The sequence below is a fragment of the Phascolarctos cinereus genome, unplaced genomic scaffold (assembly GCF_003287225.1).
Source record: "Phascolarctos cinereus isolate Bilbo 61053 unplaced genomic scaffold, phaCin_HiC Scaffold_2;HRSCAF=192, whole genome shotgun sequence".
NCBI lineage: Eukaryota > Metazoa > Chordata > Mammalia > Diprotodontia > Phascolarctidae > Phascolarctos > Phascolarctos cinereus.
In genome coordinates, this window is record NW_027555625.1 from 355,885,333 (window position 1) to 355,955,580 (window position 70,248).

Genomic DNA, 70,248 nt, shown 5'->3' on the forward strand with positions numbered 1-70,248 from the left:
TTCAGTGTGTTAAGTGTGTGTGGGGTTTTTTTTTTGTGCAGAAGAAATAAAAAGCTGTCGTATGATTGATCTGCATTGTGAATTGAGTACCTGTCTACCACCCTTTTTGGATATACCCTAGACATGAGCCAAAACCTAATCTTTAAGTAATTTCCCCCCGGATTCTAGGATAAGAGTGTAAAGGCCCAAAAATGACAAGAAGGGTCTGGACTTCTTTTAGGTGATGGGGGTTCCCCCATAACTGAACCTGATTTGTATATGTGGGTTCAGAGCTGAGAAGGGCCCCCTTAGTAGAAGAGAGGGCCTTGTGCTCCAGCCCCCTGGGTCCAGCAGTTATATGAGAAGATATTATTACATAAGGAAATATATAGAGTTGTCCAAAAGTAAAGTGTATTCCCTGAAAGGTTTTCAAGCAGAGCCTGGGGAAGTGGTAGAAAGAATTTCTCTCTGGGATGGGCTGAGAAATTGTGGTATAATGGTTAGGGCACTGGATTTAGAATCAGTAAGACCTGGATTCAAATCCTATCTCAGCTAGTTACTAGCTCCATGACCCTGAACCTCTCTGTGCCTCAGTTTCCCCATCTGTAAAAATGAGGGGATTTGACTCTGGCTTCTAAAATTTTTTAAGCTATAAATATATGATTCTATGAACTGGAGGGACTTCTAGGTACTTTCCAGTATTGAGATTTTATGGTTTGGTAAAGTATCTTGAAGATGTCTTTCCTAGGGCTTGTAAAAGTGCTGTACACATACTCTAGGGATGAATTCCTGTTTATGACAATTTACATTTCTCTGTCTTTTTTTCTCATTCTAATGATCACCATCATTGCTCTTGTCCCTCTTCTCTGGGTCCTGAACAGGAGAGCTGTTTCCTACTAGGAGCCCCTCCAGGAAGTGCTTTGGGTTACGTCAAACTCCTTGTAGGGGGATAATTTTTAACCTTTTCCATTGAAGCCTAGAGAATGCTCTTGCCTGAATCTCCATAGATTCCAAATGTAACAGTCCTGGTAGGGCTTGAATTGGCTGTCTTGAAAGTCACTAAAGATCCTGGGTGTTGTAGTTCTTTCCCTCAGGGGCAAGTTCATGAACTGGGTTTTGGTCTGAGCAAGAGCAGACTGCTGCTGGACTCAGTTTCTATAGCTAGCTGGGAAGTTCTGTTGATTCAGTGACAGAACTGTAGGCTCCCCGTTGATCTGGGATTCCTGCCCTGCTTATTCCTTTGCAGGCTGAACTAGAAGCTGGAATTGAGATCCCACTCTGCTGCTGGGGTCTGAGCCATACCTGATGCTTCTGAACTTTTTCCTTTCTCAGTATATAGCCCAGGATCTCCCTACAAGGGACACCACCCCTGTGCACAGTCTTCCTTCTCGGTCCACCTTGGACCTGTGATCTGGAACTGGATAGTGGGCAAGAAAACTTCCAATTGGCACTTGTCCCTGTCAAGGTGCCCTATATAGGTCTGGTGGTACCCAGGGCTAGGTCCTGGATCTCCTCTTGGCGTGGTGCATGACCTCTCCCTGGGCACTAGAGTACACTGTGTGCTCTTGGCCAGACCTCATCCCCAGTGTCCACAGACTACTCTGTGTCCCTGTGTTGAGCTGATCTGGACGAATGACTTACTCTGACTTTTTCTGGATTTCCCCATCAGGATTTAATTCAGTGCATTTTCTAAATCTGTTTGGAGGAGTTTTGTGGAGGGGAGCTCAGCTCTAGTGCTTCTCACCACTCTGACATCTTGGCTTTATCTCCTCTGCTCTCCATAGCTTTTTTCAAGCAGGGCAAGCACTATTATCCCTATTTTATAGATGAGAAAACTGAAGTCCTGACAGCTTAAATAACTTTCTCAATCACATGACTGGTAAGTATCAGAGATGGGATTGCCTGCCTCGAAATGGGTCCTAAGTCACTAAAGACCCTGGGGTATTTCTCCTCATCTCGGGCCTTTTCTTCATTCCTGATTTTATATTAGTTTCCTTTCTTTCAAAGTTAGGAAGAAATAGAACTCTCAAATTTTTAGTGCCTTTGTCCCCCTTTCAAGGTTTGTTAGACCAGTTCTCTTGGTTTTTCAACATCCGGTCCCAGACTTGCCTTCACTGATCTCTTCCCAGAAGTGACAATTCCTCCTCTCCTTAGCACTCTCCAGATACCTGGGTTTATCCATCTTTAGAGCCTTTAACAAATTAGTTATATGTAGGTATGTATGTATGTATGTATGTATGTATGTATGTATGTATGTATGTATGTCTTGCATATATGTATTGCCTCCCTATGTTAGAATCTATGGGAAGGCCAAGCCTGAGTCTGTTCTTCACCTGTCTCCCACAGACTGTGAATTAACTTCCTGAGGTCAAGGCCTGGCCAGGCCTGTTCTTTCTATATTGGTCTGAAAGGAGGTGAAAATGGAGGAAGGGAGTCCATGGAAGACCAGTGGTGGGCTTGAGGGGAAACAGCTGTACAATTTGTCACTGCTCTCATGTATCTTTGGGCAAAAGAGTAGCCTCCTCCCTGGGGAGGTGGTTCCAACCCAGAATACAAAAAGACTAGAGGTGGAGCTGAATGCTGAAAACCAGAGCTTTATCAGAGTCAATCTATGAAACAGATCCCAAGGCTTACTTCCAGCACTGAAGCTGTCTCCAGGGATGGGCTTGTCTAAACCCTCCAAATAAGGGAATGGCTTCCAGCAGCTGGGATGAAGACATGGCTAGGGCATCTTATTTTCACAGTAACCAGTTTGCCAACTAATCTGACTGTAGTCACCCAAAACAGGAATGATCACACCCTGCCCCAGAGCCTGGGGAGGGCTCAGGCTTTGTGGTAAGGCAGCCACATAGAGGCTTGGTGATGGCAACAGCCCCAGAATTTATATTCTGGTCTCTCCTAGACCATCAGCGCTTGAACTACCCTTTGTCCCCAAGAATAATGATAGAAACTCAGAGTTGGAAGAGACTTCAAAGGGCTTTCAGTTTAATCCATATCTGAACAAAAATGGAAGCTTTTCTTTACAATACGCCAAAAGCTAGCTCCCTGTAATTTACTCTCATTCCTTTGAACTATCTGGAGACAAAGCAGAATCCCTCTTCATAGTATTTGAAGGGCTATCTTTTCTCTTTAAAGCTACATATCCTTTAAGGGATATTCATATGGCATGGTTTCTAGGCCCTTCACCAGAGCGTACTCCCTTGGGTGAAGTCCAGTTTTTCATGTCCTTAAAATGTGGTGCCTAAAACTGAACACAGAATTCTGGTTGTTTTTTGACTAGGTCTTTATAACCCAAGGCTGTGTCCTGGGTCCTCTTCTTTTGTCTCAATAAATTCTCTCTGGTTAACCACATCAACTCCCATCAGCTTGTCCTTTCTGTGCAGATGACTTAAAGGGAAAATATTGTCCTAAAACAGAGAAGAAAATAGACTTTGTAAACTGCAGGCCAGAAGCTTGACTTTGATGAATGATGAATGAGGATGAAAGAAATGGTTGGCAAACATCTGGATAGTGAAGCAGGGTATACAAAGAGCCAGAATGATTTCATCAAGAACAAGTCATACCAGATTGACTTCATTTCCTTTTTTGACAGGATAATTAAACTAGTAGGCAAGGAGGATGCAATGGATATAATTCAACTAGATTTTAGCAAAGCATTTGATAAATTATCTTATACTGTTTTTCTGGAGAAGTTGGAGAGATGAGGAATAGGTATGTTATAATTAGATCCAGTGATGCTGGCCTCCTGGCTGTTCCACAAACAAGAGATACCATCTCTTGATTCTGGGCATTTTCTCTGGCTGTCCTCCATGCCTGAAATGTTCCTCCCTCCTCATCTCAGCCTACTGACTTCTTTCAAACCCCAAATGAAATCCTACCTTCTACAGGAAGCTTTCTCAACCCCTCTTAATTCTAGTGCCTTCTCCTCATTTATTTCTTATTAATCTTGTATATAGCTTGCTTGTTGTCTTGCCTATTAGATTATGAGCACATTGAGAGTAGGAACTGTCTTCTCTCTCTCTCTCTGTCTCTCTCTTTCTTTTTCTTTCTCTCTCTTCCCCTCCCCCCCGCCCCCCCATGGCTTAGCACACTACCTGGGTCATAATAGACACTTAATAAATATTTATTGACTGAAGTCAATTCAGAACTGGTTAAGTGTCAGTGGGACTCAGGGGTCTCTAGTGGAGTGCCCCAGGGATTTGTGCTTGATTCTGTGTTTAACCCTTTTATCAGTGATTTGGATGAAGACTTAGATAATGCGCTCATCCAATCTGTAGACCACACAAAGATGGGCAGGATAACCAACACACTGATTGACAGTAAGGATTCCAAAGGATATTGAGAGGCTAGATAATTGGGTTGAATCTAATGAGGAAATAAAATTAAATGGGGATAAGTATAAATAGTCTTGCACTTGGATACAAGAAATGAACTTCATAAGTATAAGATGGGGGAAGCACGGTTGGACATCAGTTGCTCTGAAGAAGATCTGGAGGTTTTAGTGGACTGCAGTGAGCACTATGGTATAGCAGCCAAAAGAACCATTATGATCTTGGACTGCATTAAGAGAGCATAGCTTCCAGGAATAGGGAGGTGATAATACTCCTGTACTCTGCCCTCATCAGACTCGTGTGGAGTATTGTGTTCAGTTCTGGCCACCATAGATTAAGAAGGGATGGATAAGATAGAGACTGCTGAGAGGAGATTGATAAAAGGCCTCAAGTCCATGTTATATGAGGAGTGGTTGAAGTAACTAGTCATGTTTAGTCCAGAGGAGAGAAGATGCAGGGGAAACATAATGGATATTTTCAAGCATTTGATAGGCTATCAGGTGGAAGTATTCTCTTTGGACTCAGAGGACAGAACCAGGAGTGATAGTGGGAGTTGTGAAGATTTAGCCTTAACATCAGGGAAAACTTCTCAACAGCTTGGGCTATCTACCCCCTCGGGGTAGTAGGGTTCCTCCTTGGAAGTCTTCAGAGTCTGGATGGCCACTTGTACTTAGGAATCCCTTTTACATATGGCTTGGACTAGAAGTCCCTTCCAGTGCTCATATTCTGTGATTTAATTATTCCTTGATCTATATATGCCAACTATGTCTCTCTCCTGAGTTCCAGTCCAATATCAGCAACTTCTTATTGGATATTTCCCACCAAAGGTCTTGTAGCTATCTCAGATGTCCAAAACTAGAACCTCAAATCTTCTCCCTCCTTACTTCTGAAATTTCCTGTTTCTGTGGATGGCATCTCTGTCCTTCCAGTCATTCAGGCTGAGAAAACTGAGGCCCAGAGAGGTTAAATGACTTACTCATGGTCACAGAGGCAATGAGATTAGAACCCAGGTCCTGTGATTTCAAATCGAGAAATCTTATCATTGTGGAGATTGATTCAGCTTTGCCTCTCCCTTATGCTTGGATGGCCAAAGTGCAGAGCAGTACATTCCTCCCAAAGCCTTTTTATAGAGGGCTCAGAAATTTCCAGCTAACTTCTTTTCCCATCTGCAGCAGTCCTTGGTTTTGCTCGACATCATCGTACCCCTATACCCCCCTTTTCAGTCTCCTTTTGTGTATTGTCTCAGACTGTAAGCTCCTTGAGGGCAGGGATGTTTTTTTTTTCTTATTTGTATCCCCAGCACCTAGCACAGTGCCTGGCATGTAATAGGTGGTTAATAAATGTTTATTGACCTTTGTTTTTTCCGCTGTACTTCACTGTCTTTCAGTGTCTGTTCCTCATGTGTATTTTCCTAGGAACATGTATTTATATTACAAAATAGCTTGGTATTACAAAGTCTGACAGGGGGAGGGGGTTGGAAACTGGGAATGTGACTCAAGATGATGAAGCAGCGGCAGCTATTGTATTTTCCTCCTGGTTGCATTGTTATTATTTGCCGTTCGGTCATGTCCGACTCTTCTTTACCTCATGGACCATACTGTCCGTGGGGTTTTCTTGGCAAAGATATTGGAGTGGTTTGTCATTTCCTTCTCCAGTGGATTAAGGCAAACAGAGGTTAAGTGACTTGCCCAGGGTCATACAGCTAGTGTCTGAGGCTGGATTTGAACTCAGGTCTTCCTGACCCCAGGCCCAGTGCTCTATCCATTGAGCCACCTAGCTGCCTCCATTGGCCAGCCCAATTGTGACAGCAAAGGAAACTCAGTAGCCAGCCCAAGCTGGGGATCCCTGGAATCACACTCGACTCTCTCTTTTCCTTCTCCTGTGGCAGGGACAGATGGTCCCCTTCTTCCCCCTGCCCCCTCACCCCACTCTGCAACCCAACAATGGCTTGTTGGTTGAAACTTTTCATTACTTCATTCCAGTGGATTTTCCTCTTGTCTGTAACTCAGCTGCAGAAGCCCTAGTGTATGTGGCCCTGGATTCCCAACTCCAGTAGTGGGAGAGAATCCTTACACGTTATCTCTACAGGCTGGGGCACTGAACCAGGAACTGAACTAGGCTGTTGGGGAAGTAGGTGAAGTTTGTCTTGACCCCCTTCCCAGATCCTCTTAATGATCTGTGTTATGAGAGAGGATCAGGGTTTAATGCTAATAGTAGCATGTTACATATAGGTGGTAGTATGCTGGTAAAGGTCTAATGACTAAAAAGGTGTAACTCCAAAAAAAATAATGTATATAGGACACACTTGTAAATTTAATCTGCATCATTAACATTTTCTTCGTCACTTTCTGCAGCCTTGAGGCCACATGTGGCCCTCTGGGTCCTCAGGTATGGCCCTTTGACTAAATCCAAACTTCACAGAATAAATCTTAATAAAAGGATTTGTTCTGTAAAACTTGAACTCAATCAATAGGCTGTACACAAGGACCTAGAAGGCCACACGTGGCCTTGAGGCTGCAGGTTCCCCACCCTTTATCTAGACCATCAACAAAACAATAAACCAAGCCCTAATTTGTAGCCTTTGCTGCTTTCTGAAGTGTAAATGTTTACGTTGAAAAATTTAACAACTGGCTTTCAAGGAAATTACAGCCAGCACTTACCTGGAAGAAAGTGACAGTCAAGTAGGGGAGTCCATTGAATGCCAGAGCTGAAAAGGGACTTTTAAAACCATCTATTCCAACCCTCTTGTTTTACAGATGGAGAAACTGTGAGAAGGTGACTTACCCCAGATCACACAGCAGATTGGTGGTAGAGTCCAGACAACAGGGCAAATGGGGGCAGAGTAGACTGAGGTAGAACAGCATGAGAGTCAGCATAGTGCAATGGAAAGGGTCCAGGCCTGGGGATCAGGAGATTTGGGTCACTATGTGATTTTGGGCAAGTGTTTCCTTTCTCAGATCCTCAATTTTGTCCTCTACAAAAATCATCAGGATGGCTTGGTGATCTCACAGCTACTGTCCAAGTCTGACAATCACTCCAAGTTGACTGGGGAGGGATGGGATAGGAGTCATTCATATAAGACAGTTATAGTTCTACAGGCTGGAGTGGTTAAGCCTGGGAAATGCCTCCTGTGTCCGGGATGGACTACAAGTTCTAACACTTTGCCTTAGAAAAAGCTTCTTCATTCCTTCTCTCTTTCTTTCCTTGAGGGCTCCATCTGCTTTGGTATTCAGGGCTCCCCTAAGCAAGGCTGTCTACAACCCTTCTGGGAAAATGCTCTGTTCCCTCTTCTTCAAGGCCTTTCTCTGGCTGAGGGGATCTGTTTCCTTGACTGTTACCATATTCCACACCTCACAGAAGAGCCATGATCTAAACCTCACACTGAGACCAGACCTCAGCTCCAGAGAAAACCCCCCTGTCCTGATTCTAGATGGAGCCTCCAAAATAGTGCCCAAGTGATCTCTGACCTAAGACTGACCCAAGACTGATCACAGTCATAAAGGAGCTGTGATCCTGACCACTGGCCACAACTCCAATATGTAATCTGAGCTAAATATCAACCTGGGCCCTAGACTGAGCCTTGACCCTGGCCCCAATGTCAGTTCTAGACTGAACCTTGAGCCCAGCTAAGACTGACGTGACTTAGACTAGGCCTAGGATAGAAGTTAAAACTGAATTTGCACATTGAGCCCAAACTGAACTCTGACTCTAATCTGAGATGTCGAGGTAATTGGTTGGGGCAGTGAATAGAGTTCTGGGCCTAGAGTCAGGAAGACCTGAGTTTAAATCTGGCCACAGACAAATATTATGTATGCGACCTTAGGCAAGTCACTTAACCTCTGTCTGCCTTAGTTTCCTCACCTGTAAAATAAGGATAATAACAGTACTATCTCTTAGGGTTGTGAAGATCAAATAAAATAATATTTGTAAAACAGCACAGTGCCTGGCACATAATAGTTGCTTAATAAATGCTTGTTCTTTCCAGTCTTTTGAGTCCCTGGCCAAGCCCTGGCTCTGGCTTAAACTGATCTGTAACCTGTAACTGATCTGTTACGGAGGAGCCCGTAGTCACAGCCTGAAGAAGAACACCAAATACTAACCTTAAACTGACCGTGGACAGAGAAAGAGCCTTGAATGCAGCTCTAGACTGGGACCTCATCCTGACAACTGACCAAGTCTTGATCCCTGGCCCTGATTAAGACCCCAGACTGATCCCTTTCCCCACCTTTAAAAGACTCCTTTTTAAAAAATGTAATATTTTATTTTATTTTATTTGTCAAATAGCAAAACTTATCTCCCTTCCACTCTTCCACATTAAAAAAAAAGGAAGAAAAAAAATTCTTATATCAAATATAGGGAGTCAAGCAAAATAAATTCCCACACTGGCCATGACTAACAAGGTATGTCTCATTCTGTATCTTAAGTCTATCACTTCTCAGTCAGAAGGAGGGTAGCATGCTTCCTCCTCTGTCCTCTAGAATCATGGCTGGTCCTTGCATTGAGCAGAGTTCTTTGGCATTTCAAAGTTGTTTGTGTTTACACTGTTGTTGTTATAGAAATTATTCCCCTGGATCTGCTCATTTCACTCGGCATCAGTTTGTACAGTTTTCCCAGGTTTCTCTGAAACAGACTCTCATCATTTCTTATGTGTGAGATAGAACCTCAAAGCTGCATTTCTATAATTATTTGTGATTTGGAGCATATGTAATATTCTATTACATTAATATACAATAATTTGTTAAGCTAATACCCAATATATGGGTACCCCCTTAGCTTCCAGTTCTTTACAACTACAAAAAGAACTGCTATAAATATTTTTGTATATATGGGTTCTTTTCCTCTTTCTCTGATCTCTTTAGGGTAGAGGTGCATTAGTGTTATCTCTAGGTCAGTAGGTTCTTAAACTTTTTGGTCTCAGGAACCCATGATACTCTTTTTTAAAAAAATTTTTATTAATTTATTTTGATTTATCAACAATCACTTCCATATGCTTTTAAGTTGAAAATTTTTCTCCCCTTCCCCCCCCCCAAAACGGCGCACAATCTGATATAGGCTTTACATTTACATTCCTATTAAACGTATTTTCACATTAGTAAAGTTGTAAGTAAAAATTAAAACCAATAGGAGGAACCCTCAGAAAGATGAAACAAAACTCAACGGAAGGTAAAAATAAGTGATAGCAATTCAACTTCCATAGTTCTTTCTTTGGATATGGACAGCTTTTTCCATCCTGAGGCCTCTGGAGATGTCTTAGATCCTTGTAATGCTGAGAAGGGTTCAGTTTAACAATATTAGTCATCGCATAACGTGGCTGTTATTTTGTACAAAGTCCTCTTGGTTCTGCTCACTTCAGTCAGCATCAGACCATATAAGTCTTTCCATGTTTTTCTGAAGTCAGCCTGTTTGTCATTTCTTATAGCACAATAGTATTCCATTACATTCATATACCACAGCTTGCTCAGCCATTCCCCAATTGATGGGCATCCTCTCAATTTCCAATTCTTTGCCACCACAAAAAGAGCTGCTATGAATATTTTTGTACATGTGGGTCCTTTCCCCATTTGTTTGATCTCTTTGGGATATAGCCCTAGAAGTGCTATTGCTGGATCAAAGGGTATGCACATTTTTGTAGCCCTTTGGGCATAGAGGAACCCGTGATATTCTTAAAATTATTGAAGACCCCAAAGAACTTTTTTATGTAGGTTAGCAATTGATATTTATTATGTTTGTTTACATGGGTTATCAATTGATACTAAATGTGTTTGAAATTAAAACTGATACATTTTAAAAATATTAACTCATTTAAAATAACAATAAATGAATGTATTACATGTTAATATAAATAAAATAGTTTAATGAAAATAAGTATATTTTCCCTCAAAGGTAAGTCAGTGACATTGTTTTACATATTTTTGAAAATCTCTTTAATGTTTAGAATAATAAAAGACAGCTGGATCCTCATAGCTACTCCTGCATTCCATCTGTTGCAATGTTGTTTTGTTTGAAGAATGTGAAAAAAATCTGGCCTCACATAGCTATTTAGTTGGAAAAGGGAGGAATGTTTTACTAGAGGAATAATGTCTTAGTATTACTCTGAAAATAGTTTTGACCTTGAGTCCAGTGACCGCACTTGGAGAACTGTTGCTATAGGTCAAAAAGGGTATGCACAATTTGGTGGCTTTTGGAGCATACTTCCAAAGTGCTTGCCAAAATAACTAGATCAATTCACAGCTCCATCAACAATGGATTAATAGGCTTATTTTCTCATAGCCCCTCCAATATTTTTCATTTTCCCTATTATCTTTGCCAATCTGATGGGTGTGAGATAGAACCTCAAAGCTGAGTTTCTCTAATTATTTGTGATTTGGAGCATTTTTTATAAAGATGTTGATATATCCTTTGGCAACTTATCAGTTGAGGAATTGGGGAATGGATCTTATTCTTATAAATTTGAATCACTTCTTTATGTATCTTGGAAATGAGGCCTTTATCAGAGAAACGGAGTACAAATACTTTCTTCTGTTTTTCATCTAATTTTAGCTGCATTCATTGTACAAAAATTTAATTTTATGTATATACTCATAATTATTTTATCTTCTGTGAGCCTTTCTTATCATTTGCTTGGTCGTGAACTCCCCCCCCCATCCATAGACCTGATAGGAAATTTCTTACTTGCTTACTTGCTAATTTATTTATGATGTAACCTTTTATATCTAAAGATTTGTCTATATGGAGCTTATTTTGGTAAAAAGTAGATGTTTGTCTAAACCTAATTTCTGCCAGACTGCTTTCCAGTTTTCTAAGTAGTTTTTTGTCACATAGTCTTTATTTTACCCCAATAGCTGGCGTCGGTACATTCCTGATTCCAGGTGTAGGCAGAACCCCAGAATGAAGCCTAGGCCCAGATTATGACCCAGTCTTGATTACAGCCAGAACTCTGAATCCTAATCTCCTTTATTGTTTGAATCCTGACCTCAGTCCTGGACTGGGCCCCAATTGGACCCTGATCATGGATTGAGACCAGTTCCTGAGCCCTGTCATCAACAGAACCCTGACCTAGACCCCAGATTGAGATCAGGTCCAACTTCCAGACCAAGCTCCTGTCCTGACTCCAGACTGATTCACGACTCTATTCACAGCTTGAATTCTGATTCAACTTCAGACTCAGCCCTGAGCCCACTTTCTTACTTCCCTTGTCACCGTTTTCACGTATACATATATACCTTTTCACAAGGGAACCTTAGGGAGAGCGTGAGTATTCATGACTCAGTCCCAAGATCGGGCTCTGCTTTATGATTCCAGTTCCCAACACAGGAAGAGAGAACAAGAAAATTTGAGGGAACTCGGAGAGACAGGGAGTGAATTGTCCAAATCTCTGAGGACTAAACAGGACTTTGCAGCTGCAAGCTTAGAGACGGACAGCTTAATGATTCCACTTCTGTTTTTGTACAACCGTCTGGAGGCAAGCTTGCCTATACTTCAGACCTGGGAAGTTTTCTGTCCCTGGGGAGGCATATGAAGGGTTGAGCACACTGTGTGTGTAAACAGGCAAGGCAGTGTGGGAGTCATAGTTAGAGCCCCATGCAGGGGGTCAGGAGATTGAGCCTCTCTGTAACCACCTCTCCTTGTGGTCTTGGAAAGTTCCTTCCCCTCTCTGGGACTCTGCAGAGTAAGACATCTGGCTGCATGATTTCTAAGGTCTCTTTTACTTCTAAATCCTGTGACCCTAAGTCACTTCCCCTCTCTGACCATATTTCCTCATTTGTACTTTATTTTGTAAATTTTATAATTTGTTTTTAGCATTCTTCTTCTTTTTAAATTCTGAAAGCCAAATTCTCCGTCCCTCCCCCCTCCCCCCCCATTCAGGTCATCCCCCAACCACTGAGAAGGCAACAATATGATGTCAATTTGTAAAATGAATGGGCTGGATCGCTAAGCACCTTCCCTGTTCTCCGTCTCTGTGGTATAGTTGAAAAGTGTTCTGGCCTTGGAGTCTGATGATCTGGGTTTGAAACTGAGCTCTCCCACTTAGCTGTGGGACCCTGGGCAAGATCACTTATATGAGGCATGGTTCCCTCCTCATCTGTAAACAGAGATGAGCCTTGTGTCTCAGAAGGTTGAATGCTTTATAAATCATAAACTTCTAAAAGATTATTTATTCAAATAATAATTTGTTATCCTAGGTATAGGAATAATTGTTATTACACTGGTACAGAAATGAAGCTGAGATATAGAATGAAGACAGTCCACTTGAGATTGTTCAACACAACTTTTAATATCAAACTATAAAAACTCAGGTACAAATCTCAGATATGAAGACATACAGATAAAAAGTTCTCTACAATATACACAATTTACATTAACCTGGGACCCCAGAGACAGAACAACATTGGGCCCATGCCCCACATGTGGCAATACTGGTCACTAAGAGATTTCAATGGAAAAGAAGAGAGAGTATTGAGAGCCCTAGTCTAGAGACATTTCTCAGAGCCAGCCCTTCTGGCTTCCTGGAGCAATAAAGAAGGGATAATTACAGTCCAAGTGTGTGTACATTTGTGTCTGTGAGGGTACCAGAAGGCACAGCTCTAGAAGACTTCCTCTAAGAGGGAGTGAGAAGAAATATGTGGTCTCCAGGAGGTTCAGGTAGATGTCCGGAGGAAGAGGCCTGACCATTCCACTAAGAGCTCCTCAGACATGGCCCCCAGCATAGGACCTCAAGGGTTTCCATTTCCAATCCTGCTGACCCCACTCAGCAGGCTGCTCCCAGGCGGGGGGGAGTCAGAGTCAGGCTCAGGAGGGTCTTGGTCCAGTCCTGGTCCATGCCAAGCCTGCTGTGGACCATTCCATGGGAATGAGGAGGGTCCTGGAGAGGGCAGCAGGGGAGCAGAGAGAACCCTTAGAGAAGAGGGGCTGGCAGGAAGGGCAGTGGCCAGGGTAGAAGAGGGGCAGCTTTCCCGCCTCACTTTGGGCTTCAGTGATCTGACTGTGGAGAGCAGGGGAGAAAGCCCAAGGCTGGAAGGCAAGAGACCTGGAGTCTAGGCTTAGCTCAGACATCTTCTGGCTGTGAAATCTGAGGAAGCCATCTCTCCTCTCTTGGTCTTAGCCTCATAGGCTCATAAAACTGCATGAATGCCAGAGGTGGAACAGAACATAGACTGTCAGAGCTGGAATGAGTCTGAGAGTTATAGAACACAGAATATCAGAGCTGGGGCAGATCTTAATCGAGGACCAGACATGTGAAGTGACTTAGAGCCAGAGAATATCAGGGCTGAAAGGTACCTTGGAGATCATCTAGTCTGACCTCCTCATTTAACAGAAGGGGAGACTAAGATCTTGAGAGGTGAAATGAATCCCAGTCTCTCCTGGGCTCCTGCCCTGTCACAACTGACTTGATTCAAAGGGCATGGTCTGAAACGCTCTCCTTCAGGTTTTGGATATCAGGCTTGCATTTTTCCCTGGGAGGCCTGGGGGGCAGCGACCCCGGGGAGCCTCCGTGTCTATAACCTTCAGGCACATGACCATCTTCTGGGCCACCAGCCAACTCCTGCTTGAGAGTCTGTTGTACCATGAGACAGGGGTGGGAGAAGGGGACCATGAGCATGCAAGAGACTGGTCGGAGTTGTCAGGGCCACGGGTGCAGCAAGAGGGCCGGGCCAGCTCAGGCCGCGTCAAAAAGCTAACCAACCTTTATGAGTGAAAATAAGGACCTGGAGGAATCTGTCAGCAAAGTGCTAACGTCCAAGATGCTTTTTATGCTTTTGATTTCACTGTTGCTCAGGTTTCCCTTGATGGTCAGGATGGCTCCCAAATGTCCTTTGCTGTAAGAAAAGACAACACCAAGATAAGGGGAATGCTACATGGCATTCAAGGTCCTCCTTGGGTCCTTCTCCTTTCTGGCCCTCAAGCTCACCTTGCCAACCTACAATCACAGAATGTCAGAACTGGAAGGGATTTTAGAGGTTGTTGTATTATACAGATGAGAAAACTGAGGCCCAGAGAGAAAGGGACTAGCTCTGGGGGACATTAAGTAAAACAGCTGGGATTCAAAGACAAGCATAATTTTTTTTCTACACCAGTGCTAACCCTTAATGTCCCCCACGAGGCAAGTCTATATCAGAGCTCCAATACAGTAGGAACTATGTCTCACCCCTACAATCAGACCTATCTTCTCACCTCTCCCCTTTGGAAGCCCTAACTTCCTTCAAAACCTAAGCATGACCTCCTAGATCAGGTCTTCCCTAATGCCCCAGATGTTACTTCCTTGCTGCTGAAATTACCATATGTTTACTTTGAATCTACATTTTGTATATACTAGTGTATATATACATGCTGTCTTGCCTAAAAGATAGGGAAGGAATTGTTTCATTCATTGTATTCGAATCCCTAGTGCCTAGCACAGTGCTTGGTACACAGTAGACACTTAATAAATGCTTGTTGATTGATAAATCTAAGCTTTTGTATTTCCTTAGTTTACTCTGCATACAGTAGATGCTCAATAAATGTTTACTGAATTAGAATTTAAAGAGAACCATAAATTGTTAGCCCTGTACCCAAGGTCACAGAAAGTCAGGCTTCGCTGAGTCTAGGATTCACATTGTCTGGCTCCTGGCCTGGGGTTCATTCTCCTATCCTACATACTTTGTCCTTACCTCATGAGCTCGTTACATTATTTTACTGTAACTATAGCATTATTGCTATGCTGTAGTTAATTGCTATTGACTATATAGCATTACATTGCTGTAGTTTTTGGATAAATAAGAAAGTATGCATCATATGCTCTCTCACTTTAAAGGCATTGTGATATAGTCATGAAGACCCGAGTTCAAATCCTGATTCAGATACTTACTAGTTGTATGACTCTGGGCGAGCCATTCAACATCTTCTCATGGGTAACATGAGAAAGGATGAACGCCATGACCTCTAGTTCTAAAGCTATAATTCTATGAACTTCCCTTCTCCTCACCACCCCCTTCCCCTTCCGGCTAGGTCCTGGAGGGTAGGAACTAACTGTGTTGGTTCTCTCTTCTTTTCCCCAGTGTTGAATTTCTCCCTTTCCCATAGAGAGCTTACTCCTGCCTCAGAGGCTGTGTGTGTGTGTGTGCGCGTGTGCGCGCGTGCGTGTGTCCCCAGGAGAGGCATCTTGGAGTGCAGTTTCTCACACATTTTAAAGAAGGATAAAATAAGAGAGCCACAGAAAGTTGAGACTGGAAGAAGCCTTAGAAAACTCAGACTACAAACTGTCAGAGCTGGAAGAGTCTTTGGAGACTATCAGCTCAACCCCTTCCCTTTACAGAGTCGATTCAATTCCACAAGTATTTGCTTGAAGAACCTGCTACCTGAGAAGCCCTGTGTCTGGCAGTGAAGATACTAAGAGAGAAACGACACACTCTCTGCCTTGAGGAGCCCCCACTCCCAGTGAGGAAGAGCTCATACACAAATAACTCTGATACAAAAGATGGTGATGTGAGCACACAGAGCAGTCTGGGTGAAACTCAGTGAGAAACTGGAGAGTTTGGCTGGGGAGGTCGGGATGGAAGAAGGGGTGGACTTCACGGAGAAGAAAAGGACTGAAAGAGGCAGTCATGGAAGACCTGCCTTCCAGGCTGGGGAGCTGCTTGCTCCTCACGGGGAGGGACAACATAGCAGGAAGAGATGTGGAGCAGTGGGAAAGAAGCCTGGGAAGCTTAAGCCAAAGCCAGGGGATCAAGGGCCTGCAAGGCCAGGGAGAAGTAATAGATCCCTGCCCTACACTTTTTCAGAGCTGTTGGGAGGACATGAGATTATGGGAGCAAAAGCCCCTTTGAAAAGTATAAAATGACACATGAATGACAGTAAGGCTAGGATTATTATCCAAGTGCTACTTTTTTGTCTTTTTCTTCAAGACTGAGCTTCCCAAGGACGGAGAGGCTCCTTATTCCCTGACCTCCACCTCAGTACCTGAATACTGGCCGTCAGGAGCAAAAGGCAGTAGTACTACCCCCAAGAAAGAGCACTGGACATCAGAGCCTATTCCTTCTTTTCTTTTGGAGGTAATCAAGGTTAAGCGATTTGCCGAGGGTCACCCTGCTAGGAAGTGTCAGAGGCCAGATTTGAACTCAGTTCCTCCTGACTTCAGCTCTGGTGCTCTATCCATTTTGTCACCCAGCTGCCCCCCAGGGACCATTCCTCAAATAATTTCATCTCCAGATTTGGTGCTTTTCTGTTGGCTATCCCTATGTCTAGAATACTTTTTTTCTCATCTCCACTTCATGGATTCCCTGGCTTCAAGTCCCAGCTAAAATCCTAATTCTTCTGCAAGGAGCCTTTTCCTGATCCCACTTAATGCCACTGATTGCCTCTGTGACCTTGGAAATCACATTTCTAGTGGGAAGGATTGGTGGATGGAACAGAGCTAAGATCCTAGGCACTGGTGAGAAGCATTTTCAACACTGGAAAAAAGGGAAGTCAAAATGCCACTTTTCACCTCTTTACTCCTAAACCTTTTTTCATTTGGCATTTATTTTATTCATTCATTCATTCATTTACTTACTTACTCATTTATTTATTTATGTATTTATTCATTCATTCATTCATTCATTTATCTATTTATTCATTCATTCATTTATTTATCTATTCATCTATTTATTTATTTAATTCATCCATCCATCCATCCATTTATTTATTTATTTATTTACTCATTTATTCATTCATTCATTCATTCATTTACTTACTTACTCATTTATTTATTTATGTATTTATTTATTCATTCATTCATTTATTTATCTATTCATTCATTCATTCATTCATTCATTCATTTATTTATCTATTTATTTATTTAATTCATCCATCCATCCATCCATCCATTTATTTATTTATTTATTTACTCATTTATTCATTTATTTATTCATTCATTCATTTATTTATTTGTTTATAGGCAATTGGGGTTAAGTGACTTGCCCAGGGTCACACAGCTAGTAAGTGTGTCAAGTGTTTGGTCTGAGGCTGGATTTGAACTCAGGTACTCCTGACTTCAGGGCCGGTGCTCTATCCACTACGTCACCTAGCTGCCCCTGGCATTTATTTTAATAGGCAGTTTAAAAGATAAGGTAGATTTTTGGAAGTAGCTGGAATTTTTGAGATAAGAGGTGTGACCTGAGTTCAGATTCCCCTTCCGACATTATCTGTGTGACCTTTTTTGAGTCACCGAGCCTAGGTTTTTTTATCTGTACCATGAAAGGGTTGAGTCAGATGACCTCTAAGAGTTTCTGCAGCTTCAAACCTATGACCCTCAGTTTTCTCATCTGCCTAATGGGTAAAAGACCTGGCATGAGTTTTAACTTCCCTCTTCCCTTACACTCACCTGAAGTCAGGGAACCTACTAGCAAACGTCGCCACCTCAATCTTGATGGCGCTAGTGTCCTGGAGACGAATGATTTCTGCCAGCGTAGGGAGGGCTGGTTCTAGCCAGGCTGCAGGAGATCCCTGAAGGAGAAAAAAACCTGGTCACTTATGCCCCAAGTCTTCCACTCCACATTGGGGCAAATCACCCTGGCCCTAGACTGAACCCCTCAGGTAGGTCGTTGAGGGCCCAACAGAAAATGACTTAATCTTGCTCTTTTCCCCTTAGAAACTCCTCAGAGAATGCCTTCATTTTACAAAAAGCTTTCCCCTTACATTCTGGGCACAGAAGCACTGGATGTTGTTGGCATCTATTAAGATCTGCTGGGCCAGGTTTAGCTGAAGGTCAGCGGTCCTCAGCACTAGCCGCTTTTTGCTGAGCCGGATGATGTATTCCTTCACCAGGTACAGGTGGATAGCTTCCATGATGTCCTGAAATCAGGGGGACAGAACAGCCAGGTCAGCACGAGGGCAGCAGGTCTGGGGACAGGGAGCAGGTGCAAATATGGGGCACTGAGTTGGAGGAAGTGCTGAGGCTCCTGGAAAGGAAGGAAGGAAGGGGGAAGTCTGGATCATGACTTATCTGGGATGATGCTCAGATACTGGTTGGACTAAATGCCCTGAGATTCTGTGATTCTATATCATCTAATCTGACCATTAGGGCATGTTCAAGGGTAGAAAATTATTCATTCTACTTTAGGGCAGGTTTTCCCTTAGATTAGAGTTCAGATTAGAGGCATTAAGGTAGTGCAGTGAACAGAATACTGGCCCTGGAGTGAGGAAGATCTGAATTCAAATATGGCCTTAGATTCTTATTAGCTGTGGGACCCTGGGCAAGTCACATAACCTCTGCTACCTCAGTTTCTTCATCTGTAAAAGGGTGGTAAGGATAAAATATGATAAAAATTTTAAAGTGCTTTAAAAACCTTAAAGCTATATACATTCTAGTTATTATTAGATTTAACTAAAAAAAATCTCCCTCTCTATAACATGCCCTATGAGATGAGACAGGTTTGTGTTGGGGTTACCACAGAGATTCCTAGGGTGAGAGGTCATGAAGAAGTCCTTGAGTCCATCCCTTCCTCCTCTCAAGGGACATGGACTGTTCCCACAGGCCATATGGGCAGAGTGAAGGTGGGGAAGGGGTGGAGTAGGATTGTCAGGCAGGCTTCCTGTTAGTAAGGGCTGAAGTGACACTTCCTGGCCCAGCTACATCCTCCTTACCTCTTGGTACCGTTTTCTTAGGGCCTTGAATTCTGGCAGACAGTCACTGGTGATCTTAATGATTTCTGCCACAGTTTCCTCGTGGGTGGCCCAGCGGGTCTGCGTCAGCCTCTTGAACAGAGACTGGAGAAGGAATGGTTTTGTTTAGCTTAAAGATGCACAGCCCCTGGCTTCCCCCCAAAATGAACACACACGCACACAGCCCACAGATATGGCTGTTGAGGAGTGGGTGGGGGCTGTCAATCAGTTAGGACATGACCTCCATTTCCAGGTTCACATTCCGATCACAATCTGGAGGAACTAGATTTTCAGTCCTTCCCTCTTTACCTTCCCCCACCCCCGTGCCTCTCTCCTTCCTCCCTGATTCCAACACAGAAGCTTCAAGCACAGGGCAAAGAAACTCTTATGTTTTGTGTGGTAGAGACTGGGGAGACATCTTCTCCAGGGAGATTGAAGCTCCCTCTTTGAGAAAATGGAAGTGCTAAGACTCAGGGTTCAGGGCCCTCTAGCCATCCCTGGAACACCTCTCATGTTTTTAAACTAATATTTCTCAGAGTGTGATCCAAGGGACCCTTGGTGGTCCCTGAGACCCTTTCAGGCATCATCAAGATTTTCAGAATAATACTAAGACATTGTAATTTCTAAGATGGCAAATATGGATAGAAGGGGCAGCTAGTTAGCACAGTGAATAGAACGCCAGGCCTTAAGTCAGGAAGACCTAAGTTCAAATCTGACGCTCAGACACTTACTAGCTATATGACACTGGGCAAATCAGTTAACCCTGTTTGCCTCAGTTTCCTCATCTGTAAAGTGAGCTGGAGAAGGAAATGGCAAACCACTTCAGTATCTTTGTCAAGAAAACCTCCCAAAAAGGAGTTACAAAAGTCAGAAAGGATTGAAGAAACAACTGAACCACAAAATATTGATGATTACGGCCCATGTAAGCAAAAACTCTTTTGTGAGGGGGAGGAGTCCCGAACTAAGCTTTCATTACCCAGTATAGGCTTTGGCCTGTCCCAGGGTAAATTTTAAAGCAAACATTACTGGAGGGTAGGGGAAAGGTAGGATTTTCAGCATTTCTCAGAAACAAAGCTATATAAGATGTATCTGGGAGTGGGTGAGGGGCGGGGCACCATAGGGGAGTACAGGAAATACAACTCTCAGAATATGGCCACACAGGGAAGCCTAGGGGCTGGGAGGGAGAAGGGTGAGGTGAAGACAGCTTCAAGTTGGCCAGGATTTTCCCAACCTTGTGGCTCTGTGTGGTCTTTGTGACTTCTCAGAGAAGGGCAAGCACATTTTAGGGCACTTGACTGTGCCCCTCCCTGGTCACCCCCTCTTCCTCCAAGCTATGCGTTCTATTACCTTTAGTGCCAGGAATAGGTTTTGGAGAAGAATGTTGAAACCACTTTGCTCAATTTCACGCAGAGGGTGGAAGATGTAGCTGGGGAGCTCTTTCTCCACAGCCTTTGAATCCTTGTCAATGTAGGTCCTAAAAGGAGGAGAGGGAGGCTGCTAACTACTGACCCAAGCCCAGAACAGATCACACTGAAACCTTTGATTAAGCTAACCCTCTTATTTTATTTTTATTTCTGATGCTAATCTTTTAAAAAATTTATTTTATTTTTAATTTATGGAATAAAACAAGTATAACAGTATAATAAAAAAAGATGACTGCACATGAAACTGCTAGTTATGTATAACTAGCTATTCCTTGTAAATATATAATAAAGTTACTCTAAAAAACCACAGGTCTTGGAACATTATTATTTTATAAAGGAGGAAAAGGAGACCCAGAGAAGGAAAGAGATTTATCCAAGATCACACAGGGAGTCAGTCAGCAGTAAGTACTCAAACCCTGGTCTTCTGTCAAGTTCAGTGTTTTGGTTTTTTTTTACGGCACTGCAATTCTTGCAAACCCAGAGAAAGAGAGGCTTTTCTGAGAAGCAGAGAACAAGCTTCCCAGGGGAACTATCCCCTTGAGAACTGAAGTCCAAGACCCTTATCCTGGTATCTGCCCCAGCCTGTGTCTCCAGACTCATTTTCCTTTGCTCCCTTTATGGAAACTCTCTGGTCAGGCCAAGGAGAGCTTACTAGCAAATGTCCTATGCCTTTGTTTACACCGGCCTTCCTCTAATTTCCCCTTCACAAAATGTCCATTCTCATTCTCCAAGGACCAACTCAAATCCCTTCTTTCAGGGAGCCTTCCCTGACTACCTCAGTCCATACTGACCCTCCTCTTTCCCCATCAGGAAAAGACAGAGTGATGACTAGTGAGATGAGTTTTCTGGTTGAACTCTTTGCCTTACCAGTCCCCTCTTGGTGGATTTTATGATGCATACCAAAACTTGCTTGCCATTTGGATTCTTTATTACACTGATCCCATTTATAGGACTTCTTCCATTTCTGGATTTTAGGATGCTCAGATAGATACTTTACTGATCTCTGCATTCTCTTCCACACTATACTTAGTAACTTTAGGGCTTTCTATATCCCATTAGATTGTAAGTTCCTTGAGGACAGGGATTTGGCTTTTGCCTCTCCTTGTATCCCAAGCACTTAGCATGGTGCCTGGCATGTAGTAGGCACTTAATAAATGTGTTTTGATCGATTGATCACCTCAGCTCTACACAGGGTTCTGGTACTCACTCTGCCACTATGTGACTTCAGATATCACATCTTCCTGAGTCTCAGTTTTCTCTCCTGTAAAATGAGGGAGTTGAACTCGATGGTATCTGAGATCCTGTCTACTGTGGCAATTCTGTGCTCTAGATTTTTTGCACTTCTCCAGTGAAACAGGAACTCCCTGAGGCACTAGTCTGCTCCTCCTCTTATCTTCTCAACATCTGAACCATGCACGGGGCAGAGCACACGGGGTGGAGAAGCAGGAGAAAGCTCAGGAAAGACTGCTTCAGTGACAGAACGCTAGCGCCCCTGAAGTTCCCCTCCTATTCCTTGGGCTTACCTGAAAGTCAGACAGTTGTTGATGTTGGCCATGATGGTGGCTCTGTAATGCTTCTGTTTGCTTTTCTCCGTGAAGTCTGCAAAGGCTTGCTGGTAGCTGTGGGTTCAATACCCTAATCTTAGAGATGGGGAAGCTGGGGCCCAGAGGGGGAAAGAAACTGGTCCCCAAATTAGAAAGCAAACGACTGGCAAAGGCTAGAATTTCAGAATTGTAGGGATCCAGGCCTTGGGTCCTTTTCCTTTCTCCTGTGCCCCCAAGGATGGGGCAGAGAGGGGGTGAACCCAGCCCCATGACCCCCAGTGCCCCACCCCTGAAGAGACATACCTTTTCAGGAAGGAGGAGAGTTTAGCCATCAGCAGTGGTTTCATTTGTTTACCCAGGGCCCTTGTGTCAGCCTTGACTTGTGCCCCTGAGATAATCTATGGGAAGAAGGTGGTTAGGAGGAGAGAAGGCTGGGAGTACAGGCCTAGAGCTGAGCAGATCTAGAAAGAGGAGTTTGCTTCTAGGACTCTGGCTAACAGGGAGAGAGGGTTATAGGAATGCATACAGGCCTTCTTACTTAAAGAGAAGGAAGGCTGTTGGGACTATGAGATAAGAGCAAAGGCTGCCTGGGCTGGATGGGGAAAGGAGGTCTGAAGGCTGTAGGATAGCTCACCCCCTAAGACCTATCTCATCCTGCTCAAAGGAACATGAATATATGAATATATGTGTGTGTAAGTGTATGTATACACCAAGGATGCATGCAATTACCAGTGTTTATTAGTTGATGAGTGTGAACGGTGAACAGTTATTTGTGTGGAGGAGAGGAGAATATGTGAGCATATATTTTTAAAAATCAAAGGATTTAGAGTTAGGAGGGACCTTAGAGATCCTCCAGGTTTGGCCCCCTTATTTTACAGAGGAAGAACGAGTCCCAGAGAAGAGAAGGATATAATTGCTCAAAATCACACAGTTACTGAATAGCAGAGACAGATTTAAAACTTGTGTCTTCTGACTTCAAAGCTAGCTCTCTGGCCATTACAAGTTTGGCTGCATGTTTGGGGTGTTTTTTGAAGGGGGATGAGGTGACAGAGGGGGTAAGGGGTGAAATGAGAACCAGGAATACAGGCACTGTGTTACCTAGGTATGTGTACATGGATAAAGATGGTATGTGAGAGTGAGTGTACGTTAGGAGTGAGCTGCCCAGGCCATTGGGCCCAGTGTGCCATGTGACATACATACATATACGTAGGCACATCCAGGTATGTATAGATATGTTGGAGAAGGGCCACAATAGATCTAGACCTGCTTACGTGCATGTCCTCACACATAACCTTGCCTTTGACAGTCAGGGCTGTGTATCTAGGTACTAAGCATGCATATGGATGGATACTTGAATGGGAAATATGTCCGTGTATTGCTTACCATCTCAGGGAAGGGGGAGGGGAGGAAAGGAGAGAAGGATAGAATTTGTAATTCAAAACTTTAAAAAATGTTTTTAAAATTGTTTTTAACAGATAATTTGGGGAAAATAAAATATTATATAAAATATTTAAAAAGAAATATGTTTGTATTTTGGGGGGCCAAAGCCACAGTACTTAGACATGCATGAATTTATGTTCCATCTACATGTATGTTATGCCTCTGTGTTGTGAGGAAAGTGGGGAGAGGAAGAGGACAGAAAGGTTGTTCCAGTACCTGGATGATGTCAATTGGCAGCTCACTGTGGAAGCACCCTTCTAGATTCATGGGCTCCTTGTCCTCTGACCATCTCTTCACTTCTAGATCCAGCCCTCGCATCATCAGTTCCTCGACTTTTGCCTAGGTAATAGGAGGAGGCACCCAGGTGATCTTGGGAATTTGTTGGTGGTAGGTCCTGTCTGAGGACAAGGGGATGTTGGCTATCCCCATTCTCACCCCCTATTGGCCCTGAGATCCCAGTGGGATGGGGGATATTGGAGGAAATGATAAAAAAAAACGTATTGGATGACTTGGGAATCAGAAGACCTGACCTTGAGAAAATCCCTTGCCCCTTCTGGGCATTAGTTTCCTTATCTACACAATGAGGGGGTTGGACTAAATGATTCCTGAAGTCTTTTCTGACTCTAACATTCTGTAACCCTATGGTTTTTTTTTTTCTGAGCCTTAATAGCATCCTTTTTCAAATATTGGCAGCTAAATTACCTCCCTACCAGAGCTTTTCCTAGGACAGTGTTTGGAGACACAGCTGTATAGTTAAGTGAGTTATTATTATTGTTACTATTCGCCGCTTATGGCCAGCTTTGAGTCATCATGGTGAAAGAAGAAAAATGTTGGATTTGGAGTCCGAGCTCTGGGACTCAATTCCCAGCTCTGCTGCTTACAAATTACTAACTACTGTTTACTACCTCCCCAACTTACTAACTGTGTGTGATCTTAGGCAAGTTACTTTTCTTTTCTGAGCCTCAGTTTCCTCATCTGTAAAATGAGGGGATTAAACTAGATGGTCTCTAAGTTCCCAGCTATATATATATATGTATATAGTTATAGGCCCACTTTTTTTGGGGGGAGGGCCCAGAGGGTAGGGTAGGAGAGTGTCCCTCTCTTGGCACTGACTCCTTTGGCTTATGTTCTGCTGGGAGGTTTCTGTCTCCCTTGGGAATTGGCTGGTGCCTTCTTGAGGAGGAAGCCTGTCTGCAGACAGGAAAGCTTTTGGTTTGCATGACTGACATCATAACCATCATGATGGAAAATAGAAATATCTCCATACATTTGTGAGTCACTGAAACTTTGTAAGTACTTTTTAGTACTTTGACTATTATCTACATCCTCACTTCCAACTTCTACCCCCACCCAATGCAGGGATCATTACTCTTGTTTTACAGATGGGGAAACCACAGCTTAGGGAGGGGAAGGGATGTGCCCAAGATCACACAGTAAATTAGTGGCGTAGGCAGGACCCTAAGCCAGGGCTCCTGACTCTCAGTCTGGGGGAGGTGGGTGATCTTAATAATTCTTCCTCTCCCCTCCCATTGACCTTCTCTCAGCCAGCCTATGAACCCCAAGAACCTCCACTCCCCTCCTTTACTGTCCCTACCCAGACTCCCAGATCAGGCTCTCCTCCTCAGCCTCATTTCAGACCTCTAGCCTCCTTTCTGGTTTCTAGGCCAAAATCACACCAGATCTACCTTTCAGAGAGCCAGGACTGGAATTCACACTAACACTCGATGACTTACATTCAAAGGCTTCTCCGTCTGTACACACACACACACACACACACACACACACACACACACACACACACACACACACTCTGTCTGTCTGTCTGTCTGTATGTCTGTATGTCTGTCTCTTGTGATTTACCCAGGGTTACACAGCTAGTGTCAAGTGTTTGGTCTGAGGCTGGATTTGAACTCTGGTCCTCCTGACTCTAGGGACGGCGCTCTAATCACTGGGAAACCTACCTACCCCTGCCCCTATCTTTCCTCACTATGTATCTGTTTCCTCTACCTCTCTCCAGTTTTCTCTCTCCCATCTCTCTGCTTCTCTCTCTCTCTCTTCATCTTTTTCTTTCCTTTGTTTCTGTCTCCCTATCTCCCCCCTCCCTTGTTTTTCTGTCTTCTCCCTCCTTTCCATTGCTGTCTCAGTCTCCATATTTTACCCCTTTCTTCTCTCCACTCCCCTTCCCCTTATCTTTCCATTTCTATTTCTCTCATTTATTTAATTTTTGCATCCCAAAGACAGAGAATTCTCTATGTCTCTATCCTTTTCCCAGTTCTTCCCCTTTATTTCTCTGTTGAGAAAGGAGATTGGAAATTCAAATTTTAACATCATATTAAAGTCCCAAAATATAAAATATCCTGTGCTCCATGTTAGGACACAAAGATAAAAAAATGACACGGTCCCTGTCCTCAGGGAAAGTACAATCTAACAAGGGGCAAGGAGTTATGACTAGACCTGTGATTTCACAGGTATAGGGAACTTCCTGGAGACCAAACTTGGTTGCCTTTTTTTTTTTTAGTATGAGAGATTAGCCTCAGATACTGAGAGGTTAGTTGACTTGCCAAGTATCACACAGCTAGTATGTATCAGAGGCTTACATGCCAATAAATATGGTACAAGACAGAATGTGAAAGGGGCAAAAGAGAGTCAAAGTGCTCTGAGAAATGTAACTTGAGTGTCTTTGTCTTAATTTCTCCAGATTTCCATCTTTCCTCTCCCCATCAATTCTCTTTTGTCTCCTCTACCATCTGTCTGCTTTCTTTTTCCTTCTGTCTCATCTCTCACTCTTTCCCTTCTTCTAATTTTTTCCCTGCCTCCACTCTCTCCCCTCCTAGTTCTTTTCCATTTGGGACTGGAGGAAATAGTTTGGGAGCATCTCTTTGTGAATTAAAGCCAGTTACTTGTTCCCCTTTCCCAGTGGGCTAAGATTAGGAAGTCAGTCACTAGCCTCTTCAATTCCTGTCCCAAACTAGTCTGGTATGGGGAAACAGAGAGAAGAGAGATAGGTGTGAAGAAGGGCTAGGGAGAGAGGGACCAGAGCACATCAGACAGCACTGCCCTTACCGTCTCATTAGATATGTAGTTGACTTCCAGTTTTCGGGTCTCTTTGGTGGGAAGGAGGCTCCCCAAGCCAGCTGCTTGAAGCTCCTCTGCTAGCTTAGGATGATTGATGATTTCACTGATAGCAAAAACAAGGAGAAACCCAGAAATGAAGGGCCTGTGAGCAAAGAAGCCTTCCAAGGCTGGGACACCTCCTTCCCATCCCTTGCATACAGAACTGATGATGGGGCTAGCCATGTGGATGGTTGGTCTCAAAAGAAGAGGAAGAGGTCCAGACCCTGAACTCGGGGAGCTCATAGAATCATGCAATCTCAGAACTGAAAGGGATCTCAGTAGCCATCTTGTCCAACCCATACCCCTGAAAAGAGTCCCATTCCAACACATGAGACAAGTGAGGATGGCGTCCACTGCCTCCTCAAGTGTCCCACTCCACTTTGAGATAGCTTTAAGTGTAAGGAAGAGTTTCCTGATAGCAAAGCCTAAATTTGCATCTTTTAAATTTCCATCCATTGCTACTGCTTCTGTCCTCAGGGGCCTTGCAGAAAGCAGCCTTTGAAGTACTTCAGGGCACTGATCGTATTCCCCAAAGTCCTTTTCCAGGGTAAATATCTGTTTCTTTATACACATTCCTGTTATGACATGGACTTGAAGCCCACTTGAAGCCCTTCATTGTTGTGGGGACCTCTCCTTGGATAGCTCCCAGCTTACAAATGTCCTTCTTGAAATGTGGGGGTGGGAGAAGAGCAGACCTAAGACCCTTAAGGAAGCTCATAGTCTAGGGGTGACAGAAGAGAAAGGTGAGGGCAAGAAGGGAAAAAAAGGGGATACTATGTACCAGCATCTGTGCTAAATACTTTACAAATATTTCATTTGATTGTCACAATAACACTGGGAAGTAGTTTTAGCCCCATTTTACATATGAGTAAACTGAAGCGGCTTACACTCCAGATTCAGGGACCTCAGAGGAGGGAGAAATCAATATCAACAGTGGCTCCTATTTATGTGGCACTTAAGGTTTACAAAATGCTTTTCTCATGATTTGGAAGAGACAGAGAAAAAATAGCCTTAGGCCCCACCCTCAAGTAGCTCACAAGGTATTCACAGACTACAATTTCTTTCTATACCCCTCCTCTAAGATTTGCAAAGTACTCTCCTCACAGCTACCTTGTGGGTATTATGCCCATTTTACAGATGAGGTTAACTGACTTACATCCATAGTCACACAGCTAGTAAGTGCTGGAACTGACATTTGAACTCAAGCTTTCTGACCAATTCCCACACTGTCTCCACTATTTTATGCTGCTTCTTCAGTTCTCCAGAGAGATTTCTCCTCCATTATCATCTTTTAATCCTCATGAGGCATGTCAGGCCAGGATTAAGAACCCTATTTTACAGACTGGAAAGCTGAGGAAACTCAGCTGCCCAAGGTCACGAAGCAGGTGAGCAGGGCAGCGGAGCTGAAGATAGAATCTGGGCTCCTGACACACGGACTCTGCTCTGTCCTCTAGAGCCCTGGGTGGCCTGTTGCTCAGTCCCCCAACTCAGCTCAGGGGGTAAAGGGGCTGGGAGCATAAGGCTGGTCAGCCCTTAAGGAGCACAGAAAAGCCAGGCAGCTCTGACCAATAGTGACTGGAACGGCCCCTCCCATCCCAGGAGGCATTTAGGCCTGACGCTCCTCTCTAGGGGCAGATTGTGGCTGCAGCCAGTGCAGGAGGCTACTTGGCCCCGTTTGAGGGTGGAGTGGGTCTGATGTTCCAAATTTTCAATCTCACCTCTCTTCTCCTCCCAGCCCAGGCTCAGCTGGCAGGAGTAGCTGTCTTTAGAGTCCCAGGGGATGCCTTGGTAAAAATGTCGGGGACAACGCTTGCGCTGTAATCCCGGAGGTTGTAGCATCAGCGACCAGGCACACCTGGTCCCAGCCAAACTGATACCTCTCCTCCTGACGTCCTCCGCCTTGAAAAGCTCCTTCCTCTTCTCCATCTCTCTCCTTCTCCACTCCACTCCCTCCCTTTCCCAAACCCCTGTTGTCTCCAGGTCTTTGTAGCCATGTAAGTTGTAGTAGATGGGAAACTGTAGCCAGCTAGGGATCTATTAGGGCTACTCCTTCCATAAACTGATGGATACACTGACACCCCAAAAGTGGGAGTGTGTGAGTGTGGATCATAAACCTAGAACTTCAGGGCTGAAAGATATTAGAGGTCATCTCATCCAACACTATTGCTTTACAGATGAGGAAACTGAGACCCAGGGAGGGGGAAAAGAATTGCCTAAGGTCACACAGCAATGGTCAAACTAGGGTTAGAACCCAGGGCTCTGTCTACTAAAAGTGACAGCTGTCCACCTAGGAACCTGCTCTTTATTTGCCTTTATTTAAATTACATGAAATTTGAAAGTCAGATTCTCCAGGATGGAACACTCATCCCATCCACGTTGTGGGGTGGTGGTGGAAGGTTGGGAGGGAGGAGTAGAAGGAGTATAGGAGAAGGAATGCTGGACTTGGAAATAGAGGGCCTGGGTTCAAATCCCCTCTCTTCCGCTAACTACTTGTGCAACTTTGGGCAAGTGACTTAATTTCTCTGGGCATCTGTTTCCTCATGAAGTGAGGGGATTGCACTAGAAGGTCTCTAAGAGCCGTAGGGCACATAGAGTACAGGGCCTGGAGTCAGGAAGAGTCATCTTCCTGAGTTCAAATCTGGCCTCAGACACCCACTAGCTGTGTGGCCCTGAACAAGTCACTTAACCCTGTTGCCTTAGTTTTCTCATCTGTAAAATGAGCTGGAGAAAGAAATGGCAAACTGCTCCAGTATCTTTGCCAAAAACAAAACAAAACAAACAAACAAAAACAAAAACCAACCCTCCCCCCAAAAAAAGACCCCAACAACCCAAAAAGGGGTCACAAAGAGTCAGACACGACTGGAAAACAGCTGAACAACAACAATAAAAGATCCCTTTCCCGCTTGCAATGTAGGATGTTATCCAGGACTCCAAGCTGCTGGGTTGTCCAGAGCTCCTAACTCTCTTCACCATGCCAGGAGGTTTTTTGGCTCTGGGCCAAGGCACAGCCTTGAGGAGGAAGTGAGCAGCCACTGTCTGCTGCAGTCAGGAGACCCGAATTCTCATCCTGGCTCCACTCCTGCCTTGTGTGACCCTGAGTAAATCACTTCCCCTCTGAATCTTTGCTTCCTCTTCTGTCCCAAAGGGCAAAACATCACCCCAGCCCTGCACCTCCCTAGCTGCTGGTGTGACGATCAAAGGCAGAGTCATTAGGCTCCGAGCCCAGGACTGATGATAAGCATTCATCAGAAAGTGGGAGATAATGTTTATCAGAGCTGTATGTGTGGGGGAGTTGGTTATCTTCCCAAGAGGTGTTAGAGAGTCCGCTACAGTAAACACAGCTGTCTGGAGGACATTCCACCCTCCTCCCTATTCAGCCTCAGGTTCTAATTTCTGTACAAAGTAGGTGACCCCCACAGCTATTCTTCCTTCCCTGGGCAGACCTCCTAAAGGTTCCAGTGACAAGGAACCCGTGTTTCCGTTTAGTATTTTTGAGTTGGAGAGGACCTTAGACACCAGCTAGTTGAACTGCTTTATTTTATGGAGGTGAAAGCTGAGGATCAGATTTAGGGAAGGGACTTGCCCAAGGTCACACAGCAAGTTAATAGGACAACTAGAGTTTCAAGTCAGATCTTTCAACTCCAAGCCCAAAGATCCAGTCTCATTCAAAAGAAAACACAAAGAACACACAGATATTACCTCCTCCCCCATCCTCCTGCTTTCCTGGACCACCCAATAGATCTTCCAAACCTCTTCCCACACTATAAAAGCAGGCAACCATCTTAGAATCTCAGAACTACAGCGAGGCTCTCTTTAGGATTCTGGGAGTTAGGACACCTGGGTTCTAATTCTGATTCTGATACTGATTTGCTCTGTAACATCGGGCAAATCCCCTTCCCTCTTGTCATCTCAGTTTCCTTATCTGTAAATGAAGGGATTGGAGTAAAAGATTTCTAAGGTCCCTTCTAGATGTGACATTCTATGAGACCATCTGCCTGGCCAGCCTCCTTGCCCCTCTCTCCACCTTCTCACCACCTCAGCATTATTCTGAGGCTAAGACGTTGACAAAACACTTTGAGAAAATAGGAAGCTCTATTACAGATGTGAAGGTGTAAGGCAAAGGGAAAATCTTATCTTAGTTGTATACTTTCCCAAATGACTAGGTACAGGGTTTTACACAGGATAGATGCTTTAAAAATATGTGGTATTACTTGAAATTGGCAGGGTAAATTGAGGGGGGCTTGCTTTACTCCAGAACCAGATTATAGGAGGGAGAAGAAAGAGAGAGGCAGGAGAGGAGCAAGAGGAGAGGATCTAGGCTCTAAAAAAACTAAAACAGGTCCCTAGCTTTCTCCCAGGCATAGACTTCCACTGTGGTCCTTCACTTCCTACTGTCTTACTCCCTGGGCCTCTTCCTCCATTGTGTTATTGTTCAGTTGTTTTCAGTTATGACCAATTCATCATGACCGCGTTTGAGGTTTTCTTGGCAAAGATACCGGAGTGGTTTTTCATTTTCTTTACCAGGTCATTTTGTAGATGAGGTAACTAAGGCAAATGGGGTTAAGTGACTTGCCCAGGGTCACACATGTAGTGTGAGGCCAGGTTTGAACTCAGGAAAATGAGTCTTCAGGACTTCAGGTCTGGCACTCTATCCACTATACCACTTAGCTGTCCCTTCTTTCCCTTGATGACCACCAACCCTGAACGGGAGGTGGAGGCTAACCTCTTATCCCACCTAAGGAGAGGCCAAGGTGGAGAAAAGGCTAAGTGGGAGCAGGACACATGTTGAAGAGGATGGAATTTTGGGAGACAAGTAGACCATATAAAATAAGGATCATCAGATATCACTGTTTCAGGGTAGAAGGTTCCTATCACTGAGGAAAACCAGAGTTGCTCCAGCCTGGCCTATAGCCAGGTCTCTGCTTCCCAGAAGGAATGAACCCAGTAGCCCCACCCTTCTTTCCAATGGGATGAACTGGAAACTAGTGGACCTGGGTTCTACTCTGAGCACTATCATATATATATGTATGTGTGTGTGTGTGTGTATAAAATTATAATTTATGTATAATATATAATACATATATAATAATACATATACATATGGAAGAGGGAGGGAAAGACAAAGAGAGACAGAGAGAGAGAAAGAGAATGAGAATCGGGCTAGACAGTCTTCTTGCTTGTACATTTTCTTTGGTACTTGGCTCAAAGTGACAATTCTATGGCCTAAGTACAGTCTCTGATGCGATCCTCTAGAGTTCTATGTCCCCTGGTCTTGGAATTCCACATTCTAGGCTTTTCATAGTTCTACCTTCTACAGGTCTGTGGTTCCAAATCAGCAGACCTTAATTGGGAGGGAGAAGAAAGAGAAGGGCTGTAACACAAAGTGCCCCACTAAGTCATAGGATTTAAAGCCTTGGGGATCTAGTCCAATCTCATTTTACAGAAGAGGAGATTGTCACACAACACCTCCTCTAGCTATCACCTCCCCTACTAGATTCCTGAAGTTCCTTGTGGTCCCATGTATTATCTTTACATCCCTAGCATGGATGTAAACCAAAGCCTTTGTACATACTTTGCAGATTGGTAACTTCATTGCTATGGGATTCCCTCCGCTAAAGTAGATTGTGCTCCTTTCTCTGTTCTTTCAGTAATTATATGGGAGTCACTGAGGACAAAAAATTCCACTGCACTGAACTTAGCTAAATTGGCCTTTCATAAAGAACATTAATTGTCTAATACCTCACAAGCCCAAATTCCCCGAGAGATGCTAGAACCAGATTAAAATTTGATTGGGAAATGTTTAACAAAATAAATAAAAATATAGTACAACATAGATAATATTGATTTGTGATTTTCTAAATTAGTATGCTACCCACAGGGATCCTCTCTGTTGAGTTTGATACCACTGGTCTAATAGAGGGATAAATGGGTCTCAGAACATTTGTATATAGCATGCGATTAATAAATACCTTCTGGAGTGGATTAGACGGGTGTACTTGGTTCAGAGGGGGAAGGACAAACCCTGAGTCAGAGTATGGTCTTAGTTGATGTGGTCATTGAGTTTCAGTTCCAGAAGAAACCTTAGGAAGCATGGGATTTGACCTCCTCATGTGAAAACCATAGATAACAGCACATCAAAACTGGAAGAGCTACTGGTTGCAACTCACTCATGTTTAAATGGGCAATCTGAGGGTGGGGAAATGACTTGTCTAAGGTCACAGAGGTTACAGTAACTAGCAGTGTAGAGATTTGAACCCGATCCTCTGGCTCTATATTCAGAGCTCTTTTCAGGACAACAGATAGACAGATATACATATCTACATCCTGTTCTTCACTTACTTTGGGTAGAGGTTATTCACCCAGAGAAGCAGGAGGGAGGTGTCTTGATCACTAAGTTCAAACTGAGCCATGGAGGTGAGTTGGCTGGAGAAGTAGTTGTGATAGCCCTTGGCATAGGTGCAGAACACATTGAAGTGGGCTGGGTAGAGGGGCTGGAGGCGCTGGGCCACAGCCAGAAGGTCCTCCTTCATTGTCTTGCCCATGTGCAGGAAGCTCTGGGCGGCCTCTGAGCTGGCCTCCGCGCCTTCTGGCCTGGGTCCATCCAGGATTGTGGAGGGGGGCCGAGTCATCCGCTCCTCCACCGAGTCTTTCACGCTTTCTTGCCACAGCTTGAGCCAGTGCCGGGGCCGGGTGGTTGCCAGGACTGAGGGGCCCCTCCCCTCGGCCGCCACTCTTTGGTCCTCCTGTTCCTGCTCCAGGATGATCTTCAGGGCCTGGAGCAGCAGCTCAGGCTCACTCTCCAGAGGCCGGCGAACCACGCGCAGCACAGCCGACCGCAACAGTGCATAGAGGGCTTCCACCTTGCTTTGCTGGCAGATCAGATCCTCCTCATTCATCCCCGTCGTGTCCTGTACCAATGCCCGCTCCAACATCAGGAGGTGAGGTGCCATCTCGAGCCGCTCCTGTTTCAGTGCTGAGTAGATCTCCTCCACTGTCCCCAGGGGGAAAGAGGGAGTTAGTCATGCCTGGGATTCCTTATGGGTCCTGATAAAAGAGGTGGTTCTTACATCCTCTGGGGGGAAACATTCATTCAAAGGGATTATTCAGATCATAGAGTTTAAAACTATGGGACCCCGTGGGAGGAGGAAAGTGAGGGCCAGAGGTAAGAAGTGATTGTCCAAAATCACTTAGCCAATAGGTAGCAAAGCTGGAATCGGAACCCAGGTCCTCTGACTTCAAATTTATTGTTCCTCCTACTTTAGTACACTGCCTGCCTGGTATTTCCATGGGTTTTGTACCTCCTTGACTGGAAGGGAAGGCGGCAGCATGATGAATGTTGGCCCTGGTCAGAGGACTGAGGGTTGAGTCCTAATCCTGACATTTCCTGACTATGTGACCTTGCCCGTGGAGTGGAGGCCCACCTCTGATACATGCTGGCTGTGAGACCCTGGACAAGCGACCTAAGCTCTCAGTCTCCTGTGCACTGAGCCAATGTGAGTCAGCCAAGGCCCAAGGTCCAGATTTAGACCTTTCACGCACATTTAGAGCACTCTGTTGTTCACAGGGCTTTCCCTCCATCTCTTCTCTTATCATAGATTTACATCTGGAAGGGACCTCAGAGGCCGTCTAGTACAACTTTCTCATTTTTCAAATGAGGAAACTGAGGCTCAGAGTGGGTAAGTGACTTGTACATTATCACAGCTTTTAGGTGCCAAAGGTGGGATTTGAACCCAGGTCTTCCAAACTCCAGGTCCAGAACTCTAGCCATTCTACCATGTTGCCTCTTATAATAGCTGACTTTAAAATGTGCAAAATGCTTTAGACGCTTTCCCCTTACGACCCTCACAAAAGCCTATGCAGTAAGTAACAAAGGTATTATTCTTCCCATTTTTCATATGAGGAAACTGAGACTCACATTTTAAATAACGTTAAATATTATTTTAACATAGCTTTAAATAACTATGGTTACATAACTGGTGTCTGAGGTAAGATTCAAACCCAGGTGTCTCCAAGTCTAGCACTCATTCCACTCTACCACACTGCCTCATTATGATGGCTCTGGGAGCAAAAAGGGAGTAAGCAGTTCCATGGTGCCTTCTGTGTGCCAGGCACTGTGCTGAGCACTTCTTTTTACACTTATCTCATTTGATCCCCCAACAGCCTTGTGAGGCCGGTGCTATTATTATCCTCATTTTAAAGTTGAGGAAACTGAGACAGAAGTTCAGTGACTTGCTTAGGGTCACATAGCTCTTAAGTGTCTGAGGCTAAATTTGAATTCAAGTCTTCCCGACTCTAGGCCCAGCACTCCATGCACCACCACATTCTTGGGAGGGAGGGAGGACAGGGTTATTATTCTCATTGATTGACAGGGAAACCGAGGCCCACGAAGGTTAAATGACTTGCCCCAAGTAACACAGTAACACAGGTTTGGAGGCAAATCCAGGCCAGTCTCCCAGTTGTTCTGTCCTCAATAACCTCTACTTTCTCTGATAGCTGAGGAGAAATAAGGGTAAGTGAATCCAGAAACACTGGCCACAAAGAACTCAGGAAAAGGCCCAGCAAGATACTTTTATTGGTCAACTTACTTCCCCTCTCTCATCCTATATTGTCAGTGGCTCTGGAGAGAACAGTGGGTCTTCTGCCTCCCCCCACCGGTATGTCTCTCCAAAGGAGAGTTCAATTCCTTTAATTCATCAGAAACCAAATGAAATTTAATTTAATTTAATTTAACTTAATTAATTAATTTAAATTAAATTAATTTAATTTAAAAGATCTTCTGTCCCTGAGCACTGAGTCAAACCTTCCTCATGTCACCTTGAGGCACTCCTCTTCTTTACAACCTACCTGTAGGGGGTGGGGCATCAGGCTTAACCTCCATCTCTGGCACTTCAGTGGTGGGGCCTGAATGACTCTTCCTTCTCATCCCTCTGGTCAACACATCAAACATCTTTTTAATTCCTTTCTTCTTTTTCTTCTTCTTCTTCTCATCCTTGTATTGGGTTGAGCCCCCCTCCTTAAGGGGAGAGAGATCCTCAGAGGAGGCCAGGGAGGCCGTTTCCGACTCTGTCTCTGACACTGAAGAGGGCTTTCTGCCAGTAGGGCTGGGTTCAGGCTCGTATTGAGGGGGCATAGAGGGGTTTGTCTGGTCACCTACAGTTGTCTGGAAGAAAGTCATCATCTTCATCATTTCAGCTCAGCCCTGTGGGGACAGGAGGGAAGTAACTATCAGATACAGAGCCCTGTCCTACTAGGCCTGAGCCAAAAGCCTACCTCCCTGACTGACACAAGTTCTGCCCCATAAACTCTATTTTCTTTTTTCTTTCTTTCTTTAGTATTTTATTTTCCCCCAGTTACATGTAAAACATAAAATCTATTTTTTTTTTCCTGACAGTTGAGGGTAAAGAGAAAAATAGGTAGATAGGTCCCAGAATATCTATACCAAAGGACTAAGAAAAAGGTTTATCAAGATCCTTCTCTTGGACTTGCCGCATGACCTTGGGTAAGTTTCCCCCTCGCTGCGTCACTATCTCCAGAAAGTACAATGGGGCTTCTAATCATTCTTGCCTTTCTTTCTTTTGAAACTGTCTGTCTTGGCTTTTCAAGGTACAGCTCAAACTCTACTTTCTCTCTCTCTCTCTCTCTCTCTCTCTCTCTCTCTCTCTCTCTCTCTCTCTCTCTCTCTTTCCTCCTTTTTCTTTTTTTCTTCTTTCCTTTCTCTCTTTCTTTCTGGTTTATTTATTTTTAACATTCATCTTTAAATTTTAAGTTCTAAATTCTTCCCCTCCCTCCAGGCTCTCCCCCACCTATTGAGAAAGCAAGCAATATGACATATGTGAAATCATTCAAAACATATTTCCATATTAGCCATATTTCAAAAAAGCAAACATATTAAGAAAGTGAAAAAATTTTGCTTCAGTTTTCATCCAGAGTTCATCAGCTCTCCCTCTGGTGGTGGACAGCATAATCCATCATGAGTCCTTTGGAATTGTAAACCTTTCCTCTTTCCTGAAGCCTTCCTTGAACACTTCTGAACCTCCTCCCGCTCCCATCCCTCCTTTCTCTGAACTCCTACGGCACATGTTTTCTTTACGAAGAGTCCAAGGATTTGAGAGTTGGACTAGATCTCTAAGGGTTTTCCCAAAACCCTTATTTATTAACGGGGGAAAGCTATCTCCAGGACAAACATGGATTAGATAGAGGACAGAGCCAAGTTTTGACTCCAAATCTACTGCTGTGTCGTTTGGAATCTGGCTATATGGAAGAGTGGATTTGAAACCATTCCATTTGGTTCTGGTGACTTGACTAGGTGAGAACACTTACTGATTTAATGAAACATTCAGAGCTGAGTGTGAAAAGGACTTGTATGCCTTCCTGAATCAGTAGCATAGCCAGGCTGTGAGAGAATGGGTCATGACCTAAGCACTTTGCATGAAGGGGAGAATCTAGCTCAGAAAACCAGAGGAAGAGATTCCGATCATCTTGTCTGGATTTGAGAGATTGGAGAAAGCGTGGCATTTCTATTACATCTTTGAGAGGCAAAGGGCAGACCTAGTTGTGACAGAAAAGGGAGATGTTGAGAGGAGTCTCTGGTTTGGCAGGCATCTCAGAAGGGAGAAGCTAGGTTAAGGAAAATCTCAAGAAAAAGTCAGCTCTTTCCTCAGCTCCTTTCAAAGCTTGTCTATACCCAGACACTATAATGTAATTGTGTGGTTTCATTACCAAATGTTTGCAGTGCACTGAATTTTACCTCAACCATAAAGAGGCCAGGGGTTAGGATAGATATAAATGTAAGATTAGGCAGAAAGCCCAACCCTTGCTTAGGTGTTAGGAATTTTTCTAACTGAAGGCTTGGAATGACTGTAACTGAACTTAGAACTTTTCATCTGAAATAAACTTCTTAAAACCAAAGTGGAGGAAGCCAAGGGACTTTAGGGGCCATTATACTGCCGCCTGGGCTTAAAATAAGCTAATGATTTTTAACAGTCTTACAAATATGTTATCCTGACTGTTCCATGGGGGCGAGTTTCTTCCTTCCAACCGGACTGAGATTACTGAGGGTAGAAATGTCTGGACAGGAGAATAGAAGACAGGGATAATAGGATCGAACTTTTTCCCTAGCTAAAATGGACCATTCATTTACAATTGGAAGAAACCTCAGAGGTCACTGAGCCCAACTCCTTTAGTTTACAGATGTGGAATCTAAGGCCCACAGAAGTTAAGGTGACTTTCCCAGAGTTCCATAGTTAGTAAATGGCTAAGATAGAATCTGACCCCATGTCTTCCTGAGTCCAAGTCCAGGGTTCTATTCATTGTTGACTCTGTAAATCATTTAGTGAATTCATCGCTCTCCATTGAAAGGAACTGCCTGAGGGCCCAGAGAAGGGGGGATGTTTGATTTGTCCAAGACCACATAATAAGTTAGTGGCGGAACCTGAATGAAAAAACCTAGATTTCCTAATTCCTGTGCTGCTTCCTAATTCACCTACACTGGGCTAAAACCAGTCCTCACGGAAGGTCTGCTACCTTCCACCGGCTCCATAGCCATTCCCAACAAACCTCCTAGGGTTAAGAATCAGTCTGACCAAGCTTGAACTCTATAGCCTGAGGAAGAAATGGGCAGGCTGCTGTTAGGAAACTGATATGTCTAAAGTACAGTCAGTTGGTCATTAATTATTTATTGACTGACTATTGCACAAATAAGACACTCTATCTGTGGCTCTAGGCATTTTCTGTGGCTCTCCCTCGTGCCTGGAGTGCTCTCCCTCCCTCTGACTTCCCTGGCTTCCTTTAAGGGCCAACCAGAATCCCATGTTCTAGAAGCCTTCCCTAACCCCTCTTAATTCCAGTGCCTTCCCTCTGTTAATATCTCCAGTTTATCCCATACCTGGAATGCACCCTCCCTCCCCCTTTGCTCTTTAGAATACCTACATTCCTTCAAGGCTCAGATCAAGAGCCATTTCCTACACACACAGCCTTTCCTAATCCCTTCATTTGTTAGATCGTCCCCCCAATATTACTTTGTATCTCCTTTGTATATATTTTATATTCACTTACTTCTGTAAAGTTGTTTTGCCCCAGTAGAATGTAAACTCCTTGAGGGCAGGGAATGACTCAATTTTATCTTTGTATATCACCACTTAGCACAGTAGCTGACTTTTAATAGGTATTAATAAATGCTCTTTAGGTCACTTAACCCCAAAAGCCTAAAAAATAAAAATTAAAAAACCACTTCTTTGGGGCAGCTAGGTGGCACAGTGGATAGAGCACCAGCCCTGAAGTCAGGGGGACCTGAGTTCAAATCCGGCCTCAGACCAAACACTTGACACTTACTAGCTGTGTGACCCTGGGCAAGCCTAAAAATAAAATAAAATAAAATAAATAAATAAATGCTCTTTAGGCTAGCAAATTAGCAAGCTTTGTGTCTCTTTCTCTCTTCCTAGAGAGACTCCCCCAGACTAAACAGTTGGTTTCTGGGACCATATAGAACAAGGGTTGAGCGGAAGCATAAGAGTGAAAAGAGTCAGATTTAGAGTCAAAGGTTCTTTACAGGTAGGATTCCATGGCCTAAAATCCTATGAGTGAAGGCAGCCCAGAAAAGATGGGAAACTCTTAAGAATTAAATTCCAGTTTAATATATAAATATATCCAATATATTTGGATATAAAGAGGACATAAAGATATAAAGAGGAACAATTCTGATGTAGAGGTAAAGAGGAGATTGTCTAAAGAGAACAATGTGACTACACAGGGAGCTGATGTAAGTTTTTAAAAGACATACAGAAAGTGATTCCTCCAGGACAGGTAACAGAGGATGAATACCAAAGGGTGTGACACCATCCTGGAAGAATAGTGGAACAAATTCTAAAGCCTGAAATGAGCTGAAGCTAGTGAAGACAAGAGCATCAAAGAAGGGATAGAACCCTGCTCAGTCAGTCAACAAACATTTAAATATTAAGCACCTACTGTATGCCAGACACTATGCTAAGTGCAGAGGATTCAAAGAAAGGCAAAAACACGTTCCCTGCCCTCAAAGATAGAGGAGACACCATACAAACAACTATGTACATATAAATATACGTGGCATAAATAGACCAAGAAAGAGAATTCCAGGCATGGGGTGCAGTCAGTGAAAACGTTCAGATGCTGGAGATGGAAGTCTTGAGTGAAGAACAGCAAAGACAGTAGCACCACTGGATTGAACAGTACATGGAGGGGACTAAGGATACTGGAAAAATAGGGAGGCTCCAGTTTATGAAGGGTTTTGAGTAACAAACAGAATTTTTAGTTTCGATCTTGAAGGTTTAGAGAGCCACTAGAATTTATGAATAGAGAAATGATAAGTCAGACCTTTAGGAAAATCATTTTGGCAGCCGAGTGGATAATGGAGGAGAGTGGGGAGAGACGTGAGGGAGGGAGACCGACTAGAGACTATTGCAGTGCTCCCTATAGAGGGTGATTGAGGGTCTTCCCCCAGGATGGCTACTGTGGGGCTGGCAAGAAGGGCATGTAGGGGGATATCGTGAAGGCAGAAACAACAAATCTTACTAACAGATTGGAATAGGAAAAAAAAAGGCTACAGATGGTGGGAATACTCCAAGGTTGAGGCTTGGCAAGGCGCAATGGCATGAGGTAGCAAGGGATTCAAGTGAAGGAAATAGTTCACCGTGGTTCACCGGTGGGTTGAGATAGGGAAGGGAGGAGAGAGAGTATAGCAGAGGGGATGACTGGGAAGGAGCTGAAGAGTGGAGTGATTGTAGGTCACAGTGACGACAAAGGACAGGGTTAGGGGTGATGGGATGAGGATGACACAGACCGCAGAGAAAAGGCAGAGATGCTTTTGTGTTCTCCAACAAAGAAAATGATCTTTAGACAAGAAAAGATCAAATGAAAATGATTAATAGAGAGTTGATACCTAGGACAAGCAAAAAGTAATACGATCAGTTCTTCAACATACACAAAGCCAGCAGACCCAGATCATGGAACTCTGGAGTAAACGGAGAGGTGGGACTGCTGCAGTACTGACAGTGATCAGAGAACTTAGCAAGGTCTGAGAGAAAGAGAGAGCTACTAAAGAATTGCAGAAAGGAAACTGTTTTCCTGATTTTCAAAAGAAGGGAAGAGCCTACAAGTTCCGACCTTGATGTCAATTCCTGGCAAAATTCTAACATGTATTAATTAAAGGAGGGCAGCTAGGTGGCATAGTGCTGGGCATGAAGTCAGAAACACCTGAGTTCATATCCAGCCTCAGACATTTACTAGCTGTGTGACCCTGGGCAAGTCATTTAACCCTGTTTGCCTCAGCTGTTCAGTCATTCAGTCATATCCGACTCTACATCAGCGAAGATACAAAGGTATATTTTGGTTTGCCAAATGGAGTGGTTTGCCATTTCCTTCTCCAGCATATCCCCATTTTACAGATGAGGAACTGAGGCAAATAGGGGTTAAGTGACTTGCCTAGGGTCACACAGCTAGTAAGATGACTCTTCCTGACTCCAGGTCTGGCACTCTATCCACTTCACCACCTAGCTGCCCAAGCCAACTTAAATACCTCCTCCTGAAGGAAGCTTCCAGGAAGCTCTTCCAACAGAAGGATATGTACAACACATTTCACATAGCACATGGTTTACAAATCTCAAATGTACTTAAAATGCAATAGTGTGTATTTTTACAGTTACCTGTATAGGTGTCTTCTCCCCCACTAGATTGTGAGCTCCATCAGAGAAGGAACTAGAGCTTATCAAAACTTTATATCTCCCTTAGTATCCAGAACAGTGGGTTGTTTAGCATCATAGACTTAAAACTAGAAAGGACCTTAGAGATCATCTAGCTTCTAGCCCATCTTTTTATAGACAAGGAAACTGAGGCCCAGAGAAGTTAAGCAGCTTGCTCAAGGTCACACTGAAATATTATAAGTGGCAGAACTAGAATTTGAACCCATGTCCCTCTGACTACAAAGCTTAGGCTTTCCTCCAGGATACCACATTGCCAGGGCTTTTCAGAGTAGAAGTTTAATAAATATATCTAGATTGAAAAGTACACCTGTAGCCCTATTTACTTCCTCTCTGCCTGCCTCAAATCCTGTTTAGCCTTCAAGGTGAAGATCATGCCTTTCCTTCTCTCCTGGAAACCTTCTTTGATCAATCCACATTGATATCTCCCTTCTCAAGCTCTTGTCACAAAACCTTGGTATTTTAGAAGGGAACTTGGAAATCTCAAATCCTTTACTCCTCTGTCCTCCCGGTACAAGAATTTCCTTTATAGATTTCCTGACCATAGATAACTCAGAAGTTGGGTCATCCAGCCCCTATCCCCTACCCCCTCTCCCTTGAATACCTCTAGTAATGGGGAACTCTCTACCATAGAAGGCAGCTGAATGCACTGCTGGACAGCTCTGATGGTTAATTGTTCCTTTATTAAATCAATATCTCTCCCTGTCCCACAAAATTTCTCCACTCACTGCTCTGCATTGCTCTCTGCTCACCTCCCTTTGTAGCCCTGGTTTTCTAATGCTATAGGCATCTGCTGCTCTGGAAAAAGGAAAAGGTTCCCTGTACCAGAAGTGACAGCCTGGGGGATTGGAGATTTCCCCTAGAATGGTGGTAGCAGAAGGAAGGATGATTTAGAGCCAGGGGACCTGGGTTCGAATTTTGACTATGGTATTTATTAGCTGTGTGACCTGGTACAAGTCATTTACCCGCTCTGTGCCTCAGTTTCCTCTTCTGTAAATTGAAGGGGTTAGACTACACTAGATAATCTCCAAAGCCCTTAGGAATAAATTCTTTCAAACTGAGGCTGGCTCTGAAGGTATTTGGTCATAGCCTATCCCGCACCCCCAAGCTCTATCACCTAAGTTAGGCAAGAGGCTCTGAGATCCAACAAGACTGGAGGACAGGGGCAGCAGGTTCCTCTAGCTCCGGGTTCCTCACTCCACCCCATTTTCAGCTGAGTCAAAGTGTGCCCTTTTCCAGAAGAAGCTTAAACGGTTTTGCAAACAATATCATATTGCCGTCCTGCCCTGTCTGGCAGGGCACAGAGTAGAGATTTTACGGGAACAGAAGGAACCTCAGTTTCATCGCTCTCCGCCTCCATATGGGGAAACTGAGAAAGAAATAGAAAGGGGTTTTACCTAAGTCCACCAAAGAATTTTCAGAGTCCTCTCGTCTGAACCGCCTTATCCCTCTTCTTAGTCACCAGAGCAGGAACCCATCCCCCTCTTTTGATAGTGGAAGTACCAAAGTGAAGTCAAGGTAAGAAATGAAGGCGGGAGGATACTGACTTGTAAAGCGGTCTGGCGAAGCAGAAATGGGATTGAAACCCAGGACTCCTGCCCAGCCTGGGACTCTCCCTGTCCTCAAGAATCTTACACTTGCTCTTGGGGTAGGGACTCGGAAAGAAGTAGAAAGGGAAATTTCTTTGGACTGATAGAAGAGTCCTGGTGACCGCAGCAGCTACATGTAACGAAAAAGCTGCCTGCCTAGGGGAAAGGGCACTCACTGTGTCTGCGCGTCTTGTCCTGGTCTGGGGAGCGAGAGATGAGAGACTCTCTGCCTCCGCTCCAGCCGTATGTGACCAGGTCAGCTCCCTGCGGTCCCACTTATAGAAAGCTAGCTGGGCGCCCGGCCTTGGGGCTCCCGCCCCCTGTCCCGCCCCTTGGCTGCAACCGCGGAAAATCCGCCCGGGCGTGACCTTAGTATAACTCAGTTGGCTTGGATGAACTCCCCTGGGGAAGAAACCACCTCCGCCCGTGGAGGTGGACCCAAACAGCGGCTCCCACATTCCCAGAGGATCATAATTGGTCAGCCACCTCCCATTGTCAAGGACAGCGGGTTCCTTGGAGGCGGTCCTGAAATCCCGGGGCTCAGTTCTCTTTTTGTGACGTGATTAGTCTCATTTTGCTCCTTTTTGTTCCTTTTTGTTTTTTCTAAGCCGGAGAAAAAATCCTCGGGGCATCCAACCAGGCTTTCCCCTAGCTTTAGAAATAGTGGAAGCCTTTAAATCAGAGCCTAAGATTTAGAGATGGAATACATGCAGTCCAGCCCCCTCATTTTACAAATGAGGAAACTGCAGTGGAAAAGAGACTTAGATCTGGGGTCGGAAGACCCACAAGACCCATGTTCAAACTCTGTTCTGCTGCCTACTGTGTGACCTTGGGCAAAGTCCTTTCTGCTTTCTGGGTCTGTTCTGTCATCAGTAAAAAAGAAAATGGCTTGCATCAGAGGGGAAGAAAAAGGAGGGGTGGAGATGGAGAGAAAGTTGTGACAATCCTGTGTGAAACTGGGACCTAAAGAGGTGACCAAGTTCATAGAAATAATAAGTGGTGCTGGGATTTGACATGAAGTCTGTCGTGGTCTCCAAATTCAGTGCTCTTACTTGCTTCACTCATTGGAGGGGGTGGGAGGAAGCTCACTCTATCAGGTTCTGTTATGGGGAAGACAAGTAGAGGGCACCGCAGGACAAACTCTCTCTATTTGGGGGACAGAGGTGGGGAGATAGGATGGACAGAAGACAGACTAATCTAAGCCTTATACTAGAGTCAAAGAGTCTAAGGGTCTTAGAGTCCGACTCTCAGGGGAAGAGTGGAATTCGAAGACCTGGGTTCTTCTAGTTCTGGCCCTGTGCTCTTACCCTGAGACACTTTTCCTCTTGGGACTTCAGTTTTTCAATTGTAGAATAAATGGGTTGGATTTTGTGCTTTCTAAAGTTCCTTTCAGCTCTAGCTATCTGTGTTTGAATCTATTCATGCATGATTCATCCACAGGAAAAGGGAAGAATATTCAAGCCCTGTTTTTGTGCCAAGTGGACAGAGAGTTAGGGCTAAAAGGGTAGAGTGTGTGTATGGGGGGAGGGGAGAGTGTACTGCTACCTCCTCAACTCTTTGTTCTAATACCCCTGTGACAGCAAACCATTTCCATACTTGCACTGCCCTGAAAATATGGGCTACCTTCAGGAAGAAGCAGGGTCGACTGAGCAAGGACTTGGCTGCCACAAAAGAGCATGAAGAAAACGCTGAGAGTTAAGGACAGAGGCAGAAGCAGAAGCTGCTGAGGCAGGAACCAAGGTAGAAACAAAAGGCCGAGGCCAAAGGCCCCATGTTTCGAGGCAGCAGCCTCGGTGTTTTCCAGTTGATGGGAGTCTTGTGAGCCCCTTATTGGCTCTAGGAGCTCTCGAAAAGGACAATGGAGGAGGTCAGGGGCAAGTGCATAAGCATCAAAGCAGAAGAAAATCAACATTCTGTCTACATCTATGGAACCTATAAATGCTGTGGAAGAGGACAAGATATGCTGATATGTATGTTTGGTTGCTACCAGCCAGCACACGAATAAAATGGCCTTAACTGATCTCTAGAGAGAATAAAACTGCCCTCAGATAAATCTCATATGTTGTCCCTGAGTTTCTCCATCTCACTAGCCTTCTTTCTATTCCAATCCGTTTTTTAGTTTCAAGAAATGTCTCTTAATGCCCTACTCTGTACTGAGTACTACTGGGGATGCAAAGATACATATCTCACCAAGACCATATTCTTAGTCAATGCAGTTACCAACCTTGATCCCAAAGGACTAGGATGAAGAATGTTGTTTACCTCTTGACAGAAGTGGGGGGCTTAATATGAACAATGAGACATTTTGGACCATGACCAAAGTAGGCATTTTGCTCAATTAGGGATAATAGTTTTAAGGAGGTTCACCCCCCCTTTCCTTTTCTGAGGTGGGAAGGGAGAGGTGGGTGTGAGAGACAAGAGAATTTTGTTCATTGAAAAAATAAAATGAAACCTATTTTTAAAAATGCCTTTGTGACCCTGGGCAAGCCATTTAATCTCTTCAGGCATCAAGTTTCCTCATCTGTAAAATGAGGTTGAATCACTTTTGGCTTTCAAGCTATAATCCTGTTCTAATCTTGGGCTGTATTTCTACCCAAAAGAGAAAATCCTAACCTTAGTCCCACTACTTCGAACAGTGTAGGGAAGGCCAGAAGGGCCTCTGAGGTAGATTTAAGGGCTACAGAAGAGGCATGTACTGAGCAAGAATACTTCCTCCTAGGCTTCCAATATTATATCGGAAGCAGGCACCAAGAAAATCCTAGACTTGAGAGCTGTGGTTATGGTGGGAAACCAGGGGAACAGGGTTTGGGAATGGGCAGTACAGTTGTTGTACTCCAGAGTCCAGTGGTTATAAGATATCAAAGAAGAAGGAGATGGTCATAAATGGGGATGCTGAGGGAGGCCTTCTGGGAGAGGTGGAGACTGGAGCTTACAGGACCAGTAGGAAAGAATGGGTCTGTCCAAGATCACATAATTGACTCTCCTGTTCTCCCTTATCAAAGCTGACGAGGCCACAAGCTGGTATACTCTTTGTGCCTGAATAAAAGTCCTTGCCTCTAAATCTTTGCTCACGATGTTTTCCATCCCTGGAATGTTGTACCTCCTCTTTACTCAATAAATTCCTAAAAGGCCAGTGCAAATGCCAACCATTCTAGAAAGCTTCCCCGATCCCCCTGATTGGTAATGCTCTTCCCTTTAGACCTCAAACAGCTCTTTATTTTATATGTCTGTAATTCAATTAAATTCCACCAAAATCTGTTAAGTACCTACTGTGTCCAGAACTCTGTGATTGGTATTTCAGGATATTAAAATTTAAAAATGACTGCTCTTGTAGTCAGGGAATTTATAGTCTGGCAGGGGAAATATAATAAACAAATAATTACAATAACTAATATGTTTATAATATGTTGTACCATGATTACCCCACTCCAATACTGTAAGTGTAGTATAGGCAAGTCATTTTCCTTCTCTAGAACTCGGTTTACTCATTTGTAAAATGAAAAGGACACTCTCTCAACTCCCTTCCAAATATATATCCTGTGATCTTTGTATATTTTTTTAACCCCTTGCTTTGCCATAATTTCCATGAAAGCAGGGATCATGTCCTATCTAAACTTGTATGTCCTCCAATGCCTAGCACATCGCTGTCCATACACACTAGGTATAAATGTTGGTTGAGATCAATTCTCAGTCTTTTGGCTAAGATCATTCCCTAATATTAGGGCCAATTGGGACCTTATCACAAGTTCTCTGCTAACCCTAACACATAATTAAATACTGAATATAATATCTGCAATACAGAAATAAAAAAAGTAAATCAAAGATAAAAAAGTGACCTGAAAGAATGAATTAATGAATAAACTTCCTTCTAGTAGTTAGAACTGTCAGAAAATGCAATGGACCAATTGCTTCAGGAGATAGTGGAGTTCCCCTCAATGGAGATGTTTAAGAAGAAAAAGAAAGGAAGGAAGAAAAAGGAAGAAAGGGAGGAAAAAAGAAAGAAAAAAAGGAAAAGAAAAAGGAAGAAAGAAAAAAGGAAAGGAAGGAAGAAAGAAAAAGGAAAGGAGGAAAGGAAGGAAGAAAGAAAAAAAGAAAAAAGGAAAGGGAAGAAATTCTTCCTAGTTCTTAGAGCCCTCTGAAAGTAGAATAGACTGTTTCTTCCCTCATTGGAGGTGTTTAAGTAGAGGCTGGATGGTCACTTGTCAGGGATGTTGTAGAAGGGGTTCCTGGATAGGATGGGTTGGACTAGATGGCCCTCTGGGCTTTCTTCCAGCTCAGACAGTCTGTGATTCTGGGAATGGATGCTGAGTGACAGCCAGCTAATCTGACCTAATGTATGTTCATAAGTTAAAATGTTACCTGTGCCAGGTAGCAGAACTGTTGGAGAGATTCCCTGAATTTCTTGCAGCCCCAAGGTACCATGACTCATTAGTGGCAGGAATTTTGAGCACAATTCCTGGATGATTAGGTAGGAGCAGAGAGTTACCTGGGAAGGAGAGATAAATATTATTTTTACAATATTACATAATAAAAGAAGCAGTGCAGTATAGTGAAGAGTTGGGAGACATTTGTTGGCCATGTCACTAACTTGGTGTAGGAACTTAGGCAATCACTTCACATCTCTGAGCTTCTGTTTCCTCTAAGATGGAATTTAGTAGGAATAAACATACAACCTTGTGGTTGGGCTTAAACAATTAATTTCATAAGAAAAAAATGAGAGAGACATGACCAGGTAGCAGATCATCTGAAAAAGATCTTGGGGTCTGCAAGCCTAATGTAAGCCAACAATTTGAAATGGCAGTGAAAAGCTGATATAATCTTTGGCTGCATTGAAGATGTAGTATTCAAAACAAGGGCAGAGATATGTGTTTTATACTCTTCCCTAGTTAGATTCCATCTGGAGTATTGTATTCAGTTGTGCAGACCACATTTTAGGCAGCTTTAAATAGTTAGGTGGCGAATAGGGTCTGGAGTCAGGAAAGACCTGAATTCAAATCCTGCCTCAGATACTTACTAGCTGTATGACCCTGGGCAAGTCACTTGACCTCTGTCTGCCTCATTTTCCTCATCTGTAAAATGGGGATAAATAATATTACTTCCCAGGGTTGTTGTGAGGCTCAAATGAGATAATAGTTGTAAATCACTTTGCAAACCTTGAAGTGCCATATAAATGTTAGTGATGATGATGATGATGATATGGATGACGATAGTGATGGTACTGATAAGTTGCAGAGAATACAAAGAAGAACAACTAGAATGGTGAGAATTAGTTGGAAGTAAGTGAGGATGTTTAGCTTGGAAGAGGGGAAAATTCTGTTGGGACATATTAGCATCTGCACAGCCATCATATGGAAGAAATATTAGACTTGTTCTGCCTAGTCTTAGAGGAACTAGGAATAACGTGGGGGTGGGGGTGGGGGGAGAGGTGGCTTGATATAAGTAAAATTTTCCTAGCCGTTAAGAGCTCACCAAAGTGGAATGGGCTGTGCTGCTTATTGGGGATGTTGTTGAAAGCATGTTCTCGTCCTATTAAGGGTTAGACAAGGTGGTCTCTGGTATTTCTTCTAACTCTTGGATTTTAAGAACTGGAAGACCGCCAAAGCAAAATGGGAAGGTTGAACTAGATCCCTACGGTCTGAAGCTCTAAGGCATATAACCCTTAACTTAGAATGTGTGCACTGGGATTGTCCTCAGTACCTTCAAAGAATTATAGAAATTAATAAAGCTAATAATTATAATAAATTATTTTAATTAATATTAATAATGAATAAATTATTAAATTTATTAATTAAATAATGAATTGATAAAATGATAATGACAACAATAGCTAGCATTTGTATAGCTCTTGAAGGTTTGTAAAGTGCTTCGAAAATATGATCTCATTTTATCCTCACAACAACCCTGGGAGATAGGTGCTTTCATTATCCTAATTTTATAGATGAGGAAATGGAGGCACAAAGATGTTAAGAGCAGGGACTGTCGTTTGCCTTTCTTTGTATTCCCGGTGCTTAGCACAGAGCCTGTCACCTAGCAGACACTTAATAAATGTTTGATCGACTGACTGACTTACCCAGAGTCATATAGCTAGGAAGCATCTGAGGCTGGATTTGAACTCAGGTCTTACTGCCTCCAGGACCAGCTGCACACATTGAAGGCCTCCAAGGAAGGAGACCCCCTCACCTCCTGAAGCAGCCCATTCCACCTTGAGACACCTCTAATAGTTAGGAAGTTCTTCCTGACATCAAGCTGAAATTTGTCTCTTTGCAACTTCTACCTATTGTTTCTGATTCTGTCCTCTGAGGTCAAACTGAATGAGACTAGTCCCGCCTCCATATGATAGTCGTTCATATGCTTGAAGACAGCTATCATGTCCCCTCTGAGCCTTCTCTGAGTCTGGCTAAACATGACCAGTTACTTCAACTAATTCTTATGTGATATGGATTCCCGGCTTCCCATCATTGTGGTTGCCATCGTTTACATAATCTCCAGCTTACCTAGAGCTGAATACAGTACTCCAGGTGAGGTCTGATAAGGGCAGAATAACAGTGTCTATTCCTAGAAGCCAGGCCCCTCCTAATTCAGCCAAAGATCACATTCGTTTTATTGACCACCACATCCTACTGCTGTTTCATACTGATCTTTCAGTCCATGAAAACCCCTAGGTCTTTTCCAGAACAACTGCTATCTAATGATGCATCACTCATCTTATACCTGTGAAATTGATTTTTTTGTGCCCAAGTATAAGACTTTACATTTATTCCAATTGAATTTCATCACATTAGGTTTAGCTCAATACTTTAGCCTGGTAATTTCCTTTTGGATCTTGGCCAGAGGTTCCCAAACTTAATTGAGCTACTGCGCCCTTTAAAAAAAAATTACTCAGCATCCCCTGGAAATCTGCTTTCTTTAACCCTTTAACAGTTTTCGTTAAATTTGTTTAATTTGTTAAATTTTGTTAAAAAATTTGTCATTTCAAAAAATATAAAATATGTATTTTTAAATGATGTCTTAAATTTAATAATTTATTGTAAATTTGTGTTTTTTTCCTGCATTGACATTTCGATGATGCAATGTTGCATCATGTAACCATATAGTATCATATTGTAAACAATTCATTACATGCACATATTCTTGCCAGTGCATCCTAGACTTCCCGAGAATGCCTGACATGCTCACCTGCCAACACTTGCTTGTTATGACCTGTGGGCAGACTTGACCACTGATCAGTTATAACTTGCATTTTGTGTGTTTATTTGGAAAATTATGTAATCACTATGACTTTAACCCTGTTACACAATAGATGAAACACGAATAGTTTTTCAAAATTTTATCTTTTCTTCTTTCCTTATGCTTCCACCATGCCCTTATTTTTATTTGATGCCCCCTCCCAATTGCACTGAGGCTACTATTGCCCCGTGGATTGTTCCAGTGCACCCCAGGGAGCAGTATCATCTACTTTGGCAACCTCTGAGACATTTTATCTAGTGTGGAAGTTATCCCTTAGGGCAACTATGTGGCATACTGGATACAGCAATGACCCTGGAGTCAGGAGGACCTGAGTTCAAATCTGGTTTCAGACACTTACTAGCTGTGTGACCCTGGGCAAGTCACTTAACCTTGTTTGCCTCATCTGTAAAATGAGCTGGAGGAGGAAATGGCAAACCATTCTAGTATCTTTGCCAAGAAGACCCCAAATGGAATCATGGAGAGTTGGACACAACCGAAATAACGCAACAACAAAAAGCTATTCCTCCCAGCATTGTGTTCCTCTGCAAATCTGCCACCTTGACATTAAACTATTCACAGCTACTCTTTGAGTGTAGCTGTCCAACCAGTTCTGAATTGATTTAATTCATTTGATTTAATTTAATTAATTGATTTAGTCCTCATCTAACCACCTTCTCCACAAGAATAGTATCAGATACTTTATCAAACACTTTCCTAAAATCTGGGTAAACTATATCTACAACATCCCCCTCATCTACTAATTTGGTAATTCTATCAAAAAAGGATGAAATTTTTGGAATCACCACATCTCTTCTTTTCACCACTTCTATCATACTCAAAATTGGACTCTTGGCTCCCTAAGTTGACTTCACTCAAGTCAATTAGAATCAATAAGAATTTGTTAGATGATTCCTGTATGTCTAGCTTGGTGCTCAATGGCTCTGATGGGAGACAGAGCTGAGCATTTCCCTCAGAGAGCCTATCATGACTGGAAAGATAGGACTCAACTACAGAACAATTTAAGAATTAAAGAGCATTTATTAAAACTTGTGAGGCACAGACTTAAGACACAGTGGTCACTGTGGGCTGAGAGGATCACATGACCTGTCAGAAATATCTCCCTGAGACACAGGTCTGACTATGTCACTTCCTTGCTCTGTTGATCTACATTGTCTGGAGGATAAAATGCATACACCTCAGGTCAGTGTTTAAGTATTCTACCTTCTAGCTAAACTGGCCCACTTGTCATTCGCTGATTTTCATATGTCATATCTTAATTTATAGATGAGGAAACTCAGGCATGGGAAAGAGAAACAAGTTGGTGCCATAGGTGGGTTAGAGTCTAAGCTCTCTGACCCCAAATCCTCTACACTCTCTGTACTGTTGGTCTGAGGAAGGAACATATGATCTATGATCCTATGACTAGACCTCAGGTCTCTAGACTCTCAGCTCAGGGCTCTTTACGTTGACCTAAGCTAAGCCTGGCATGGGGGAGGTCAGTGAAGAGGACAGTCAGAATAGTGGCATGGATGCCTGGGTGGCAGAAGGTAGGCTTGACTACCTGGGGAGGATCCTTGAATGCCAGGGCACTACTCAGCCTGAGTAGTACACAGATGGGAATGCAGGATAAGAAGACATGCAGATAAAAAAGAATGCAGGTAAAAAGACAAATCTTTTCTCTTGGATTTGAATAGAGCTCCAGTACCCTCTTACTGAGTGGGTTGTGTTTATGCCTGGCCTTCTCCCCCACTGGGCTCAGAAGCCTGGAGCAGTTCCCCCTGAGAAATGACTTGCATTTCTTTTTCTTCCCTGCCCCCTACCCCATCAACTTCCCTTCTTTCTTTCGTTTTGCTGTAAATTCTATGCCATAATCAACAAAGCTATGAATTTTGAATCAAGAGGATGTAGGTAAAATCTTGGCTCTTTCACTTACTAGCTATGGGATCTTAGACAAGTTATTATTTCTCTTGGCTTCGGTTTTATCATATATGAAATAAGAGGTTACACTAAATGATTTCTAAATCTTGTCTGAGTCACATGATCCTAAATCACTTCACCTCACTTTCTTTATCTGCAAAGTGGGGGTGATAACACTGACACCATCTTTCTAAAATGATTCTTGGGTGGATTTTTATAAAGCTTTTGTTTCTTCCATGTTCATTTCAGCCACATTTCTTCTCCTGGCTTATAGTTTATAGCTTATAGAATAGTAGTGCACATATGTCAATATGTATGCATATATTATATATCTATTGTCTATATTATACATATACCCCTATAATATGATATGTTTCCATACATGTGCATATGCTTATATATCTGTGTATAGGAGGAAGTTGTGGTGGTGGTGGTGGTGGTAGTGGTGTATGTGTGTATCTAGACCTGTGACATCATCATAGGGAGCTCCAGGTGAAGAAACTCCCTCTTTCAGCTTAGGTCAGATTGGTACGTTCTCTGCAACTGGGAACTGACAAAAATTCCTGCGGGTCACTGACAGGTTAAGGGACTAGCTCAGGGTCCCTCATCAAGTTATGTGTTAGCAGCAGAATTTAAACACACATCTCTTTGACTCCAAGGCAGGCCATCTAGTCTCTACTCCACACTGCATCTCAGTAATGATAGTACCATTAATCGTTTGGATCAAATCTGAAACCTTCCTTCAAGGCTCAGTTCAAGCAGCATCTTCTCCATGGAGCTTTCTTTGACTCTCGCCCACCCCTCCCCCCAGATGAAAACAATCTCTCTGCTTTGCCCTCACCTCATTTTCCTCTGTATTGTTTACACTAGCTATTTGTGTACTCCCTTCTCATTAGAATGTGAGCTCTTTTGCATCAGGGCCTTTGTAACATCTATCTTTACATCCCCAGCACCCAACACAGGATTTTGCATATAGGCATAGGGATTAGACCTGTGATTTCATTGGCAGGGAGATCTTAGGTAGGGAAATTTCCATGACTAATGCAGGTTGTTACCTTTTTTTTTTTCCCTTCCAATTTATAGTCTTAGAGAGTTGCCTAAACATGGAGTTCAGTGACTTGTCCAGAGTCACATAGTCAATATAAGACAAAGCAGAACTTGAACACAAGTCTTTCTGGCTCCAAAGCCAGCTCTCTATCCATTGTGCTAAACTACCTTTTACTGAAGAAGATTGAATTGAATTCTGATGCTCTGTGTGTTTCTCTTGCTCCTTCTTCTGAGCTTCCCAGAAAATAATCTTCCAGCCCCATCAGGAAGAAGGAATAGCATGTCCTAATATTATAGCACCCCAGATTTTCTAATTGTGGGTAACTTCCCACTTCTTGAATTCAGCTTTTTTCCCATTGTAGGAATTCCTTCTACAGCCTCCCCGACTGGAGAGTCATCCGGCCTCCATTTGGACACCTCCTGTGATGGCAAGGTCACCATCTCCTGAAACAACTCCCTCTGTTGTGAGACAACTAAACATTAAATGGGTCTTTCTTTCATTGAACTTTCTTTCCATTTGTTCTTAGTTGTCTCTGGACCAAGTAGAACAAGTCCACAGATACCCAAAGACCACAGTCACTGTTCTATATCCCCAGCCACATTTCTTCTCCCGGCTAAAATGATTCCTTCTACTAATACTCACGTGGCATGGTCTCTAGTGCTTTCACCATCCCAGTCTCCCTCTTTTGGACTTACTGCAGCCTGCAGGCTGAGTTTGATATGTCTTCCTCCTGTCTACATGGTGTGACAGAGTATTAGACACAATAACACAACAGAAAACAACATTGGGAGACATCAGACATAGAGAGGTTTGATCAGTGGAATAGAATAGATACACACCATCCAGAAGCAAGCAAATGGAGGAGGATAGTATTTGATAAATCCAAAGCCCTTAGTAACTAGGATAAGGACTTCAACAAAACTTGGAAAACTGGAAAGCAGCCTGGCAGTAATTATAGACAGACTTAGCATTTCATACCATACACCAAGATAAACTCCAAATGGATATGTAATTTAGAGATTAAAAAGTAACATCAAAAACAAATTAGAGGAACAAGGAAGGAAATACCTTTCACAGTTAAAGAGAGGGGAAGAGCACATGACCAAACAAGCTATCAAGTCACAGAAGAAAAAATAGTTTTGATTAAATAAAATTTAAAAGGTTTTATACAAACAAGGCTAATTCACTTAAAATTAGAAGGGAAACAGTTAACTGGGAACACATATTTGAAGTATCTCTGAGAAAGATCTTATATGCAAGATATATAAGGAACTGATTCAAATTTATAAAAACAAAAGTCATTCCCCAATAGATAAATGGTCAAAGGATATAAACAGGCAGTTTTCAAAGGAAGAAATACAAGTTATCAAAATGTAACAGGTTCCAAATTATAAATTAAAGTGGTTCTGAGATTCCATCACACACATATCAGATTGACAAAGATGACAAAAATGGAAAAGAGCAATTGTTGGAAGGGTTATGGGAAAGCGGGAATATTCATGCATTGTTGGTGGAGCTATGAATTGGGCTAACCATTCTGAAAAGCAATTTGAAACTATGCCCCAAAATAAATGGTGTGTTCCCTTCGACCTAGCAAAACCACTACTAGGTCTATACTCCGAAGACATCAAAGAAAGAGAATTTATAGGCACAAGAAAATTTATAGGGACTCTTTTTTTAGTGGCAAAGAACAGAAAACTAAGGTGACACCCATCGATTCAGGAATGACCGACCAAATTATGGTGTATAAATGTAATGAAACATTATTTACTGCCATGAGGAGTAATGAAAGGGACAGTTTCAGTGAAATCTGGACTTATTGTGAAATGGTACAGAATGAAGTGAGAAACACAAGGAGAACAATTTATGCAATGACTAGGACATTGTATAGAAAAACAGCTTTGAATGCCGTAGGAACTCTGATCAATACAATGTCCAATCCCCATTCCAGATCAGTGATGAAAAAAAAAAAGTATGCTACCTACTTCCTGACAGAGATGGGTGATGGGATTCAAGATGTAGAATGAGATATACATTTTTGGACATGACCAGTATGGAAATTTGTTTTGCTTGACCATGAAGATTTGTTATGAGGGTTTCATTTTTCTTCTTTCAATTATTATTATTTTTTGGGTGGGGGGGAGTAGAATAGAAGGTTGGAATAGGGTTGCTAAAGAAAAAAAGAAAGCTATTGAAATATTTTTAATTAATTTATTTTGAATTATCAGCAATCACTTCCATAAGTTTTGGAGTTTTAAATTTTTCTCCCCCTTCCTCCCCACCTCCCACCCCAAGACGGCACACAATCTGATATAGGCTATACATATACATTCCTATTAAACATATTTTCACATTAGTGATGTTGTAAGTAAGAAATAGAACCAGTAGGAGGAACCACCAGAAAGAGGAAACAAAACACAACAGAAGAGAAAAAAAATAGCAAATAGTATGCTTCGATCTCCATTCAAACTCCATCGTTCTTTCTTCTTTGTGGATAGCGTTTTCCAACACAAGGCCTTTGGAAATGTCTTAGATGCTTGTATTGCTGAGAAGGGTTAAGTCTATCAATATTGGTCATTGCACGATGTGGCTATTACTGTGTACAACGTTCTCCTGGTTCTGCTCATTTCACTCAGCATCAGACCATACAAGTCTTTCCAGGTTTTTCTGAAGTCAGCCTGTTCATTATGAAATATCTTTTTAAATGTAGAGAAGAGAATAGAAAGAATCACAGACAAGCAAGGCAGCTTTGAAATTTGCATGTTTTTTTTTCCAAAAAAAAGCAAACTCTACATAATAGAGATTTTCAGGTTCAAGTACAATCTTCTTTTCTTCTATGTATATAAAAGTGCCCATTTTATTTAGTCAGAATAAAAAAAAACAAAAAGAAAGTTTTGAGAAAGACCTCAGAATTCTATTTAATGCAGTGACTAATAATGACAGAGAACTTATGATGAAGTATGCTGCCTTCCTCTCTACAGATGTGGTAGACTGCAGGGGCAGAATGAAGCACTCATTGTCAATAGTATCCATTATTGATTTGTTTTGTTTCATTGTTACAAAGGGTTTTTTTTTGGAAAGTGGGGTCATAGGGAAGTGACAGCAATATTTTTAAAAGAGTATTGATAAAATATTTATTTACAAAAAGTTAAAAAAAAATAAAGCACTGGCCTCTGAGTCAAGAGAGTCCTAAGTTTGAAACCTGACCCCACCATTTACTAACTTGCACAGTGCCTGGCACACAATAGGAGCTTAATAAATGTTTGTTGACTGACTGATTTTGGGATACTGTTATTTTCTCTGGACCTCAGTTTCCTAATCTGTAAAATAAGAATAATCCTTGCACTATGTACCTCACAGGGTTCTGTTAAGGAAAATGCTTGGTAAATTGTAAAGGGCTTTCCAAATGTAACCTGAGTTCCAAAGCCCATTGGTATGGGACTCTCTCCTTTGGGATTTGGGGTACATAAATGTAAACCCTTATTGTTATGATATCTAACAGAAATCCTCTACCTTGCAGTTCTGGCATCTTGAAGCATTGAAGCAATTTCTGCCCTCTCTCAACTTCTCCTATATAGTTTCCCAACCTACTCGCAGATACTCCCAAACTGCAGTTAACAGAGTGGGAAAAAAATTGGCCCTGTTTACCACTTGTATTACCATAGGTCATTCAACTTTGTAGAAGACAAAGAAGACCCAGCCTTGCCCTTCGGGAGTCTACAATCTGAAGCAGACAAAGAAGGAGATGATGGGGCCTCTCTTTGATTCAAGGCAGACCCAGGACCCAGGGTAGACACGAAGAGAAAGAGGCCCAGAGTAAAGGATAATCTCCTTGGAGAGGACAAATATTTACTTCTGTATTATGCCAAGCTGAGGAAGTATGGTATCATCAGACTTCTGTTTATTTTGGATTTTACATCTCTCCAAGGGTTTCCCAATCCAAGATTGGATTTGGTCCTTATGATAATCTTGTGATGTAGGGCCAGGTTCATTAATCTCATCCTCTAATGGAAAAGGAAAACAACTTCAGGGATAGGAAGTGATTTATGCAAAGTCACACATCTGGTTAGTGATAGAGCTGGGTCTAGAACCTAGGTCATCTTACTGCTAACCCAGGGCTCTTTCCTTTTAACTGCCCTTGCCTGTACAAGAGTAAGAACATTTCCTCCTGGACATCTTCCAAAGTAGTAACCTCAGCATCATCTTAGACTCTTCCCTTGCCCTCCCCTTTCATCCCCACAATCTATTTCTGAGTCCTATCTACTCTCCATCTTTACATCTCTTGAGTTATTGCCTTTGACCCTTCTTTCCAGTCATACAACTACCACCCAAATTCAGATCGTTATCACTTGTCGTGGGCTATTGGAAGTACCTCTTTTCAACCTCTTCTTTGTCCAATTCTCTGCCCAGCTGCCTAAACAATCTTCCTAAGGCCCGGCTCTGAAGCATATTATCCTCTCACTCCCAAACCTTTGATAACTCCTCTGACTCCAACCTAAATTATATCACATTGCTTCCCTTCATGGCCTCTATATTCCAATCAAACCAGACCATTGGTCCACCTCCATTCATTGAATCAAGCATTTCCCTATGCTTGGAATCCAATTCCTCTTCAAATTGATTCTTGAGAGCTAAGTTCTTATTTTCCTTCAGGATTCAGATGCAGGTGTTACCTCATCCATGAAACTTTCCCTGGTAACTCAACTTCTTCCATTCCAAGATACTGATGTGTTTGTTGTCCTCAAATTTTACTGTCTTTATTCATTGGAATATGTTGCAACCTTTGCAACAGGATATAAGCTCCTTGAAGGTAGGGGCTATTTAATTTTTGTTATTATAATTCTCATACCTAACACAATGCCTGCTATTAGAAGCTTAATAAATGTTAAATTGAATTAATTAAGTTAAATTATGCACTTAGCTAATACAGAGAAGTAGGAAGGGCAAGAGTAAGGGAAAATTCTGGGATTTTGGTCTTTAAACAGAGTGGGAAGGAGGACAGAGATAGCCCATCTTAGGCTCAAGCCAGGAAAACTTCCTAGAAGATGCAGTTCTGCTCCTGTATATATATTTACCTCTTCTAAGTCATTAGAGAGAAGGCTCCTTGTCTTATGCAGAGTTAGATGGTCATAGACATATAGGATTTAGATCTGGAAGGGCTCTTAAAGATAGTCTAATTCAGGGCTTCTTAAACTTTTTTCACTTGTGACCCCTTTTTGCCCAAGAAATTTTTACACAACCCCAGGTATATAGGTATATAAAATAGGTATACAAATAAAACATTTTACTGATAATAAATCATAAAGAAATTTTGCTTTAAAATAATTCTTTGGTATACATATAATTTTACCATTTATTAAAGATGAAAGCAAATTTGCATACTAATGAGATGGATGTGCTTGTTTATTTTTACATAAAGAATTAAATCTTGGCAGAATATTTGATACTGCAAGATGTAGAGCATCTTCAACATTTTTAAGAGTTGATCAATATTTTTATTTTATAATCATCAATGCTGAGAATACCACCTCACATAAATGTGTAGTACAAAATGCAGAAGTATGTTTAAGGCCATTTCAGAAATTGTTGGAAATTCTGTCCTAATCTCAAGCCAAAATTCATTTAATGATTTTTTTTTAGAAAAAAGTTTTTTTGTTTTGTTTTTCAGCCAAAGACAAGGTTTATTAGAATATCCATCATATTGGCCAGAATCTTAGGAATCTAAGCATTTGTATCACTAATGCAAGAGAGCCAGGTCTTAAGAATCTGAGCAGTGGCTAGATTTTAAGAATCTGAGCCAGAAAACTCAAGTTTTAAACCTGTGTCTCTTGATAACTTGGCAAATTCTTCTTGAACTTTTAATGGCAGATGGCTGACTTTTTCCATTTCAGTTGATTATAGTTTATGAACCCAACTTAGCTTTTTAGAATCAAAATTTGAAGGGAAGTATGATCAATTAGAAGTCTTAAAATTAAATCTTTGGGAAGGTAATTTTCAATTATAAAATCATCTGTAGCTGTAAATATTTCTAAAGAAACATTTTCCACCCTATTCTTCCATATGTTAACTTTTTTAGTAAAATATGTTACAATTTCTTCCTTGAAGCAACATATTTAAATCATTGAGTTTTTTGAAAATATCCAACAAATAACATAGTTTTGAAAGCCATATCATTATGAAAAAATTAACAAAATCAGATTTCTGCTTGGTCAAAAATATAACAACTTCATCTTTCAATTTCAATAATCTGTTTAAACTTCATCCTCTTGAGAGTCACCTTACCTCTGCATGTAATAATAAGCTTTTGTAATTGGAGTCCATGTCTTTCCAAAGGTTTGGAAACAAATGACTGTTAAGGACAGAGCTTTCAATGAAGTTAATGATTTTGATAGTATCATGAAACACAACATCTTACTCTGGTGATTTTTTTTTTTGCTATCAGTACCTCCTGATAGATCATGCAGTGAGTGAAAGTGATATGTTCCCTGCCACTAGCTTTAACTTTTGCTATAAATCCAATATTCTTGTCCATCATTGCTCTAGTACTGTCTGGACAGACTCCAATACATTTTCCCCACTGTAAGCCTTCATTTGTGAAAAATTCATTGACTTTAAGATATATATCTTCCCCTCTTGTGTGCCCTTCCAAAGGGTGACAAAACAATAATTCCTCATGTATGCTTCCTTCATAAACATATCTGGCATAAAATAACAATTGTGCTGTGTTAGAAATATCAGTTGTTTCATCTAACTGAATTGCAAACTTTGGGCTACCCTTAAGCCTGGTAATAAGCTGCTGTAATTGGTCATTACTAATTTCAGAGATTCTTTTGGAAATAATATCATTCAATAAAGGAATTTTACAAATTTCATCCCCATACTTTCTCCCATGAACCATTTCTGACATTTTAATAGCAGCAAGTAACATGAAATCTCCTATCACATAGGGATTTTTAGTTTTTGCAATTAAATAAGAAGTTTTGTAAGATGTAAGTCAATACTTTTCATTGACAGTAACAAATTTATCAAAACATTTTCTTTATTTGAAGATTTTAAAAGTTGTTCAAAATATTCCTTTGGTTTACTGCAGCATGCTGCATGTTTGGTATTAAAATGTCATTTTAGTTTGGCTGTTTCCATGCTCTCCATGGCCAAAACTTCATTACAAACTAAGTAAAGAGGTTTTTCCATGCCCTCATCATTATTAGAAGTAAATCCTTATTGCAAAAATGATTCAACATATTTTCTTTTTCTTGTCAGTGTAGGTGTAGTGCAACCTGGTAGCGAAGACTCCGCTGCATTGTCATCAGTATTTTTGCCTCTTCTGTCTAAATTTAGCCACTTATCCATAACTGAAAAGTATTTTTGTCCTAAAGTATAAATAAATATTGCTAATGATTTCTCAAATAAATACTAGCTTTGGTTTATGAAATAACCTTTCTGCTTAATTAAAAAAATTGATGTTCATACATATACAGTGGTGATGATAGAGAAACATTATTAAAGGACTTTTGTCTTTACTTGCTGCAGTTAAACATTTATGTTTCTGTAAAAGAAGGAGATGACAGCAATTTAAAAAATCAAACATTCTCACTTAACCCCAATTGCCTAAAAAAACAAAACAAAACATTCTAACACAATACAATCTAAAGATATACTAATTTGATACTTACATGCTGAAGAATGATGGTAGGAAAATGTTAATTAAATTATTATGTTTCTGTAAGAGCAGAAAACTTTGTATTTACAGTAAAAACACTACAATTCATAACATACAATAGTCTTAATTAAATCTAAACCGAGTTATTTCTGGGAGTGTTTGTTGGTGTTGTGTGGTGGGGTGCTGGGACCCTGAAATAGTGACACAGGTCCTGCCTCAAATGAATTCAACTCAAGCCTTCCTTCAGCCAAAGACAAGGTTTATTAGAACACCAATAGAGGTGGACAAGATGTTAAGAAATCTGAGCATTGGCCAGATTCTTAGGGAATCTGAGCATTGGTGATGCTTGTATTGACAAGCATACCAGATTGAATCTGAGAAATTTAAGGGAGGCAAGATGGACCTTATTTACAGCAAGACTGTGGGAAGGATCTAGGAGTGGCCAGTAGGCTGGGGTAACTGAGAGGTAACAGAGAAGGACCTGGAAGGGCAGGGTGCCCAAGACAAAAGTGGAAGAGGTCCAGATGGAATTGAGGGTGGGAAGTGGCTAGGGGTAATCAGGAGGTAACAGACAATGAAGGGCTGAGCTAGGATAGAGGTAACAGAGAATTGGAGGTTTGGGCCTAGGCCACAATGAAAGGCCAGTTGGGATGGGTTGATGCCTCAGGCAAATGCCAAAGACTTGACCTTGTGGGAAACTTCAAGGGAGTTGGGGCTTCCAGGGCCTACGCCTATCAGTGGGATACACGTGCAGTGCAAAGTGCACATGTTTTGTATTCAGAACCAAGGCTGCAGTGATACGATGTGGGCAAGCACTGCCAGAAGCACTTTGAATTCATTACCCATTTGATTTTGAATTAATTTTTTGTCACATGTTCAGAAACCTTTTACTGTTGCCAACTTTTTTGTGACCCCCATATTCAGTTACATAAGCCCATATGGGATCTCGACCCACAGTTTAAGAAGCACTGGCTAATTCACTTGCTCATTGATATGTGTCAGATATCCAAGATATAGGGAATTAACAAATGCGTGAGACCAAGACTTAGTCCCTAATGATTACATGATCAAAGGATACATTCAGAGTTTTTTTGATAATTAATTTATTTTTAGTTTTCAACATTCACTTCCATAAGATTTTATGTTTAAAATTTTCTCCTCCTCCCACTCCTCTCCCCTCCCCACCCCATCAATAATCTGATATAAGTTCTACTCATACATTCATATTAAGCATATTTCCCCTTCAGTCATGATGTAAAGAACAATTAGAATTAATGGGAAGAACGAATGAAGCAATAAAACAAAACAACAAAGGAAAAGGAGAGTAAATAGTATGCTTCCATCTTCATTCATAACTCCATAGGTCTTTTCTGGATGTGGATAGCAATTTCCATCATGAGTCTTTTGGAGTTGTCTTAGATTCTTGCATTGTTGTGAAGAGCCAAGTCTATCAAAAACAGTCATCGCACAATGTGGCTGTTACTGTGTACAATGTTCTCTTGGTTCTGCTCATTTCATTCTGCATCAGTTCATGTAAGTCTTTCCAGGTTTTTTTGAAGTCTGCCTGCTCATCATTTCTTATAGCACAATAGTATTCCATTCCATTCATATGCCACAACTTGTTCAGCCATTCTCCAATTGATGGGCATCCCCTCAATTTCCAATTCTTTGCCACCACAAAAAGAGCTGCTATAAATATTTTTGTACATACGGGTTCTTTTCCCGTTTTTGTAATCTCTTCAGGATGCACAATTTTATGGCCCTTTGGGCATAGTTCCAAATTGCTCTCCAGAATGGTTGGATCAGTTTACAACTACACCAACACTGCATTAGTGTTCCAATTTTCCAACATCTTCTTCAACATTTATCATTGTCCTGTTTTGTCATGTTGGCCAATCTGATAGGTGTGATGTGGTACCTCAGAGTCATTTTGATTTTCATTTCTCTGATCAATAGTGATTTAGAACATTTTTTCATATGACTATAGATAGGGGCAGCTAGGTAGCACAGTGGATAGAGCACCAGCTGAGTTCAACCAGGACCTGAGTTCAAATATAGCCTCAGACCAAACACTTGACACTTACTAGCTGTGTGACCCTGGGCAAGTCACTTAACCCCAATTGCCTAAAAAACAAAACAAAACAAAACAAAACATATGACTATAGATAGCTTTAATTTCTTCCTCTGAAAACTGCCTGTTCATACCTTTGACCACTTATCAGTTAGGGAATGACTTGTATCCTTACAAATTTGATTCAGTTCTCTATATATTTTAGAAATGAGGCCTTTATCAGAGACACTGGTTGTAAAAACAAACGGTTCTTAAAAGAAAAATTGCAAACCATTAACAGCCATAAAAAAAATTACGTCAAGTCACGAATACTAAGAGGAATATAAATCAAAATGGGGAAGTTTTACCTCATATCCAGAAATTGGCAAATATGACAAAAAAATTGTTAATAGTTAACTGTGGAGGAGCTGTGGAAAAAGACAGGAACACATATGCTGTTGGTGAAGCTGTGAATTGGTTCAGTCATTCTGGAAAGTAGTTTGGAATTATACTAAGAACGTGACTAAAATAACCCAAGGTCCCACCACTGGGCTATGGAATATTGCATGTACTGGTTGTTTCTGATGAACTGCTTTTCTTCCTCTTTCTTTCTAAATTTTTTTTTTCAGTAGGTGGCTTGCTGGCTAGGAGTAACAGGAGGGTTAGGGTTATGGCTAGCAATATATTAAGAAATGAAAGTGATATATAAACAAAGTAAATAAAAAAAAAACCAGATTGAATAAGGGGGTATGAGTGTAGTAAGATGAAACAAGCAATGAATTTGCAATTGGGGGACTTGGATTTTTAATCTAGTTCTGCTGCTCTGTATAAACAAGCTACTTCTGATGGGGATGGGATCTGAACTGCTAAAAGGAAAAGACCATGTCTTTGAGATCTGGACCCCCCCAAATAAAGAAAATCCCTGGACTTTCCCCAAATCTCTCTGGCCTTTCATTGTGGCTATGCCCAATCTCCCAATTCTGTTCCCACCCATAATCCTATCTAGACTCCATTCTCCCTTAGCCATGTGGTTCAGGTCTCTGGAGTTCTGTTCACCCCAGCTTACTGACTACTCCCATCCAGATCCTCCAGTCACCTCAAACTACTTGACCACTCCTAGATCCCTCCCATAGTCCTTCTGTATATAAGGTCCATCTTGTCTCTATTAAAAGTGCTCAGATTCTTAAAATCTAGCTAAATGCTCAGATTCTTAAAATCTGTCCTGCTTGCTTAGATTCCTTAAGAGTCTGCCCAATATGATGGATGTTCTAATAAACCTTGTCTTTGGCTGAAAGAAGGCTTAGGTCAAATTCTTTCAGGAAGGACCCATGTGCTGTGATTTTGAGGTCCCAGGACCCCTAAACCACATCATTTAGACCCCTCTTCCAGTCACCCCAAACTACTTGGCCACTCCTAGATCCCTCTCACAGTCTTTCTGTACATAATGTCCGTATTGTCTCCATTGAGATGCTCAGATTCTTATAATCTAGCCAACAGTTCACTAACATTCAGACTCCTTAAGAGTCTGCCCAGTATGGTGGATGTTCTAATAAACCTTGTCTTTGGCTGAAAGAAGGCTTGGGTTGAATTCTTTGTAGCAGGACCCTCGTGTTGTGATTTTGGGGTCACAGCACCCCTGAACCTCAACACCTCAGTTCTCTGGGCCTCAAATCTCATCGTCTGTAAAATGAGATGATCTCTAAGGGCCCTTCCAGCTCTAAACGTATGATTTTAGGCATGTCAAAACATTTCACAGCCCTCTTTTCTCCAGTAGTGTAGCACCTCCTATAAGCTTCTGTGAACTGATAAGGAAGTGTCCTGGGAGAGAGGATTGCCTATCCTATCTGTCGGCGGTTTGGGTCAAGAGGAGGGATGAGGTCTTTCAGCAAGATCACATCTGGACCCCAGTCCTTGGCAGCAGATATAGACAGCCCTTCCCCCCAGGTTTTGTTCTGTGGAAACTGTAAGAGGGGCTACAATAGCCATGCTATTAACATCTATTGATTAAGAAGATACATAATGACAAAAACACTTTTTAAAAAACATTTAAAAGGGACAGCATGGTGTAGTTGATGGAAAGCTAGCCTTGGAGTCAAGAAGATGTGGGTTCAAGTCTCCTGATATATACTGGCTGTGACCCTGAGTAAACCTTTAACCCCTGAGTGCCTTCCAGGCAACTGGACTGAAATTTTCAATGAAATGGTAGAGGGAGTTCTTTCCCTAGGAGCTTCCTGTTCAAGTTAAGATGAAAACAAAAACAAACAAAAACCACCAACACCCCCTCCCCTAAAACAAAAAACCCCCACCCCAAAACACTTTAAAATAAATTTTATTTTACTATTCGCAATAGTACCTACATGCTTTTGAATATTAGTAATATATATATATATATATATATATATATATATGTGCTGACATATTACCAATTCAGTCAGTCAATAAACATTTATTAAGTACCTACTATGTACAAAGTACTGTGCTAAGCACCCCGGATACAAAAAGGAGGTAAAAGACAGTCCCTGCACTCAAGGAGCTTACAATTTAACAGGGGAGACAACAAGCAAACAAGTCTATATAATCAAGCTATATGAAGGATAAATAGGAAACAAGGAATTATTGTTGTTACTAAGAATAGATAGAGGGGCAGCTAGGTGGCACAGTGGATAGAGCGCCAGCCCTAAAATCAGGAGGACCTGAGTCTGAATCCGGCTTCAGACCAAACACTTGACACTTACTAGCTGTGTGACCCTGGGCAAGTCACTTAGCCCCAGTTGCCTTTAAAAAGAAAAAGAATAAATAGGATATAATTAAGAGGCATTGGGAAAGGCTTCCTGTAGAAGATAAGATTTTAGTTGGGACTTCAAGGAAGCCAGAGAGGCCAGGAGGCAAAGATGAAGGAGAACGTTCCAAGCATGGGGGCTGTTTGGTTGGTGGTTGTCTGTCATTCTCGAAGAAGACCAAAATGACATCATTATGTTGGAGTTAAGGTACGGTGTGCCTAATTGTGGCTGATCAGACTAATATGAGCTCAGAATGCTTTACCAGAGGTTGGGCACAAATAAATAGTCCACATGAACATTTAGAGTGGAGATGTCTCTAAATTTGAGTTCTGCTTCACTCGTAGAGCACAGTGCCTTCTTTGATGCCAACACGCTATGCTGGGCAATCCTTTGCCAGTGTCTCCCAAGTCAAGTGATCAATTCCAAAGTTCTTCAGAGAGACCTTGAGAGTGTCCTTGTATTGCTTCTTCTGACCACCATGTGAACGCCTTTCTTGTGTGAGTGCTCTATAAAATAATCTTATAGGCAAGCATATGTTTGGCATTTCAAACAACATGACCAGCATGGGGGATGGCGAGAAGATGCCTGGAGCCAAGAGATGGAGTGTCTTGTTTGTGGAACAGCCAAGAGACCAGTATCACTGGGTTAAAGAATATGTGGGGAGTGGGTGGGGGGGAGAGAGGATATTGTAAGAAGGCTGAAAAGGGGCTGGATTATAAAAGTCTTTGAATTGTAAACAGAGGATTTTGTATTTGATCTTGGAGGCAATAGGAAGCCACTAAGCAGGGGTGGGGAACTTGTGGTTTCAAAGCCACATGTGGCCCTCTAGGTCCTCAAGTGTGGCCCTTTGACTGAATCCAAACTTCACAGAATACCCCACACTAGAGTTTATTGAGTAGGAGGTGACATGGTTGAACCTGGGCTTTAGGAAAATCACTTTGACAGCTGATTGAAGGATGGACTGGAGTAGGGAGGCTTGGGCCAGGCAGACTCCCCAGAAGGCTATGGCAGTAATCCAGGTGTGAGATGATTAGGGCCAGCACTGGAGTGATGGCAGTATCGGAGGAGATAAAGGGGAGCTATTAGAGAGACGTTGCAAAGATGAAATCAATAAACCTTGGCTACAGCTAGAATATGGAGGGTGAGAGCTAGTGAGGAGTCCAGGATGACTCCTAAGTGATGAGCCTGAGGGAATGGGAGGGTGGTATTGCCCTCTACAGTAAGTAATAGGGAAGGTAGGAGATGGGTAGGGAGAGATCACTTTCATGTTGGGAGGGAGGGTTTCATAAAGGAAGTGACTCTTGGATTGGGCCTTGAAAGAAGAACTCCCTGCTGTCTGGAAAGGAGCTTTGGGCCTTCACTGCTGGTCTTACTGGGACAGAATAATTCAGGGGTTTCTAAGATTCCCTGAGGCTTCTTTGTTTAGTGGGTAAGAGAGGCTACAAAGATCAATGTGCCTAAATCGTCAGTCTGGTGTTTCTGTTGGCTATAAATCTTCATCCCCTCCCTGATGGTTGACTGGCTGGTGATCAGTCTCTTCATCTCTCCTCTGGCTGGTCCTTAGATAATATACATACCATTCCATGACTCTTATTCAAAGCCTTTCTAGAGTGATAAACACCTAACAGAACTTGGGTTCTATTAGGAAAGCTTTCTAGAGAACAAGGGTTACCTCTACACCACAATGAGGCATAATAGGAGGTTGGAAGATGAGGAATCTGTAAATTTTAAAGTTTATAAAGCCGTTTGCTCACTGTAGCCCTGTGAGGCAAGAAGTGCAAAGTTGGGGAAACTGAGGCTCTGATCCAGGAGATTTTCCCATCCAAGGTCTAAGATGAAAATATGGCTAAGCCAGGACATGAATCCAAGTCCTCAGTCCTTATATTAATAGGGCTCTTCCTCTTACATGGTGCTTCCCTTGGCCTCAACATAGCCAGAACTTTCGCAACTTCTGAGGTTAAAAACAGTTTCTTTTTTTTTTTTTGCAATAATAATTTCCCCATTGGGCAGGGTCCTTTAGAAGCTCCAAATTACATCAGGGCATTTCCATTAAAAGCTTCTTCAGTCTTGAATTTTTGAGAACCAAAACTGGCTTTTCTCTGTGAGAGTGTCTAAGCAAGTGGAGACAAATGCCTGTTGTGGTTAGTGGGAGAGAATTCCTGCTCTGAGGAAAACATTGTATTAAAGACATCTGGGGGTCTTCCCTGACTCATAGATTCTGGAATTCTAGAATAACCTAGGAGCTCCTCCTCCTCACTCCAACCTCCAATTCTATCATGAGGAGTTCATTCTTCTGGCTTAAGTGTTGCTTTTTTCAGTTCCTTTTTTTTTAAAGGATGGAATGGAGGAAGGAAAGAAGGAGAGAAGGAGAAAAGGAAAGAGGGAGGAAGGGAGGGAGGGAATGAGGAAGGGAGGTAAAGAGAGAAAGAAGGAAACAGCATTTATTAAGCATTTACTACGTGATAGGCACTGTGCTAAGTGCTGGGGATACAAATACAAGTGAAAAAAGGAACATGGGAGACAAGATGGCAGAGTAGTGCAATGAGCTCCCTCCAAAACTCTTCCAAACAAATCTAGACAATGTACCAGACTGCATCCTGATGGGGAAATCCAAGAAAAAGTCTCAGTGTCATTTTTCCAGCTCAGGTCAGCACAGGGAGACAGACAGAGAAGTCTGAGGACCCTGAGGACAGGGCCTGGTGCAGAGCACACCCTGTGGAGTATACCATCACCTGAAGACTGTGACCTAGGGCAAGAAGGTGTTCCAGACTGTGCCAGGGCATTCCCAGACCCATCCTGGGTCACCACAGTGAGGACAGGTATGAATTGGCAGCTTTGTTATCTATTACCCAGTTCTGGGTCACAGATCTAGGGAGGACTGAGGAAGGGATGCCAACTGTCCTGCCCTCTCCCCCCTCCACAAACAGTTTCAGGCCCTAGGCAGTATATCAAGAGAGGAGCAAGTTCAGACACAAACAGCAGTAGGGTGGCTCAGATCCCAGCACCAGATCAGATTATCCATTCCATCCTCCAACCAGTCTAAAGTGAGTAGAGGAATATCCCAGACCCAAGGGAAGCCTGCAGTTCTGTCACTCTGAACTGGCAGAGGTATCCAGCAGGCTTTTATTTTTTGACTGGGTAAAAAGGCCTCTGCCTCCTTTCTTACCTAGCCTTAATCATTGAATGGGTTGCCTCAGTCAAAGGGAGACCTGTTAAAGACCTTAGTTTAAAAAGGCCGACATCTCCCACTGCATCCCTCCAGTCATCCTGATCTATATCTTGCCACTAACTCCCGATGGCTCCAGAGGAGAAAGTGAGACTTTGCACAGCTTCACTTAAATCCAATTCACTTGCACGGCATCACCACCTGAGAATGAAGAACAAACAACAACCACCTCTGTGAGTGGCTAAGTCCAACAGCAGTCTACTGTTGCTCAGACCCAAACCTTTGTCAGGAACTTGCAGAGCTCAGAGGTGCAGGGGGTGGGAGAAGAATCAGACTTTTCCCCAGATCAGAACACTTGAGGAGCACTAAATTTTTGCAGGTCTCCAGTCTGACCTGTTCCTGAGATGCTAGGATAATGCAACACTCAATACCCCAAAGCAGTAATGGGACTAGCCTAAACCTTTCCTTCAGAAGTGCTCAGAATCTGGTTCTAACATGGAATGCAAAGTCAGGAAGTAGGCTGAGAAGAATGAGCAAGTAAAAAAAAGACTCCTGCTGTTAAAAGTTGCTATGGTGACAGGGATACTGAAGACACAAATCTAGATGAAGAGAATGACTCTAAAACATTGTCCAAGCAAAGCCTCAAAGCGAAACACAGCTTGGAAGAACTGAAGAGTAAAAATGTTTTTTAATCAATGAAATGAGACCTAGAGGGTGAAAAAATGGAAAAGAAATGAGAGCTACAGAAGAAAGAAATGGAAAGGAAATTGACAGCTTGGCACAAGAAGTACAAAACCTTGCCTGAGCAACAAACTCCGTGGAAATTAGAAGGGAATAGAAGTCAATGATTGCATGAGACCAAAAGAAATGCTAAAACAAAGTCAAAAGACTGAAAAAAATAGAAGAAAATGTAAATTCATAGTAAAAACAACTGACCTAGAAAACATCAAACAGAAAGATTTAAGATTCGTTGGACTACCTGAATGCCATGATCAAAACAAGAACCTAGATATCGTATATCACGAAATCTGAAAGAAAAGATTAGTTTGTCCAGAAGGCAAAGTAGAAATAGAAGTGCTACTTGGTTGTGGTCTTTCATGCTCAAAGAGGACCAAAATGACATTACTATGTTGTGTGTGTCTGACTGTGGCTGGTAAGACCGATCCAGGCTTGGAAGGCTCCACCACAGGTCAGGCGCCCACATGAACATCTGAAGTGCAGATGTCTCTGTATTTGTGCATCTCACATTTCTAGAAGTGTAACCCCAGTCCCAAAGTCCATTAATATGGGACTCTCCTCATTGGTGGAGATCAGTGCCTCCACACATGTGTCAGAGGTGGGGCAGAGTTGGTGATAGCAGGGGAGCTCAAGTCTCTGCAGTCTTTTTTGGGTCACTGCGGGTGCTTATGCTTTCAACCTTTAAGTAAGAAGATGTAAGATGCCAACCCCACTTTAGGTTGCTGAAGTAAAAGACTCTAGGAAAACATAAGAGGAGCTAGCAGTCTCCATCATGTACCTAGCTTCCTACACTAGAGATTTTGGGGAGTTTCCTTTTGGGTGGAATCTAGAACTTTCTCTCTCTCTCTCTCTCTCTCTCTCTCTCTCTCTCTCTCTCTCTCTGTTTCTCTCTC

General features: G+C 42.5%; 1 protein-coding gene and 1 long non-coding RNA gene across 5 annotated transcripts; one reads left to right on the forward strand and one right to left on the reverse strand.

Moving 5' to 3' along the window:
* Positions 1 to 12,564: 12,564 nt before the first annotated feature.
* TNFAIP2 (TNF alpha induced protein 2) lies at positions 12,565 to 43,238 on the reverse strand. 4 transcript variants are annotated; one of them, XM_020971148.2, is made up of 12 exons: positions 42,946 to 43,238; positions 35,296 to 35,650; positions 32,791 to 33,442; positions 26,401 to 26,515; positions 23,554 to 23,676; positions 22,201 to 22,295; positions 21,877 to 21,972; positions 20,277 to 20,403; positions 18,912 to 19,034; positions 17,964 to 18,119; positions 17,650 to 17,771; positions 12,565 to 14,128 (listed from the first exon to the last, which is right to left on the reverse strand). In XM_020971148.2, the coding sequence occupies exons 2-12, from the start codon at positions 35,636 to 35,638 to the stop codon at positions 13,987 to 13,989; spliced, it is 2,094 nt and encodes a 697-aa protein (XP_020826807.1). In that variant the 5' UTR covers positions 35,639 to 35,650; positions 42,946 to 43,238; the 3' UTR covers positions 12,565 to 13,986. The 4 variants fall into 4 exon arrangements, with proteins under 4 accessions (XP_020826807.1, XP_020826810.1, XP_020826808.1 ...); XM_020971151.2 differs by lacking the exon at positions 42,946 to 43,238 and adding an exon at positions 42,728 to 42,920; XM_020971149.2 differs by lacking the exon at positions 42,946 to 43,238 and adding an exon at positions 42,578 to 42,663.
* Positions 42,611 to 44,827, forward strand: LOC144455954 (uncharacterized). Its single transcript, XR_013484845.1, has 2 exons — positions 42,611 to 42,698; positions 44,350 to 44,827. It is a non-coding gene; the product is annotated as an uncharacterized LOC144455954 (long non-coding RNA).
* The last annotated feature ends 25,421 nt before the right edge of the window (positions 44,828 to 70,248 follow it).

Coding starts and splice junctions, on each gene's coding strand:
- TNFAIP2 (XM_020971148.2), bottom strand. CDS start 35,638: ATGATGAAGATGATGACTTTCTTCCAGACAACTGTAGGTGACCAGACA. Junction 20,404..21,876: donor AACAACTGTCTGACTTTCAG/GTAAGCCCAAGG, acceptor TCCTCCTTTTAG/GACCTACATTGACAAGGATT. Junction 14,129..17,649: donor AGTAGGTTCCCTGACTTCAG/GTGAGTGTAAGG, acceptor CTTTTCTTACAG/CAAAGGACATTTGGGAGCCA.